The sequence below is a fragment of the Hyla sarda genome, chromosome 12, assembly GCF_029499605.1.
Source record: "Hyla sarda isolate aHylSar1 chromosome 12, aHylSar1.hap1, whole genome shotgun sequence".
Lineage (NCBI taxonomy): Eukaryota > Metazoa > Chordata > Amphibia > Anura > Hylidae > Hyla > Hyla sarda.
In genome coordinates this window covers 29,371,237-29,443,325 of record NC_079200.1, presented here as the reverse complement: position 1 = coordinate 29,443,325, position 72,089 = coordinate 29,371,237, and the positions used below count along the sequence as shown (strand labels likewise).

General features: G+C 46.2%; 1 protein-coding gene across 2 annotated transcripts; it reads left to right on the top strand.

The window, feature by feature from the left end:
• The first annotated feature begins 20,205 nt into the window (after window positions 1-20,205).
• Window positions 20,206-71,309, top strand: WIPF2 (WAS/WASL interacting protein family member 2). 2 transcript variants are annotated; one of them, XM_056548620.1, is made up of 8 exons: window positions 20,206-20,494; window positions 47,816-47,956; window positions 48,876-49,008; window positions 52,746-52,874; window positions 53,042-53,662; window positions 53,748-53,963; window positions 59,567-59,668; window positions 69,752-71,309. In XM_056548620.1, exons 2-8 carry the CDS (start codon window positions 47,891-47,893, stop codon window positions 69,790-69,792), a joined length of 1,308 nt encoding a protein of 435 aa, XP_056404595.1. In that variant the 5' UTR covers window positions 20,206-20,494; window positions 47,816-47,890; the 3' UTR covers window positions 69,793-71,309. The 2 variants fall into 2 exon arrangements, with proteins under 2 accessions (XP_056404595.1, XP_056404594.1); XM_056548619.1 differs by having other exon boundaries at window positions 20,209-20,367.
• Window positions 71,310-72,089: the final 780 nt, after the last annotated feature.

The window sequence follows — 72,089 nt, the reverse complement described above, 5'->3', positions numbered from 1 at the left end:
CTGGTATTATAGACCTGGGAAGAGCCTAGTATTATAGACCTGGGAAGAGCCTGGTGTTATAGACCCGGGAAGAGCCTGGTGTTATAGACCCTGGAAGAGCCTGGTGTTATAGACCTAGGAAGAGCCTGGTATTATAGACCCGGGAAGAGCCTGGTGTTATAGACCTAGGAAGAGCCTGGTATTATAGACCTGGGAAGAGCCTAGTATTATAGACCCTGGAAGAGCCTGGTGTTATAGACCCTGGAAGAGCCTGGTGTTATAGACCCTGGAAGAGCCTGGTGTTATAGACCCTGGAAGAGCCTGGTGTTATAGACCCTGGAAGAGCCTGGTGTTATAGACCCGGGAAGAGCCTGGTGTTATAGACCTAGGAAGAGCCTGGTATTATAGACCTGGGAAGAGCCTGGTGTTATAGATCCGGGAAGAGCCTGGTGTTATAGACCTGGGAAGAACCTGGTATTATAGACCTGGGAAGAGCCTGGTATTATAGACCTAGGAAGAGCCTGGTGTTATAGACCTGGGAAGAGCCTGGTGTTATAGACCCGGGAAGAGCCTGGTGTTATAGATCCGGGAAGAGCCTGGTGTTATAGACCCGTGAAGATCCTGGTGTTATAGACCCGGGAAGAGCCTGGTGTTATAGACCCGGGAAGATCCTGGTGTTATAGACCCGGGAAGAGCCTGGTGTTATAGACCCGGGAAGATCCTGGTGTTATAGACCTAGGAAGAGCCTGATGTTATAGACCCGGGAAGAGCCTGGTGTTATAGACCTGGGAAGAGCCTGGTGTTATAGACCTGGGAAGAGCCTGGTGTTATAGACCCCGGAAGTGCCTGGTGTAATAGACCCGGGAAGAGCCTGGTGTTATAGACCCGGGAAGAGCCTGGTGTTATAGACCCGGGAAGAGCCTGGTGTTATAGACCCGAGAAGAGCCTGGTGTTATAGATCCATGAAGAGCCTGGTGTTATAGATCGGGGAAGAGCCTGGTGTTATAGATCTGGGAAGAGCCTGGTGTTATAGACCTGGGAAGAGCCTGGTGTTATAGACCTGGGAAGAGCCTGGTGTTATAGACCCCGGAAGTGCCTGGTGTAATAGACCCGGGAAGAGCCTGGTGTTATAGACCTGGGAAGAGCCTGGTGTTATAGACCCGGGAAGAGCCTGGTGTTATAGACCCGGGAAGAGCCTGGTGTTACAGATCCATGAAGAGCCTGGTGTTATAGATCGGGGAAGAGCCTGGTGTTATAGACCTGGGAAGAGCCTGGTGTTATAGACCCGGGAAGAGCCTGGTGTTATAGACCCGGGAAGAGCCTGGTGTTATAGACCCGGGAAGAGCCTGGTGTTATAGACCCGGGAAGAGCCTGGTGTTATAGACCCGGGAAGAGCCTGGTGTTATAGACCCGGGAAGAGCCTGGTGTTATAGACCCATGAAGAGCCTGGTGTTATAGATCCGGGAATAGCCTGGTGTTATAGATCCAGGAAGAGCCTGGTGTTATAGATTCGGGAAGAGCCTGGTGTTATAGACCCAGGAAGAGCCTGGTGTTATAGACCTGGGAAGAGCCTGGTGTTATAGACTCGGGAAGAGCCTGGTGTTATAGACTCGGGAAGAGCCTGGTGTTATAGACCTGGGAAGAGCCTGGTGTTATAGACTCGGGAAGAGCCTGGTGTTACAGACTGGGGAAGAGCCTGGTGTTATAGACCTGGGAAGAGCCTGGTGTTATAGACCTGGGAAGAGCCTGGTGTTATAGACCTGGGAAGAACCTGGTGTTATAGACCTGGGAAGAGCCTGGTGTTATAGACCCTGTAACAAGTAGCTGCCTTGATAAGTATTTGGTAGTGTATAAAGGGGAAGCATTGGCGCCAACAAGGGAAAGAGCAGAAGGTCCATGTATGGTGCCTACTATGGTGTTGGGTGTTGGGTTGTGGAGTAAAAAGGCTAAGGGGGAGATTTATCAAGACCTGTCCAGATGGAAAGTTGCTGAGTTACCCATAGCAACCAATCAGATTGCTTCTTTCATTTTGCACAGGCCTTTTAAGAAATGAAAGAAGCAATCTGATTGGTTGCTATGGGTAACTTGGCAACTTTTTCTCTGCAAAGGTTTTGATAAATCTCCCCCTAAATGTATTGTGACCGCTCCTGGACAAAGCAGGACAGCGAAACGCGTCAGAGGATGAGACGGGTGAACGCGAGTGACTTGCCGGCACTGAATACTTGTAAGTTCACACCTATTGATGGGGATAAGTGCTATATGTATGTGAGGAGGCTAATTTGTGTGGGGCAGTAACGGTACTGATATATAGATATGTGTCACATCCAACGCTCTGGCCAGACACGTTGGCTGTGAGCGATCCCCTTCTCTCACCTCTCCAGCCGACGGGGCTGGGAATCGCATCACGGGACGCGCCCGCATGCGAACCCCAGCCCGTCATTCACCTCCTCTCTACTGCCCTCTACATCCTCCCTCAGCATCGGCACGCATGCCCCCGCCTCCGAGGGCGCACGCGCCAGAGCTCTCAGATTTAAAGGGCAAGTGAGCCCGTAATTATGTCGTGCACCTGCACCTTTTTTTTTCTAAGTACCTATACCTCCCACATAGCCCTGCCGGATCTTTGTTGCCTTGTGCCTGAGAGAAAGCTTTCCTTTGCCTTGCCTTTCTGTGTTCCTGACTCTATGCTCCGTGACCTGACCTTGCTCCTGTGCAGCCCGCCTATAGACCTCCTGCTACATTCCTGACATCGCGCCTGTGCCGCCAGCCCAGACTCCTGCTATCCAGACCATGTCTTGCCGAATCCATACTGTGCCTTGCATCACCTCAGCCGTCTGTGTGATCGAGTCGTGCCGGGAGTAGCGACCTGGGTGTCGCCTGCCACAAGACCATCCTGCTTTGCGATGGGCTCTGGTGAAAACCAGCGGCACCTCAGACTCCGCTCCCTGGCACGGCCCCCGTCATCTGCCACACAGGTCCAGCAGATCCACTACCTCCGAGTGTGTCCTGCCTACTGCCGTGAGTCTTACAATAGGTTTTGCCACCTATACATTCCACAGTGAGCCTATGTAATTACTAGTACTATATCCCCTTACTGACATTGCAAATTGGAGTTTCAGTGCCATACTTGGGATATCTTTTCATCAGGTCCCTTATACATATATTGGTCAGTCATTCCTGTTTTCCCTCCTATGTATTTTTAAATGTCTTGTGCATGTATGTTATGGTTTTATGGGATATATGTGGGGTCACTCATTTTTGTCATGTAATTATATTTGAATTGAAAATAAAGATATAATTTTTATTGGTATTTTGGTATTATTTTTTGATTAGTGGGGTCTACTTTATAGGATTATATAGTTGCAGATGCAGGTCTCACACAAGTGGTTGTTGTTTTGACATAATTTGGTCACTATATTTGTAGGTTATTGTTAAGTGTATTGTGAGTCTGGGTGGAATAGCTCTGGGAAATCTGCTGGAGTTGTGGAGATAATATCACCCTGGCAGGATAAAGAAAGGGTTAAGTGGTTCAGTCCAGAGACGGGCCAAATAAAGTAACAGCCCCATGCAAGACATCACCCTTTGCCCCACCTCTGTACTTACCCTATTCTCACCCAAACCCCTCCTTATGTCCCGTGAGGTTGTGGTTTGTTATGGGTGTGGTTTATTATGGGTGTGGTTTTAGCCAGACCTCCACACCCTATGAAAATAAGCAGACTCCTACCCCCCATCCCATGCATATCCAGAATGCCTGTCTCAATGTATATAGGATGACCCCAACCCCTCTCCCCATTTATATAGGCAAACTCCCAACCCCCCTTCCCATGTGTATAGGCAGATCCCTATCTACCCTCCTACCCCACATGTATAGACAGACGCCAACATCACTCCATGTGTATAAGCAAACTCCAAACCCTCCCCCCTCATGTGTATACCCAGCCCTCCGGCTATAACCCATTGAGCCCTGAACTGGACAAAACCTGTGAAGGTGTTCTGTGGTATCTGGCATTTACAGAAGATCCTGTAAGCCCTGCAGGTTGCAAGGCGTGGCCTCCATGGATCGAACTTGTTTTTCAAGCACATACCATAAATGATCGATTAAATTGCGATCTGGGAAATTTGTTTTACTCGTTTTCCTTCTGTGGAGCACTTTTGGTAGGTACTTACCATTACACACCAAGAACACCCCACAAGACCAGCCATAGGAGATGCTCTGACCCAAAGGTCTACCCATCACAGTTTTGTCTTAGCTGTTTATGCTTGCCCATTTTTCTGCTTCCAACAAATCAATTTCAAGAACTGACTGATCATTTGCTGGCTGATATATCTGAAATGTTCAATTGTCACTAGATATCTCAAGATTAAAACTTATGGATAGATGATAGCTAGCTGATTGGTGGAGGTCCGAACCCTGGTACCCCCATTGATTGCAAGAACGGAGGACAGTTATCCTTCAAGTAAATGGAATGGTAATGCATATGCTTGATGATTGCTCCATTCATCCTCTGTGAAACGTGACTGAACTCTGCTGAACTCTGCTATGTTCAAAACTCCCATAGACAGTGTCTAGAGCTATGATAGGTGGTTGTCCCTGATGTCAGATCGATACAGATCAGCTAGCTATTAACTTTATTCTTGGGATAACTCGTTGCCTAGATATCTCAAAAGTTGTGACCACACCGGGTCTAACTCACTCACTAGTTTTAAGCTGATCCCACTTATTTTTCTACATACATATTTTTCTTATTTTTCTACGAACAGACAAAGATTTTGACAAAGACAAAACTGTGATGGGTAGTAGGGATCGACCGATATTGATTTTTTAAAGCTGATACCGATAACCTGTGAACTTTCAGGCCAATAGCCAATAACTTATACCCATATTCCGTGCATTTTAACCCATCCAACCCCCCCCCCCCCCCCCCCGGTGCTTTAAGTCAATGAACTGCAGCGGCTTTTGCGGGGCCAGAGACCGCCGCCAGCTTCTCTCCCCCTGCCTGTCCTGGGGTCCTGAGTCCAACCACCACCGCTGCCCGCCCTGTGTCCAACCACCACCGCTGCTGTCCTGAGTCCAACCCTGCCGCTTTGCACAATGGAGATGGAGAAGCTGCTGAGTGAGTTCAGCCCCAGCCGCCCCTCCGAAGCCCTGTCCTGGCCCTGCACTCTGCTGCCCTGCGGCCGGAGCATGCTGTACCCGGACACCGGAGGAGTGTTGTCCCCGGTCACCAGCCTGGCCTTCACCATGAACAGACTCACCGGTCTAGGGATATAATTATAATTACCTGTTCCTGGGGTCCGCACTACTTCGGGCTCCTGCGACGTCCTGCGCTGTTGCTGTGCCCTGCGCAATGATGAGTCCTCAATGCGACGTCACCGTCAGTGGCCCGGCGCACAGTGACAGCTCAGGATGACGCTGGAGCCAGAAGTAGTGAAGACCCCCCAGGAACAGGTAATTATAAAACTGGGGATGGGGGAGGCAATGGGGCAGCGACGGTCTATGGCCAGAGGGGAGGCAATCGGGAAGCGGCGGTGGTTGGACTCAGGACCCCAGGACAGGCAGGGGGAGAGAAGCGGGCGGCGGCGGTCTCTGGCCCCGCAAAAGCTGCTGCAGTTCATTGATTTAAAGTGCCCGCATTATCGGCATTATCGGCAAGGTAATTTCCGATACTGATAACGTAGAAAATCGTGAATATCGGCCGATAATATCGGCCAAACCGATAATCGGTCGATCCCTAATGGGTAGATGTCATGTTCCCGTCTCGGAGGCAGTGCCCAGCACAGAATGCAGGGGGCTGCACCGAGATTGCAGGGGTGCCGCTGCTGGAGATCATACATCTTATCCCCTATCCTTTGGATAGGGGATAAAATGTATAAAGCCGGAATACCCCTTTAAAGGGTTTAAAAAGATATCCCGAGAAGATGATAGAGATGCCGTACATAACTCTAAAGTCCACCAAATACAGAAATACTGTATTCCTAAGAATAACAGATAGTTCAGTATAAACACAGCAGCCTGACCTAAATAAGGATTTGAAACAATTGTTAGCACAGATTATACAACAGCCCAGATCAATATATCACTCACACTGAGTACAAAAAAGTAAAGATGTTACCAAACAATAGGATAAAGGTAAAAATATAGATCCTAAACCCATCAAAAATGACATATGGATTAAATAATCAAGTACATTGTAAAAGAGAGGTAAATACCTACCTGACTATGTTCCCTCCACTGAAAGGTGTAATGAACAACAGGCAATAAATAAAGTTCCAATCTGTAATGGATACATGGTAGGGAAAATAGATAGTGGTAAAGCCAGATTGCCTGGAATTGCAAATGACTTCAGCCTGCCAGGGGTGAGCGCTCTGCTCTCTATTCATCATGGCGGCAGGCTGGGTGGTGAATATTGAGGAGGCAGGGGAGCTCAGTGAATCAGGGGTCAGAGTATCATCCAGGCTGTGACCCTTATGAAATGTAATAGCAGAGGAATCACCAATAACATCTGCTAGGTCCGGATCCAGCTTTAGGACATTCCAATGTTTTGTCAAGATTGCTCTGACCTCGCTGGAGGCCTATAATTCTGAGGGCTGAGGAATAGAGTCCCTTATCCTAGGAGTGAGTAGAGGGTCCCTACTGTTTGCCCTGTGACAAATTTAAATGCTGGTTTGAGGACATAGTCAGGATAACCCCTCTCAAGGAAATGGGCTCTCAGATCACTGGCCTGTTTTATAAAAATCCCCAGTTTCCGAACAGCTCAAACCAGACTAAGATAATAGCCCCTCGGGATACCCCATTAGAGGGGACCCTGGTGGCAGCTCTTCCATCGCATAGAGTTTTAGGTCTTTTTTTTCTGAAAACAGTTGTCTTTAGGCCTTCCAAAACATTTTTGGAGATGAAAACGTCCAGGAAGGCTAAACTTTCCAAGCTTGTTGCCCAAAAGCCGAAGCACATCTTAGATATGGTACCGGTCCACAAAATGAGAATGCCATCAAAGTAACGTGATCAAAATATTGCACGCTCCCTATTAAACCACGAAGGCAGTAGTGGACAACCAGAAGCCCAGAAGCAAGTTGGCATATGTGGGAGCAAAAGGGCTCCCCATTGTGGAACCATTTGAGCTGGTGGTAGTCCTGCCTGTTTAATAGAATGTCATTTGAACATATCATGTAATCAGCACATAATTCAAAAGGTCTAGTACGAATTGGTTGTGGGCCTGTAAGTGGATGCTCCAAGAGGAAAGGTAGTGGGTCATGGCATGTATCCCAGTGGATTGGGATATAGAGGAGTAGAGGGCCTCCACATCGATTGTGGCCAGAATGGTAATCTTTTCAACAAGAGGCCCTCTAGTCTACATAGTAGGTCCATAGTATCACAGGTGAAAGAAAGCAAGGCCAGAACAAAGTTCCAAAGGAATTTTTTATATAAATATGTACATTCTGCCCAAGACTCCTGATCCCTTTTACCCCAACCTTTTTTCCTTACCATGGATTCATTACAGATTGAACTGTATTTATTATCGGTTGTTCATCACACCTTTGAATTGCTAGGGGGTGTGTTTATGTTTATCATTCGGTAGCACCCGTGTATTTGGTGCATTGTTCCCCTGAAGATGTCCCTATGTTTTGATGCATTGTTTATAGGGGCAGAAATGTGCGTTGGGAACATAGTTCAATATCAGGTAGTTATTTACCTCTCTGCCTCGTGTACTTGATTATTTAATCGATATGTGGTTTTTGATGGGTTTAGGATCTATACCTTTCCTTTATCCTATTGTTTGATAACATATTTTTTATTTTGTACTCAGCGTGGGTGATACATTGATCTGGGCTGTTGTATAACCTGTGCTAACAATTGTTACAGATACTTATTTGGGTCTGGCTGCTGTGTTTATACTGAACAATTCTGCTATTCTTAGGAATTCTTTTTTTCCGTATATGGTAGATTAAACTGTATCGGTCGTTAGCAAAAACTTTTTATATAATGTAGATAATAACATTATAAGTATATTTGAAATATACATTGGTTAGAAAAAGATGTATATTTTAAGATGAAAAAACGCTGTCCTTACAGATATTGCATGTGTGTCTCTGCGAGGAGACAAAATGCAGGAAGTTAGGGAAGGACAAGTAGGGCTCTCTGCAGGCTCCTGGACTGTCAATCATTTTGCTACATGAGCCGGGAGCATGTCACAGAGCCTCACTACACAGAGCCCTGCCACTGCACAGAGCCCTGCTTGTCCTCAGTGTACAGAGCCCTGCTTGTCCTCAGTGTACAGAGCCCTGCTTGTCCTCAGTGTACAGAGCCCTGCTTGTCCTCAGTGTACAGAGCCCTGCTTGTCCTCAGTGTACAGAGTCCTGCTTGTCCTCAGTGTACAGAGCCCTGCTTGTCCTCAGTGTACAGAGCCCTGCTTGTCCTCAGTGTACAGAGCCCTGCTTGTCCTCAGTGTACAGAGCCCTGCTTGTCCTCAGTGTACAGAGCCCTGCTTGTCCTCAGTGTACAGAGCCCTGCTTGTCCTCAGTGTACAGAGCCATGCTTGTACAGAGCTAGCTAATGCCGTGGGGGCGCGATTACTTATGCGAGGATATAAGAAATGGCATATAACACATGCCACCAACGTGGCGAAAGCCAAAAATAGGTCTGATCTTTTGTTACAAAGTAAAAGAGAGACGAAGAAAGATCAACAACCTGTCACCTTTGTCACTCAGTACAGTGCACAGTACAGGGAAATCACGAAAATCATTGACAAATATATGCCCATTATTAGCAGTGATCCCATGTACAGATCTGCGCTGAGTGGTGGTTACAGATGTGTCCCGAGAAAAGCTCCAACCATAGGACAGATGGTGTCTCCAAGTCTCTTCTCCTCCAACAACCCAAAATCAGCTATGTGGCTGAGCACCACTGGCTCATATAAGTGCGGCTATAAGAGATGTATATGCTGCAGCATTATGCATATATCGAAAAAATTTGTTTCCACTGCAAGAAACGAAACATATATTTATAATTTATTTATAATTAAACAGTATATCAACTGCAACACATCTTATGTGGTATACCTGGTGACGTGTCGGGAGTGCAATATGCAATATGTGGGGTGTACTACTTGCCCCTTAAAAGTCAGAATCAGGAAGCATCTATCAGATGTTAAGCATTTTAACTCCCGACACGTTTCCATGATTAGCCAACACTGTGCAGAAAAACATGGTGGCAGCTATGACTCCCTCGAGCTCCAGGGCATCGAGAGAGTTATGGCCCCAGTAAGAGGGGGCGATCACAGACAAAAGCTTCTAGACAGAGAAGTGTACTGGATCATGCGTCTCGAGAGTAGACATCCTATGGGCCTTAACAAAAGGCAGGATGTGATCTTACATTACTAAAATACTTTCCACACGTATGATCAAAGCATACTAACCTCACAATCTATGAGACCGTATTCTGCACCCCTCCTAGAGTATTTCCTTTATATCAAGTCCTTCACACAAATATACAAAAATAACAGTAATAACATGTTTATTCTTCATGAAGAGATATATATACATATATATGCATGTAGGAGGTACCACTTTTCTACAACAACAACAGAGTCTGTAAATGTTTGTATAACCACATGAAGGATAAGCATACCATGATCATACTGCTTTAATCTTACCAATTCTGTATTGGTTTGTTTTTCCTTTATTGTTCACTATACATGTATTTAATTTTTATACATTTGTAATAGATCTTATAACTATGTCTATTAGGGTCCATATGTAATTTTATGATTATTATTGTACATTAGGATTTACCAAAAGATGTAATGCATTATGTTATGTCTTGTTTTTATATATCATCACTTCTTTGGTAAAGGTGTTTGTTTTTCCTGTCTGGGGGTGTGTCTGGCGCACAGGTGTGCCTATTTTGGACACACCTGGGCCTATGACACCTCCCCTATATAGGACTTCCAACATTCAGATAGACGTATCAGTATGACTAAGATCGCTTAGCCGATCGAAATGCGTCACTGCTATCTCCCTGTACGTTGCTGTGTCTATAATAAAACACTAAGCATTCGAGCACTTGGGTGCGCTGGACATCGTTCTATGTTCTCTTGGATTGATATCAGCAGTGTCCGGGCTGAGTCCGTGCCGCGGCCGGCGGATCTTGGAGGGGTGAGCTGGATTTACTCCTTGTGGCTATAAGAATATTTGTAATATAGTTACATAGTTACATAGTTAGTACGGTCGAAAAAAGACATATGTCCATCAAGTTCAACCAGGGAATTAAGGGGTAGGGGTGTGGCGTGATATTGGGGAAGGGATGGGATTTTATATTTCTTCATAAGCATTAATGTTATTTTGTTCCAGGAATGTATCTAATCCTGTTTTAAAGCAGTTAATTGTTCCTGCTGTGACCAGTTCCTGAGGTAGACCGTTCCATAAATTCACAGTCCTCATGGTAAAGAAGGCGTGTCGCCCCTTGAGACTAAACTTTTTCTTCTCCAGACGGAGGGAGTGCCCCCTCGTCCTTTGGAGGGGTTTAACCTGGAACAGTTTCTCCATATTTTTTGTATGGGCCATTAATATACTTATATACGTTTATCAAATCCCCCCTTCAACGTCTCTTCTCAAGACTAAACAATTGTAACTCCTTTAATCGCTCCTCATAGCTAAGATGTTCCATGCCCCATATTAGTTTAGTCGCGCGTCTCTGCACCCTTTCCAGCTCCACAGTGTCCCTTTTATGGACTGGTGCCCAAAACTGAACAGCATATTCCAGGTGAGGCCATACCAATGCTTTATAAAGGGGGAGTATTATGTCCCTGTCCCTTGAGTCCATGCCTCTTTTGATACATGACAATATCCTGCCGGCTTTGGAAGCAGCAGCCTGACATTGCATGCTATTCTGTAGTCTGTGATCTACAAGTCACCCAGATCCTTCTCTACCAGTGACTCTGCCAGTTTAATCCCCCCTAAGACATACGACGCATGCAGGTTATTAGTACCCAGATGCAGAACTTTACATTTATCCACATTGAACCTCATTTGCCAAGTGGATGCCCAGACACTTAGTCTATCCAAGTCATCTTGTAACTTATACACCTCCTCTATATACACAGCCCCCCTCTATATACACATCCTCTATAGACTGTACCGTGCTACAAAGCTTGGTGTCATCTTCAAAGATAGAAACAGAGCTGTTAATACCATCCTCTATATCATTGATAAATAAATTAAACAACAGCGGGCCGAGTACTGAACCTTGGGGTACACCACTAATAACCGGGGACCAATCAGAGTACGAATCATTGACCACCACTCTCTGGGTACGATCCATGAGCCAGTGTTCAATCCAGTTACAAACTAAAATTTCCAAACCCAAAGACCTTAACTTACCTGTCAGACGTCTATGAGGGACAGTATCAAATGCTTTAGCAAAATCCAGAAACACTATATCCACAGCCATTCCTCTATATACACAGCCCCCCTCTATATACACAGCCCCCCTCTATATACACAGCCCCCCTCTATATCCACAGCCCCCCCTCTATATCCACAGCCATTCCTCTGTCAAGGCTTCTACTCACCTCTTCATAAAAGCAAATTAGATTGGTTTGACAACTTCTATCCTTAGTAAACCCATGCTGGTTATCACTTATAATACAATTATCCCCTATGTATTCCTGTATGTAATCCCTTATAAGTCCTTCAAACAATTTACCCACAATGCACGTTAAACTTACCGTGCTTGTCCTCACTGTACAGAGCCCTGCTTGTTCTCAGTGTACAGATCCCTGCTTGTCCTCACTGTACAGAGCCCTGCTTGTTCTCAGTGTACAGATCCCTGCTTGTCCTCACTGTACAGATCCCTGCTTGTCCACCCTCACTTCCTGTATTTGGTCTCCTCACAGAGACACACAGGCAATAGCTGCAGTGACAAAAATATACACATATAATGCTAGACTGTCCAGGCCACTGAGAGTAATAGTTTTGCGACAGCTGGAGTGAAAACTAGTTGTCAAATCTTGGGGGCTCTGACTGCTGGGACCTGCATTGGTCTCAACAAGGGGCCTCAAGTCTTTCTTTGTCACACATGCATGTTGCTGCTCTATTCATTGTCTACGGCAGTGTTTCCCAACCTGGTTGCCAGCTGCTATTGCACAAGTACAGCCCCGGCAAGCCTGGACAGCCTTTGGTTGTCTGGGCATCAAGAGAGCTGTAGTTTAGTAACAGCTGGAGGCACACTGGATAGAAAACACTGGTCTATGGAGATGTAAGAGATAGCCGAACACTGTCTATTCTTTGGACAATAAATGAAGCAGCAGCATGTATGTGCAACTTGCCACTATTTTTAAAACAAAGACTCGGGTCCAGTGTGGTGACCCGGTACAGAACACACTACTCTGCTTGCCCTGTCAGCTCAGGTGTCTCTTTCGGTCCACAGCTTTAGGGAACTTTAATTTTGCATTTAATATCCCATGTTTTATGCTAACGTATGCTGTTTATTCTGTATAAAGTGTACTGTGCCTTTAAAGGAGTACTCCGACGCAACCTGTTTATGGGGGAAATGAAGCATTAATAAAAGTTATATCACATTGTAATATACTCACATTGTCCATGTCGGCTTCTTCCCGGACTTCTCCTTGCTTTTCCATCTGGCCGGAAGCTGGGTCCTCTGATGACGCTTGACTGCATCTTCTTCACGATCCGGCTCCATCTTCGCCCGGTGACTCATCAATCCCATGAGTCACTGCGGGCTGTGCCGGCCTCCCAGCTCAGAGTCGGCTACTCCTCCTAAGTTAATTTATTCATTTATTCGCTGATCTGAGCTGTCATAGGCTCAGCTCAGCAAACGCCCACCTAAGCGCTGTCATTCAATCAGGGGGAGGGCAGGAGCTGGCCGGATGTCAGGAGCGGGCATGCTGAGAGATGTAGTTTTTCCCAGCGTGGGCCAGGAACTCCGGGCGGCCGTAACATGAGAACGGCTGGGCCGTTTAACAAGATTGAGGGGTAAGTTAATGGGCTACAGTTAATGGGCTACATTGTGGCATTTTTTTTTTTTTTTTGTGGTGCATCGAAGTACTCCTTTAAGGGAAAGGTTGCAGGGTTGTCATGTGATCACTGTGGCCAATTAGAATACAGCCCTAAGCCCCCTAGTCTGGCTAGACAGGAAGGATTAGTCAGTAGTGGTTGTGAAGAGAAGGACAGGAGTTGAGTCTAGTGTGCGGAGAGGAGAGGAAGTCCGGTCCTGGGCAAGGAGGAGAGAAGAGTCTGTGTAGTGTGGAGAGAGGTAGAAACTTAGTGCAGCGTACAAGTCACAGAAATCTGTGGAGTGTGTGGAGAAGTCAAGTGTCAAGCAACTACACTAAACCGCTAGCATTCCGCCATCCAGGTCAAGTTGGTCAAAGTCCAGTTGTGGGAAGAAGTTGCCTTAGAGCCGAAAGGGCCCAAGTCAAGGATAATGAGTGGGAAAGCGTCTGGCAGCTCCGGCCCAAATGTCAAAGTTCCCGCCTGGAATTTAAGAAATTCTGTGGATGTAGCATGGAGTACCCCAAGCCTGTGCTGGTTGTCTCCGAAGTCAGTCTAAAGTCCAGCTGAGCCAAGTTAAGTTGTCATATATGCACCATAACTACAAGTCCCATTGTAACTACATTGTGCCCAGTGATCTAAAGTGATATCCTATGCAACTTTTCCCCAATTATTGCACTAAAAGCTTGCTGTTATAATGCATGGACTGTAACATCTGCCTACAAGAACGTCCAGTAAAAGTAGTTTCCGTAACCCTTCATCTGTGGTCTTTATTGCCCCAGTGCTTGGCCCAGGAAGCTGCTTATTCTTGGAGTGTGGAGGTTAACATTATCCTGGCATCACAAATTCTATGGCAGTCACACTACCCTGTCAATACATCTATACACGCCACCCCATTAGCCACCACACCAGTTCTTGATATGGTTGTGGTTCCAGCGGTTGGGCCCCCCCATGAACCAACACTTATCCTCTATCTGGTGAACTATATCTGGTGAACTAAGAATACCACTTTAGCCATTTTCTTTTTTGCAGACTCTACCAATAGGGTGCAGATGTGATGGCTCAATGCAGGATATATATCCTGCATTGAGCCATTACATCTGTGCCTTAGGGAAACTAATTAAGTATAAAATAAAACATCAAACACTGTTAAAGCGTTCCTGTCATAGTGCAAAAAAAAGAAAAAAGTGATATGTTAATCAGGACCCAATCCTGATCATGTGCATATAATTTTTATGTGTCTCTGACCTATATATCCAGAGATATAAGCATTTATCTGCTGGTGAGTTACTTTTTCATTGTGCAGGCTGGAGGGGGCGTGTCAGTCTGTCTCCCTCACAGGAGCAAGCCTGTGCAGTCAGCCAATCAGTACTCTCTACTCTGTAACCCTTTCCTCTCTGGTTTTATGCTGTGTCATGTGTCAGAGGAAGATGCTTGGAGCTTGCCTGCAGTAATTAGAAGACATTATGGTGAATTTATAACAGGACAAAATGTATAAATATAAGAATAGATCTTTATACAATTAGTGCAAGGATTTTTTAGATAAAAGTACCGCATTTTTATGAATACATGTTCTCTCTGTTTTATCTTCTCCTAGTAAAGCTGGATGCTAATAAGCATAGCTGTCACTATGTGTGTCATTCATCTTTCACAGACTCCTGAATGTCTGATCAACTTCTTTGTCATTCAGGAGTCCGAGAAAGCTTTGAATATTTAAGCATGCTGGGAGTTGTAGTTTAGTAACAACTGTAAATAACTGTGTTAGAGCAGTGTTGCCTCCAGCTGTTGTAAAACTACAGCTCCCAGCATGGCCACACATCCTTTATCTGTAGTTTTGCATACACAATAGAAATCTCCTATACTGGATATTGGTATGCTTTACGGCAGGTATCCAGAATGCTGTAAAATCTAGACTAGTCTGTCTGGCTAAAAGACAGGCGACCCCTAGTGGCAGCTATTTTGAGCTTGAATTTCAGGTGAAAATGTAAATTTTTTTTAACAGGTGTATATTGTGAAATGTCATATTATAATGAGTCCTGCAATATATGAAAAGTTTTTAACAATGACAGTGCCTCTTTAACACCTATATAAATGAACCTCTTCACTACTAAAAGTTTAAATCACCCCCTTTTCCCATTTTCCATATACAAAAAAAATGTAAACTAAATAAAATAAAAACATGTTTGGTATCTCCGCATGTGGAGTTATTAAAATATACCATTATTGATCCCACACAGTGAATAGCGGAAACTCCAGACCAAGTGACATTATGTTTTTTTTGGTCAGTTCATTTATCACAAAATAACTGAATAAAAAGCATTCAAAAGGGCCAAAATCTCCATTAGAGATGAGCGAACTTACAGTAAATTTGATTCGTCACAAACTTCTCGGCTCGGCAGTTGTTGGCTTTTCCTGCATAAATTAGTTCAGCTTTCCGGTGCTCCCATGGGCTGGAAAAGGTGGATACAGTCCTAGGAGTGTTAGGATTCGGCTAGCTGGATGTGGATCCTCTGTGTCAGCGAGGGATTGGCGTGGACCGTGTCGGTGGACCGGTTCTAGGTTTGCTACTGGTTTTCACCAGAGCCCGCCGCAAAGCGGGATGGTCTTGCTGCGGCGGTAGCAACCAGGTCATATCCACCGGCAACGGCTCAACTTTGCTGACTGCTGAGAAGGCGTGGGACAGAAGGACTAGACAGAGGCGAGGTCAGACGCAGCAGAAGGTCGGGGCAGGCGGCAAGGTTCGTAGTCAATGAGGGTAGCAGAAGAACTGGAACACAGGCTTTGGACAACACTAAACGCTTTCACTGGCACAAGGCAACAAGATCCAGCAAGGAAGTGCAGGGGAAGTGAGGTTAAATAGCCAGGGAGCAGGTGAGGCTAATTAGACTGATTGGGCCAGGCACCACTCATTGGTGCACTGGGCCCTTTAAATCTTAGAGAGCTGGCGCGTGCGCCCTATGGAGCGGAGCCGCGCGCGCCAGAACGTGACAGCCGGGGACCGGGACGGGTAAGTGGCTTGGGATGCGATTCGCGAGTGTTCGCGTCCCGCTATGCGAATCGCATCCCCATCGTGAATGTCAGTGCATCGCTCCCGGTCAGCGGGTCTGACCGGGGCGCTGCAGAGAGGAGAACGCCACGAGCGCTCCGGGGAGGAGCAGGGACCCGGAGCGCTCGGCGTAACAAGGAGACTCTTTCCTAGGAATGTATCCACCTTTTCCAGCCCACCGAAGCACCTGAAGGCTGAACTAATTTACGCAGGAAAAGTCATCAACTGCCGAGCCGAGAAGTTCGTGACGAATCAAATTTACTGTAAGTTCGCTCTTCTCTAATCTCCATATATGAAAAAATAAAAGGTGGGGCCCTACTTGCCTCCGCCCCTTCTGATTGACGCTCAAGTGCTGCAGGTAGCCATGGCATGTATGAGTCCCCTATTAGACTGTAAAAAAATGAATAAAAGGTAAAAAAAAAAAAAAAGTTAATCAATGTAAATAAACCCCTTTTCCTAATGAAAGTTTGAATCACTCCCCTTTCACATTTTTTAAATAAAATAAAGTAGACAAAAATAAACACATACATATGTGGTATCTTACGTAAATGTCCGAACTATTATAGTATAATGTTAAATATAATGTTAATTAAACCACAAAGTCAATGGCGTACAAGTAAAAAAATACCAAAGTCCAGAATTGCGTAATTTTGGTCACTCCATATACCAGAAAAAAATGTATAAAAAGAGATAAAAAGTCCCATCAAAACAAAAATGGTACTGATAAAAACTACAGATCATGGCGCGACAAATGTTCCCTCATTCAGCCCCCTACATGAAAAAAATAAAAGAATATTAGGCTAAGTTTCTACTTTTTTCTTTTTTTTTTTAGCCAATTCAGCCACATGGCATTTTTTTGGCCAAAAAACACTGCGGCCAGGTGTAAATCAATGAGAAATTGCAAAATTATTTTTCCACTTGGTTTTTTCTTAGTTTGGCGTTTTTTAATCCTTTTGGTGTTTTTTTTTCACTCTTTTTGGGCGTTTTTCAGCTCCTTGGCAGTTTTGTAAAATCACAGCATGTTGAGCCACTGGTGATTTTTTTTTTGTCAAAATCGTGGCATTTTTCTCCCATAGAAGTCTATGGGAGTAAAAAAATGCCAAGGAAAACGCCATGTGGGCTTTAACTTTGGCGTTTTTTCAGGCATTTTTTATTCTCTTTTGGACTTTAGCCATCCATAGGGTACCATTTAAAAAAAATTATAAAAAAGATACAGTAGTGATGGAAAAAATTGTATCTAACGAAATTTATCTTTTTACAAAATTTTTATACATTTTTAAACAGGGATCAATTTTTGTGCGCGGGACGGGACCTAAAAATGTAGACGGCAATAATAAAAATGTAGTGTTTGTGTGTTTTTCACTTTTTTTTCTTTATTTTGAAGTCCCTACTGACTTCAATGGGGCTCGCGGCAGATTTTCCGCAGCGTAAATTCCGCTGCGTACAATCTGCTATGGACAGCTGAGAAGAGCCCGCCCCTTTCAAATACGCTGTGGAAAACCCGCAAAAACAAAGAGCGTGTGAACGCACCCTTAGGGAGTACTACTACTCCCAGCATGGAACACAATGTTCAATGATGGGAGTAGTAGTACCTGTTCTAATTGACAGATCACCCGTTGTGATCCTCCTGTATAATGTATAGATGCTGCGGTCGCTCTTCTATGGTCCCCTGCACATATATACACCTATTCACATTTCCCGCAGACAGCTGTGATTGGCCAGATGGTTCCAGCCAATCACAACTCTCTGTGGGAAATAGGAATATGTGTATATATACGGCAGTGCAGGGGACTAGAGATGAGCAAACTTACAGTAAATTCGATTCGTCACGAACTTCTCAGCTCGGCGGTTTCTCACTTTTCCTGCATAAATTAGTTCAGCTTTCCGGTGCTCCGTGGGCTGGAAAAGGTGGATACAGTCCTAGGAAAGAGTCTCCTAGGACTGTATCCACCTTTTCCAGGCCACTGGAGCACCTGAAAGCTGAATTAATTTATGCAGGAAAACTCATCAACCGCCGAGCCGAGAAGTTCGTGACGAATTGAATTTACTGTAAGTTCGCTCATCTCTACAGGGGATCATAGAAGAGCGGCCGCCCGCTTATAAAAAATTAAAATTTTGTTAAATAAATTTTTTCCGTCACTACTGCATCCTTTTTTTTTTGTTTTGGTACTCAACAAATTTTGGGTACCGAAATTAACTGCCAAGGTGTCAAAAATGCAATTTCCACGCAAATGAAAAAACGCCAGAAAAAACGCCAGATACAGGAGATTGCACTGGCGTTTTTTCAGACGTTTTTTCTTGCGTTTTTTTCAAACCAAAAAACGCAGGACAAAAAACCAAGTAGAAACTTAGCCTTAGGGGTCAGAAGTGGACAATTTTAGGCATAATCATTTTCTAAAAGTAGTAAAACAAAATAATTGGGTATCGTAATCGTATGGACCTACAGAATAAATAGAACATGTCATTTTTACCGAAAAATGCACTATGTAGAAACTGAAGCCCCCAAAAGTTACAAAATGGCGTGATCAGACATCTTACGCTCAATCCTTTGGATAGGGGATAAGATATTTAGGGATGGAGTTTCCCTTTAACCCCTTAAGGACGCAGGACGTAAATGTACGTCCTGGTGAGGTGGTACTTAACGCACCAGGACGTACATTTACGTCCTGTGCATAACCGCGGGCATCGGAGCGATGCCCGTGTCATGCGCAGCTGATCTCGGCTGCTGATCGCAGCCAGGGACCCGCCGTCAATGGCCGACGCCCGCGATCTCGCGGGTGTCCGCCATTAACCCCTCAGGTGCCGGGATCAATACAGATCCCGGCATCTGCTGCAGTGCGCGATTTGAATGAATGATCGGATCGCCCGCAGCGCTGCTGCGGGGATCCAATCATTCAGAACGCCGCACGGAGGTCCCCTCACCTTCCTCCTTCCAGCTCCCGGCGTCTCCTGCTCTGGTCTGAGATTGAGCAGACCAGAGCAGGAGATGACCGATAATACTGATCTGTTCTATGTCCTATATATAGAACAGATCAGTATTAGCAATCATGGTATTGCTATGAATAGTCCCCTATGGGGACTATTCAAGTGTAAAAAAAATGTGAAAAAATGTAAAAGTAAAAAAAAAGTGAAAAATCCCCTCCCCCAATAAAAAAGTAAAACGTCCTGTTTTTCCTATTTTACCCACAAAAAGCGTAAATTTTTTTTTTTATAGACATATTTGGTATCGCCGCGTGCGTAAATGTCCGAACTATTAAAATAAAATGTTAATGATCCCGTACGGTGAACGGCGTGAACGAAAAAAAAAAAAGTCCAAAATTCCTACTTTTTTAATACATTTTATTAAAAAAAAAATTATAAAAAATGTATTAAAAGTTTTTTATATGCAAATGTGGTATCAAAAACAAAGTACAGATCATGGCGCAAAAAATTAGCCCCCATACCGCCGCTTATACGGAAAAATAAAAAAGTTAGAGGTCATCAAAATAAAGGGATTATAAACGTACTAATTTGGTTAAAAAGTTTGTGATTTTTTTTAAGCGCAACAATAATATAAAAGTATGTAATAATGGGTATCATTTTAATCGTATTGACCCTCAGAATAAAGAACACACGTCATTTTTACCATAAATTGTACGGCGTGAAAACAAAACCTTCCAAAATTAGCAAAATTGCGTTTTAATTTCCCCACAAAAATAGTGTTTTTTGGTTGCGCCATACATTTTATGATATAATGAGTTATGTCATTACAAAGGACAACTGGTCGCGCAAAAAACAAGCCCTCATACTAGTCTGTGGATGAAAATATAAAAGAGTTATGATTTTTAGAAGGCGAGGAGGAAAAAATGAAAGCGTAAAAATTAAACTGTCTGAGTCCTTAAGGCCAAAATGGGCTGAGTCCTTAAGGGGTTAATGCTATCCACATCACATACAGTATCTCATAATAATAATTGTAATATTTTTTCAATGATAATGAAACTACTATTGCCTGAAAATAAAACTGTCTGGCGTTGCCCATAGCAACCACTCACATCTCGGCTTTCTGGTAAAAACGAAAGCTGTTTTGGTTTTCAGACAGACTGATCCATCCAGGCCACCGTATGTCATCATTTTCACTTTATTGCTCTGACCTTCCCAACATGGCGGCGCTCCAGCAACAATACCTCTGACCTTTCCAACATGGCCGCAAGCGTGCTAAACGTGATGGCGTCAGTGAGCACAGCGCCACGCCCCTTGCGGTGACTCCATTTTGTGCTAGTGGAAGGAGCTTGCTGGTTGTATTTCCGGGTTGTCGGAGACCGGGGAGACCGGAAACCGGAGGGAGCAGCGGAGAGAGGGTAAGGGGGCAGAGGGGCCGCTGTCAGGCCGTGTTTGGAGCGGCGGTGAGGTGCGGGACGTGCCCGGGCTGTGCGCACACACTGCGGATGACAATTGGCGCTGTCCTGGAGATCGCGGCGGACACAGGTCATAGTCATCCTTGTGCTGGAACTACAAGTCATAGCTACCGCAGCGAGCAGGGGCTGCTGGGACTTGTAGTTCTCCTCACTGTGTACTAATCTTATCAAGCTGTGCTCTGTCCAGCTGCTGCAGAACTACAAGTCCCAGCATGCTCTGACAGCCTTCGGCTGTCAGAGCATGCTGGGACTTGTAGTTCTGCAGAGTGACAGGTCTGTTGTTCCCTGTTATCAGCCATTTCAGATGCAGTAGGGATTTTATTTTAGTTTTTTTTGCTATGTTATTAATGCTGAAATATTGGTAAAAATCAATAGGGTAGATGTTATTAGGATGTTTTTGTATGACTTTTGCGTAGCGACGCGATGGCGGTTACTACGGCGAACGTTTTTCGAAGATTAACCAGCGAGGTTGACGCTAATCCGTGGTTGGGAGGATTTAAGTGAATGAAATGTTCTGCAGCCTTCCAATATACGTACAGTGTCATCGTATAGGATCCCTGCATGCTGTCAGTGACTGGAAATATATCCGCCTGTAAAACTACAACTCCCAGCATGCCCTGAGCAGTGTTTGACAATCTGCGGCTCTTCAGCCGTTGAAAAACTGCCACTCCCATCATGCTCTGGCCACTGTTCCTTTGACCTGCTGCGGAACTACAACTCCCATTATGTTTGGCCTTTTTTCCCTGGTCTTCTGAGAAACAACTCCCATATTTCTTTGGCCACTGTTCTTCTGATCTGTGGCGGAACTACAACTCCCATCATGCCTTGGTCACTGTTCCCTCGATCTGTAGAAAAACTACAACTCCCATAATGCTTGGCCATTTTTCCCTGATCTTTTGCGAAAATACAACTCCCATCTTTCTTTGGCCACGGTTCTTCTGATCTGTTGCGAAACTACAACTCCCATCATGCCCTGGCAACTGTTTCCTTGACCGGTTGCAAAACTACAACTCCCATCTTTCTTTGGCCACTGTTCTCCCAATCTGTTGCAATACTACAACTCCCATTATGCCTTATCCACTTAACCTGATCTGTTGAGTAAATACAACTCCTATAATGCTTGGCCACTTCCTCTGATCTGTTGCAAAACTACAACTCCCATCGTGCCCTGCCCTGAGCAGTGTTTCCCAACCTCTATGGCTCCTCAGCTGTTGCAGAATTCTCACCATGCAGTGACAGTCGTTGACTGTCATAGCATGAAGGGAGTTGTAGTCTAGCAATGGCTGCTGAGATAAAGGTGCTAGATGCTTGGCTCACAGTAGAAAAACTACAACTCCCATCATGCCCTGGCCACAGTTCTCCTGGACTGTTAACTACAACTCCTATCATGCCTTGAGCATTGTTGCCTTGAGCGGTGGCTTGCCAGCTTTTGCTAAATAACAACTGCCACCATGCCTTAGCCCAGTGTTTCCCTACCCAGGGTGCCTCCAGATGTTCCAAAACTACAACTCCCAGCATGCCCGGACAGCCAAAGCCAAATTTTTTTTTTGTTCTGAGCATGCTCAGAAGTAAAAACGGATGACATTAAAGGCTCATCTGTTTCCTATAGATTTCAATGTTAAATTTACTGTATCCGTTTTTCCTTCCGTTTTTTGCTTTGGTTTTTTTTCCGTCAAAAAAAAAAACGGAAACGAGTACAAACGGATGTAAACTGATTGTAAAAAAACATTTTTTTAAAACCTATTTTATTCCATTTACAGCCTGCAAGAACGGAACCGAAACGGGGATAAAAAAAAAAAGGTTACAGACGGCCATGTGAACCCACTCCCTCATGTGTTGCAAAACTACAACTCCCATCATGCCCTAGGCCGAACAGTGTCCGGCCATGATGGGAGTTGTAGTTTTGCAACAGCTGAAGGCACACTGGTTGGGAAACGCTACCATAAGGTTACGTTACCATGTTATGGGTTTGCCAGTAAAAAAAAAAAAAAATTCTTGTTGCGCAAAATGACATAAGTGTTAGAAATTGATATGGAAATGACTCTGTGGTTGTTCCGCAGATTTATAGTCCTAGAAATCCCCGATCACCACTATAGTGTGTTGGCAGCTTCACCACGTGCCGCCGCCGCCCGCCCTTCTGGGAATCTTTAGGCGGTTAAAGTTGGTGCGTGCCCGCCGCCGATGATGAAGAGGCATGTCAGAGATGACAAGTAATGGAATTTCCCCCATCACAGGGTAGAGAAGTCCTGGGACCGTCTCCGACTATACTGTTGTCATGGTGACCAAGTAACATAATGACCGTCACATTACAGATACTTGTATGCAGAATTGATCCACTCTGGGTTAGTCACAGGGAAAATAAGGTGACATCATAGGTCAGGTGACTGGAGGAATGTATAAAATCACTCATCAGGTAATGGCATCTGATAGGACAAGGCTGGGTTCACACTAGGGATCGACCGATTATCGGACGATATTCACGAAATTTGGACATTATCGGTATCGGCAATTACCTTGTTGATAATGCCCCGCCTCCCGGACAGAGTCGACCGCCGCTGCCCCATTGCCTCCCCCCATCCCCGGTTTTATAATGACCAGTTCCCGGGGTCTGCGCTGTTGCTGTGTGCTGCGCAATGACCAGGAATATCGGTATAAGTTTATCGGCCTCAAAGTTAAAGGGGTATTCCAGGGAAAAACTATATCAACTGGTTCCAGAAAGTTAAACAGATTTGTAAATTACTTCTATTAAAAAATCTTAATACTTTCAATAATTATCAGCTGCTGAAAATACAACTCCCATCATGCTCTGGCCACTGTTCCTTTGACCTGCTGCAGAAATACAACTCCCATTATGTTTGGCCATTTTTCCCTGGTCTTTTGAGAAACTACAACTCCCATCTTTCTTTGGCCACTGTTCTTCTGATCTGTTGCGGAACTACAACTCCCATCATGCCTTGGTCACAGTTCCCTCGAGTTGTTGTTTTCTGTCTGGCAACAGTGCTCTCTGCTGACATCTCTGCTTGTCTCGGGAACTGCACAGAGTAGAAGAGGTTTGCTATGGGGATTTGCTTCTAAACTGGGCGGTTCCCGAGACAGGTGTCATCAGAGAGGACTTAGACAGAAAAGAACAACTCAACTTCAGAAGCTAATAAGTACTGTGAGGATTAAGATTTTTTAATAGAAGTAATTTACAAATCTGTTTAACTTTCTGGAGCCAGTTGATATATAAAAAAGTTTTTTCCTGGATAACCCCTTTAACATATTTTCGATATCTGCCCTAAAAAAAATCAATATCGGTCGATCCCTACTACAGACCCATATGAGGGCTTGTTTTTTGCGCAGCCAATTGTACTTTGTATTGATACTTTTTATTTTACGATAAAATGCACAACAAAACATAAATAAAAAAAAATACTTGTGGGGGGAAATTGAAAAGAAAATAGCAAGTTTTGGGGCTTTTTTTTCATGCAGTGCACTTGGTAAAAATGACATAATCTTTATTATGTGGGTCAATGTGATTGAAACCACACCCAATGAATATAGTATTTTTTAAACTTTTTTAAAGTACTTGAAGTACCTTCAAGTAACAAAATGGGTGTGCGAGCTGAAAGGCTGTTCACCCGGAAGTAAAATGATGCTATGCTTAAAGGAGTACTCCGCTGCTCATCGTTTGGAACAAACTGTTCCGAACACTAGAGCCGGGAGTTTGAGACGACATAGCCCCGCCCCCTCATGACAGCACGCCTGGCCCCCTCAATGCAAGTCTATGGGAGGGGGCGTGACGGCTGTCACGCCCCCTCCCATAGACTTGCATTGAGGGGGCCGGGCGTGATGTCATGAGGGGGCGGGGCTATGTCGTCTCAAACTCCCGGCTCTAGTGTTCGGAACAGTTTGTTCCAAACGATGAGCAGCGGAGTACTCCTTTAATAAAAATGGTGCAGCTGTTTTCTAGATATTGGCCCCCATTGCTAGTATGCAAAGTCAGTTTAGTGCATAATGGGGGCGGGAGCCGGCGTCCTGTTTGCCGTGCTATATCCGCCTATTTTCTGCATTCTTCTCTCACATGTCACTAGGACCTGAGAGCGAAGAATTATGAATATGCATATGATGGACGGGCCACAGTGCGGCAAATGAGACGTTTTTGCTAGAGATGAGCGAACTTACAGTAAATTCGATTCGTCACGAACTTCTCGGCTCGGCAGTTGCTGACTTTTCCCTAGGACTGTATCCACCTTTTCCAGCCCACGGGAGCACCTGAAAGCTGAACTCATTTATGCAGGAAAAGTCATCAACTGCCGAGCCGAGAAGTTCGTGACGAATCGAATTTACTGTAAGTTCGCTCATCTCTAGTTTTTGCCACAAAAGAAAACTTAGCCTAAAGGAGTTATCCAATATTAGAAAAAAACTTTCTTCCAGAAACAGCGCCACTCTTGTCCTCAGTCTGTATTTAGTACTGTCTTTCAGGACAGGTGTGACGCTGTGTTTGGGCGAACAAAGCTATGTTTTCTTTCTAATCCTGAATCACCCCTGCCATCTCTAATTGTATATTAACCCCTTAAGGACCGAGGGTTTTTCCGTTTTTGCATTTTCGTTTTTTGCTCCTTGCCTTTAAAAAAAATCATAACTCTTTCAATTTTGCACCTAAAAATCGATATGATGGCTTTTTTTGCGCCACCAATTCTACTTTGTAATGACGTCAGTCATTTTGCCCAAAAATCTATGGCGAAACGGAAAAAAAAAATCATTGTGAGACAAAATTGAAAAAAAACGCTGTTTTGTAACTTTTGGGGGCTTCCATTTCTACGTAGTAAAGTTTTCGGTAAAATTGACACCTTATCTTTATTCTGTAGGTCCATACGATTAAAATGATACCCAACTTATATAGGTTTGATTTTGTCGTACTTCTGGAAAAAATCATAACTACATGCAGGAAAATGTATACGTTTAAAATTGTCATCTTCTGACCCCTATAACTTTTTTTTATTTTTCTGTGTATGGGGCGGTATGAGGGCTCATTTTTTTGCGCCGTGATCTGAAGTTTTTAGCGGTACAATTTTTGCATTGATAGGACTTATTGATCGCTTTTTATTAATTTTTTCATGATATAAAAAGTGACCAAAAAATGCACTATTTTGTACTTTGGAATTTTGTTGCGCGTACGCCATTGACCATGCGGTTTAATTAATGATATATTTTTTAGGGTTCGACCGATATCGTTTTTTTAGGGCCGATACCGATAATCGGTGGAGGTTAGGGCCGATAGCCGATAACTTATACCGATATTCCGGTATAAGTTATCGGCTATTTAACCCCCTGCGACACCGCTGCAGATCATTGATTTAAAGCGGGCGCTTTAAATCAATGATCTGCAGTGGCTTTTGCAGGGCCATAGGCCGCCGCCGCCACCACCCGCTTCTCTCCCCTACCTGCCAGGGTGCTCCAGGCCATCCATCCATCGTTCCTGTAGTGTCCGGGGGCGTTCCGGGTGGAGGGTGGTCCGGTCCGGGCTGTCCTTCTTCTTCTCCGGCGGGCCTCTTCTCCACTCCGGGCAGGCTCCGGCCTAGTACGCTGCATAAACGTCGCTTCGCAGTGACGCCCGTGCGCAGCGACGCACCTGACGTCACGGCGTAGCGGCGTCTATGCAGCGTACTAGGCCGGAGCCTGCCCGGAGTGGAGAAGAAGACCGTGGGAGAAGGACAGCCCGGACCGGACCACCCTCCACCCGGAACGCCCCCGGACACTACATGAAGGAAGGATGGCCTGGACCACCCCCATTACGGGTAAGTTTAATTTTTTTATTCACTCGGAGGGTGGGTGAGGGGCCCGACCGGTATAGCGGTATGGGAAAAAATCCATACCGGTATACCGCCTAGCATCACGGTGGGGGGTGCGACGCGGTGCGGTGGGTCGGAGGTGTGGTGCGGCGGGTCGAGGGGGTGGCGGTCGCGGTGCGGTGGGGCATTATCGGCTTATCGGCAAGATAATTGCCGATACCGATAATGCCCAAAATCGTGATTATCGGCCGATAATATCGGCCATACCGATAATCGGTCGATCCCTAATATTTATTATAATTCGGACATTTCCACACGCGGCGATACCACATATGTTAATTTTTATTTTCACTTTTTTTTTTTTTTTTTTTTTTAATGGGAAAAGGGGGGTGATTCAAACTTTTAATAGGGAAGGGGTTAAATGATCTTTATTCACTTTTTTTTTTCACTTTTTTTTTTTTGCAATGTTATAGCTCCCAAAGGGACCTATAACACTGCACACACTGATCTCTTATACTGATCATTGTTATCCCATAGGGACCTATAACACTGCACACACTGATCTTTATCATTGATCACTGGTTTCTCATAGGAAACCAGTGATCAATGATTCTGCCGCATGACTGCTCATGCCTGGATCTCAGGCACTGAGCAGTCATTTGGCGATTGGACAGCGAGGAGGCAGGTAGGGACTAGGGATCGACCGATATCGTTTTTTTAGGGCCGATACCGATACCGATAATCGGTGCAGGTTAGGGCCGATAGCCGATAACTTATACCAATATTTCGGTATAAGTTATCGGCTATTTAACCCCCTGCGACACCGCTGCAGATCATTGATTTAAAGCGGGCGCTTTAAATCAATGATCTGCAGTGGCTTTTGCGGGGCCATAGGCCGCCGCCGCCACCACCCGCTTCTCTCCCCTACCTGCCAGGGTGCTCCGGGCCATCCATCCATCGTTCCTGTAGTGTCCGGGGGCGTTCCGGGTGGAGGGTGGTCCGGTCCGGGCTGTCCTTCTTCTCCGGCGGGCCTCTTCTCCACTCCGGGCAGGCTCCGGCCTAGTACGCTGCATAGACGTCGCTGCGCAGCGACGCACCTGACGTAGCGGCGTCTATGCAGCATACTAGGCCGGAGCCTGCCCGGAGTGGAGAAGAGGCCCGCCGGAGAAGGACAGCCCGGACCGGACCACCCTCCACCCGGAACGCCCCCGGACACTACATGAAGGAAGGATGGCCTGGACCACCCCCATTACGGGTAAGTTTCATTTTTTTATTCACTCGGAGGGTGGGTGAGGGGCCCGACCGGTATAGTGGTATGGGAAAAAATCCATACCGGTATACCGCCTAGCATCACGGTGGGGGGTGCGACGCGGTGGGTCGGAGGTGCGGTGTGGCGGGTCGAGGGGGTGGCGGTCGCGGTGGGGGCGGTGCGGGGGGCGGGGCATTATCGGCTTATCGGCAAGATAATTGCCGATACCGATAATGCCCAAAATCGTGATTATCGGCCAATAATATCGGCCATACCGATAATCGGTCGATCCCTAGTAGGGACCCTCCTGCTGTCCTGTAAGCTGTTCGGGATGCCGCGATTTCACCGTGGCTATCCCGAACAGCCCACTGAGCTAACCGGCATACTTTCACTTTAGACGCGGCGTGTCTAAAGGGTTAATAGCGCGCAGCACCACGATCAATGCCGCACGCTATTAGCCACGGGTCCCGGCTATTGTTAGAGGCCGGGCCCTACCCACCATGGCCCCGCGTTATAAATAGCGGACACATGATGTTCCAGTACGTCATATGTCCTTAAGGGGTTAAATGAGCACTGTCATAAAAATTTTTTTTGCTATTGCAAAAAAATACATTTTCCATGTTCTATTTGTGTTTAAAAAAGCTGCCTTTAGTTGTCTCCCTACTTGTCCAGAGCACATTTCCCCCCCATCTTTTGCACAGACTTTGGACTCCTGCTGGCCTGGCAGAAGTCCAAAAGCAGGAAATGCTGAGGGGGGTGTGTGCAGCCTTATCCAATCATAGCTCATCTCACACTGAACTGCTCTGGGCTGTGTGTATCAGAGTGAGGGAGGAAGTTCTCCCCTGTATGGCTTCAGATGATGTCACGCCTGCTGGGGAACGCCCCTTCCAGTCTGTGAATCTGACTGAGACTGAGCAGAAAATATAGAGCAATATCAAGGTAGAAAACTAAAAAAATAAAGGCAGGGGGTGGTTTATCATGATGGTGGCAGAGAACTGGGAGGATTATAAAATGTAATAAGATCATGAGAGGTACTCTTTAAGCAATGCTGGGAGTTGTAGTTGCTCTGCAGATCGTAGGGGTAGATAGTGAGCAATGTTTTACATTACAGCTTCTGGTGAGGTATGATAGGGGAGCCCCGGGGTGTGACTGCATAGCTGTGCCGCATACCTTACTGGAGGGAAGTGCAAAACCTTGAAAAATGTGGATTGTCCAGGAATAAGAAGAGCTGCCGCGCTTGTCGATCTGCTGAGAACGGCCTTCGGGTCAAAGCTATTTATTGCCTCTGTACAGACGCCAGAAAATATAGCTTCTCGACTTCTCCTCTGTCAGTGTTTTTAAGGGGTTGTATGTGACTATAAAACATGTCTGCATTGTTAGACACTTATCCCCTAGTGTCTGATCAGGGGGGGGGGTTGGGGTTTGACCGCTGAGACCCCCGAGACCCCCCCCCCCCCCGATCTCCCATACAGGTACTTGCCATTGCCCCGGCTCTGCACTGCTAATGCGCGTGTCGTCAACCTCACCGATGTCGAGGTCTATGGGAGGCATGAACACTGCATTTCTGCCTTTCCCATAGAGACAGCTGTCACGCCCCCGCCCATAGACTTGCATTGAGGGGCAGAGCGTGAATTCACACGGGGGCGGAGGCGTGACGTCACACGCTGCCTGCCCCGTGGTCACCGGTAATCAGACTCAGAGCGAACACGCTCCTGGGACTGATTTTAACTGGGGTGCTGCGTGCAAGATCACGGGGGTCCCCAGCGGCGGGACTCCCGCGATCAGGCATCTTATCCCCTATCCTTTGGATAAGCGCCGGAGTACCCCTTTAAAAAGACGTGTGAAAAATGAGAGAAGCAATCTGGTTGCCATGGGTAACTGCACCACTCTTTCTCTACACAGGCTTTGAAAAATCTCCCCCTTACTCTATGGAGGAATAACGGGAGAAGTCTTGGAGTCAGTCGGTTGTGTGTGTTTTGGGGGCACGCTGGGAGGTGCAGTTAGTTGCTAATTAACTACAACTCCCAGAATGCCCTGACATAGCCTTTGGCTCTGCAGCTGACTCACACCAAAACTGCAACGTGCTGGGAGTTGTAGTTTGTGCTTTGGACCAGCTGCAGCGCCGTTGGCTTTAAACACTATGGAGGAGATTTATCAAATCCTGTCCAGAGGAAAAGTTTCTGAGTTGCCCATAGCAACCAATCAGATCGCTTCTTTCATTTTGCAGAGGCCTTGTTAAAAATGAAAGAAGCGATCTGATTGGTTGCTATGGGCAATTCGGCAACTTTTTCCTCCTGACAGGTTGACAAATCTCCCCCTATATGTTGGTTTGTAGCCCTGGTACACAGAAGTCGGCAATGTATCCAGACACTAAGAAGCGGGGCCTGGCCACCTCCAGAGCCTTGGTTCTGCTGCCTATGGGGAAGACTGAGCCCAGATACTACCTAGTGACAACCGGGGGGGGGCGGGAAATATTGCTGTTGAGCGCGACTATCCCACCGTAACACTGATCCACACGTGTTTTGTGTGCTTAAGGCGCATAGACACCAGTATATGACATGATTTATCCTGCAGGGACGGTAGTGGAGACTTGCTGGAGTAGTTAAAGGGGTATTCCAGGCCAAAACTTTTTTTTATATATCAACTGGCTCCGGAAAGTTAAACAGATTTGTAAATTACTTCTATTAAAAAATCTTAATCCTTCCAATAGTTATTAGCTTCTGAAGTTGAGTTGTTGTTTTCTGTCTAACTGCTCTCTGATGACTCACGTCCCAGGAGCTGTGCAGTTCCTATGGGGATATTCTCCCATCATGCACAGCTCCCGGGACGTGACCTCATCATTGAGCAGTTAGACAGAAAACTTCAGAAGCTAATAACTATTGGAAGGATTACGATTTTTTTAATAGAAGTAATTTACAAATCTGTTTAACTTTCCGGAGCCAGTTTGAGATAGATAGATAGATAGATAGATAGATAGATAGATAGATAGATATATTTTAGATAGATATATTTTAGATAGATATATATATTATATTTTATATATATATATATATATATATTTTATATATATATATATATATATATTTTATATATATATATATTTTATATATATATATATATATTTTATATATATATATATATATATATTTTATATATATATATATATATATTTTATATATATATATATATATTTTATATATATATATATATATATATATATATATTTTATATATATATATATATATTATATATATATATATATATATATTTTATATATATATATATATATATATATATATATTTTATATATATATATATATATATATATATATATATATATATATATATATATATATATATATATATTTTATATATATATATATATATATTTTATATATTTTATATCTATCAAAAAAGTAGGGAATATATAATATATATATATATACGTATCGGCGGCCGATACATATCGGCCGAAAATAGCTATTTTGGGGAAATGGCGAAACAACAAAAAATTTGCTGTTAATGACTCGCCTCCCCTGCCCGCCCACAGCACCAGTTACAAACACTGCCAGAGGCGTAGCATGGAGGGTGCAGGGGTGGGGGGCGGCCGCACCGGGTGCAACATCTGGAACAGGCAAAGGCTGTCCGGGCATGCTGGGAGTTGTAGTTTCACAACAGCTGGAGGCCCCCTGGTTTTTAGTATACAGTATTAGTTTTTATATGCTCTGGTCGGCCCCCACCTGCAGCCACACACGGGAGCCGGCCCGGGCACATAAAAAGAAGTATTCCTATCCCTGACATCCCTGTGTCCCGAAAAATCTTTTCGGGACATAAGGATGTCCGTCGGTAACTCGCCATTCCCCGGCCAGCGAGCGTCCTCCTTCGGTCCTTCGCTTCTTGGCCTCTATGGTTGTACGCACTGCACGGGACGTCCCGTGTGTACAACCATAGAGACGCAGGAGGACCGCAGGATCGTCTCAGGAGAATGCGTGCTGGCCGGGGCCTGGTGAGTGACCGGCGGCGCGTCATCTTCTTCAGTGTTCCGGTCACCGCTCTTCCGGTCCCGGCACCTACTGCTATGGTCCATGGCTATGCTATGGAGGATGTTACAGTAGTCTAAGCGGGAGATGATGAGGGCATCTATAAAATTAATCCGTTTTAAAGATCCGTTCAATGTTCCGTTATAAAAACCCTTAAAATCGGCCATTAAACAGCCGTTACAAAATCACATAACTGCCATATGGTATTTTGTAACGGCCATATGGGATTTTGTAACGGCCATATGGGATTTTGAACGGATCTTTAAAACGGATTAATTTTTTTGTGTGAAAGGGGCCTAAGTTGTGTCAGAGTTGAGGAATGAGTGGATATGGCTACTTGGCTACTCCTTCGGGCGCCGTTATTTTGTAGCGGGAGAAAAAGACGGCCTAAGACAGCCGTGTCCTAACAGCAGTGTGATAGAAGCCTTAGAGAAATGTTTTTAAGGTGGAAGCAGCAGAAGATAGTGATGGTCTGGATGTAGGGTTTTGCAGCATGATTTGTGGTTTCTATTGGTAATTTGGCATAGAGCGGACTTTTCCGTTTTTATCACATTTTTTTATTTACCTTAATAACCATGGAGGATCAATAATGTTATGTTATGTTGTATTGTAGTAAGGTTGTAGTTTATTAGTCTAAACCACATATGTTTATTTAATTACGATGACGGGTGACCTGAATTTTTATTTATATAAATAAAGTCTTTACATTTTTTTTTGTCCCCCCCCCCCCCCCCCCCCCCCAATTGTTCAATTGCTTTAACAGATTGATCCAAGAGATCTACGCTGCACTAGGCAGGCTCTATCAATGGAGTCCGAGCAGTCACATAGACCTAAGGTCTCGGTCTGCTGTAACAACGGATTTGCTACGGGCAATTTCTGTATGGAGAGCAGATCCAATGACTTATAGAACAGCTGTTTAAATGCTGAAGTCAATTTTGACAGAGGCATCTAAATAGGTAATAGCTGGCAGCAGAGATCGCTTTGCATCGGCTATTAGCTGCAGCCTTCGGTAACCAATATCGATTTATCGGCTTTGCTGATTGGTTGTTTGTCCTACATGTATATAACTTGGATCCCTGGACTACTTGGGGCTAAACTGTACTGCCAGACGTGGGTTAAAGTGGGCCTTTTTTTTTTTTTTTTTTTAAAGAAAGCTGCCATGTTTTTTCTGATATCCTATAACCTTCTTTAAAAGTTTAAATCTTTTTTGGAAAAGCTGGCTTACAATATGGCCTCCTAAAATCCTGATTGTGTGCTTTTCCAAAAGGTTAATGTCCTGTCCCATATCGGGCTAATTCCTCCATAAACTTGGTCATCCCAAAGAGGGACATCCATGGTCCTTTTGTCACCAATATAAGACATGGAATCGAGAGAACATTCTGATCCAAAAACGGACAACATGGTTTCATGATTGCCATGTTTGCAGTTGATCACTCTGGAAAGCTGGGTGACACCTTGTAGGTTTTGTAATGGTAGAAGTTGTCACCCAGCTTTCATGGACTTAAAGGGTATTCCAGGAACCCCCCCCCCCCCCATCCATCCATCTCAACTGGCTCCAGAAAGTTAAACAGATTAGTAAATTACTTCTATTAAAAAATCTTAATCCTTCCAGTAGTTTTCAGCTGCTGAAGTTGAATAGTTATTTTCTGTCTGACCACACATTGTTCTCTGCTAACATCTTCGCTTGTCTCAGGAACTGTCCAGAGTAGGAGCAAATCCCCATAGCAAACCTCTAATGCTCCGACAGTTCCTGAGACTTCAACTTTAGACTTCAACTTTAGCAGCTGGTAACTACTGGAAGGATTAAGATTTTTTAGTAGAAGTAATTAACAAATCTGTTTAACTTTCTGGAGCCAGTTGAGATATATATATGAAAAAAAGTTTTTTTTCCCCTGGAATACCCCTTTAATCGTCTATTCACATGTACAGTATTCTGAGCAGGTTTGATGCGCAGGATTTTCCGCTGCAGATTTCATTGTAAACTAAATGACTGAACACAGCTTGAAATCCTGTGCATCAAATCTGCGCAGAATCCTGTACGTGTGAATAGACCCTAAAGGAACTATGATCTAGTTGAGAGAATGAGTCATGAGCTTTTTAGGGGCTAGGCTCCTCTGTATCCGATCTATGGTGTCATTGACAAGGTGTGATACAAGTCTGTGGAATTTATTCTGATCATTTCCTGAATGAGGAGGAAAGAGTGGAGAGTGGAGAGATAGCAGTGACAGTAATGTGGTATGGTGCACATTCTGGTATCTGTACTATGACAACAATGACTGGCATGATGACTTTATCTGTATATGGGTCTAGTATGTGATGCTCAGCAGGTTCGCACCAAGGTATGTGCACCGAGCATCCACATCGTAATGGGTTGTGTAATGCAAAAGTAAGAGCATCGGTAGCTGGCATCTCCCGGCAGGTGACCGCACGGATGTCATCTACTACAATGTTATTACTTTAGCATTATATAGGCAGCTGCAGCTTCAGTTTTGTTGAGATGAATCTAGCTAGGGATCATTGAATCCAGTAGTGATCTTGGGTCAGGCAGGGCTGATGATGGTGGTGTTAGGTTGACAATATATAAAGACTATTTGTAGGGAAACTGAGTGACTGCTGAATCCACAAGATCACATACAACTCAACGTATACCTTGTGGACTGCAGCTGAACGGGTATACACTTCATTGGTCTGTAACTCTTAGGTGCTTACACCTTAAAGGGGTACTCCAGAGAAGTTAAGAAACATAAAAATGTTCCAAAGCCATCACAATACCTGTTCTGTGTCCCCTGATGTCTCCTAAATACTTTTTCCTTGTTTGCAGCACAGACTACAACTCCCAGAAGTCAGTGCAGCTCTGTGTAATGGCTGCCAGCCAAACTGTTTTCACTATCTGTGTGCATGTTCACACTGTGCGCGCGTGCGCACACGCACACACACACACACACACACACACTGTACAGGTCTTTTCTTTCAGACTATCCTTCCTCCAGCAATAAATCATGCTGGGCTTTGAATAACAGAAGTCAGTGATTAGATTTTCAGCAGAAAAACAGCAGCTATGTGCTCAGTTGTGACTATGAATCTTCACTGCTCTTCCCTCTCACAAGCTCACACACAGGGAGGGGAGGTGTGGCTATACAGCCAGAGCTCTAGACCAAACAGAAATCAGGTGGTTTTTTCTTGAAGGGAGGGGGCTAAGTCTCACTGAGGAGACAAAGTGGATCTAAAAATTAAGTTTTTCTCTCACTTGCTGCATGTAAGTGACAGCTGAAAGAGGGAAACTGCTCTATATAGCTAATGAATGATATTTAGACAAATACATAGGTTGGTGAGAGGGAAAGGATGGGCTATGGGTTTAGTTCCCCGGAGTACCCCCTTAACAGCTTTAAGATAAGCGTTAAATTGCGGAGAATCTGACCACAGGGACCCTCGCTCCCTGCACTCTGCCCCTGAATGGGCCCCCCTCCATGCATCTCTATGGGAAAGCTGGAGCTCTGCACTCTGGTATATTTGGCTCTCCCATAGAGCTGCATGGAGGGGACGTGTTGGCCACAGCTTCTTGCAGTGATCGACATGGCTTATTTCATGCAGAGAGCCAGGTGCTGTGCATGTGATCGCAGGGGGGTCCCAGTGGTCGGACCCCCCGCATTCTGACACTTCTACATTTATTTTTTTATCTGTAAATGGGATCGCTCCTTGGATTTGTCTGAAATTACTCCATTGACTTTAGGGGGTTGTCATACCATTATCCACAGGGATGAGGATGTATATGATTGCGGAGGGGCCCTGTCCTGCTCAAGAAATGGGTCATTAATCTTCAGTTGGAATGGGAGTGGATGCTTATGCTAACTGTCTCTCTTTGCATTGTCTTTGGTAGCTGCCTAAGATACCATAATGTTGGTTGGTGAGAGTAACACCATCAGAAGATGTAGTGGAATGTACTGGAATTTCCATAGACTTCCGATACATATTTTGATTGTGTTACTCTGGCTGTGTAAATTGCCCAGGAGTGTTAAACGTCCTGCCACTGGACCAACGTCATGGTAAAGTATGTTTTACTTACACTTTATAACCTAGCATACAAAGACCTGACTACAGTTCTGACCTTTGCAGAGACTCTATCCTTTTTACCCAAACCAAACACTGCCTCAGTCTTATCGCTTGATAACCCTTCTTAATCATGATTAAAGGGGTACTCCAGCGCTAAGACATCTTATCCCCCTAAGATGCCTGACCGTGGGGGTCCCGCCGCTGGGGACGCCCGTGATCTTCCACGCCGCACCCCGTTAGAATCAGCCCCCGGAGCGTGCTCGCTCCGGGTCTGATTACTAGTGATCACAGGGACGGAGCATAGTGACGTCACGCTCCGACCCCTCAATGCAAGCCTACGGAGGGGGGCGTGGCAGCTGTCATGCCCCCTCCATAGGCTTGCATTGAGGGGGCGGAGTGTGACATCACACGGGGGGCGTAGCCATGACATCACTATGTTCCGTCCCTGTGATCACTAGTAATCAGACCCGGAGCGAACATGCTCCGGGGGCTGATTCTAACGGGGTGCGGCATGGAAGATCACAGGGGTCCCCAGCGGCGGTCCGGCATCTTATCCCCTATCCCTTGGATAGGGGATAAGATGTCTTGGCGCCGGAGTACCCCTTTAAGCGCAGGTGTGTGTGAAACGGCCCGTTGGCCATTATTGTATCATGTGACCATACCTGAATTAATGCTGTTGCATTTGACAGTGCCTCCCTTCTTCTTTGCCTTTGGATTATTGGATCTACATTTCTGTGGGATTGAGCACCGGGACGAGCACTGCTTAGCCTTGGCTCCGCCGTGTTGGTAGCCATTCACATTAGCGGTCACTGGTAAGCAGCAGTGCTGGCATACTTCTTTCGTTCTATTGCTCCATTTTTAAGATACATTAAGGGTTCTCTGTAAACTAGCATCAAAATAGGCACTAAAGACTCCAAAATAGCCTCTTTATAGATGACATTCTCTTCATGATTTGCAAACCTTGACAGACCCTCCCCACCCTCTTAGCTGATCTGCAACTGTAGGGCCCTTTATCAGGCTATAATTTGTATGTCTGTGTGAAGGTCTTGGCAAAATACTTGCTCACTCAGTTCACTGGACCAGTACAAATCTGTTAGTCACTCTAGTGGGAGCCCTAATTTCCAAAATGGCTGTCATGATCCGGTCGACATTGCCATTTGAAGGGTATTTGTACACCATTGCATTTACTGGAGCTCTCCACCAAATCTCCGCAAACTCTTCAAACATTGCGTTACAGCCGTGCACTTTGTCACTACCTACACTTGCACCCTTTCTCCTGCTAAATGGGACCCAGTCTTTTATCCACTCATGGCAGGTCCCACACCTGGTAGGGAACAAATATTGCTCTTCTACAAATACCTACAACTAATTTTACTACCATGAGGAAGGTCCTCTCTGAATGGCTTCCCAAATTCTCCACTTTAGACACCTAAATGGGCACTGTCAGATTCAAATACTTTTTATATGTTGTACATCTTGGCAAAACATTAACTTTTCTAATATACTTCATAAGAACATTTTTTATTTTCTTATTTTTTTTATTTTTTTTAATAGAAATCATGGCTTATAAAATCGTGGCTTTGTCCATTCTGAAGCACAGGCATGGACAAAGTCCAGTAAGTGAGAATGGGCTAGAACTTCTCTGATAGTACTCCTCTGGGCTCTCTCCTGTCTGATAGCACTCCTCTGGGCTCTCTCCTGTCTGATAGCACTCCTCTGGGCTCTCTCCTGTCTGATAGCACGCCTCTGGACTCTCTCCTGTCTGATAGTACTCCTCTGTGTTCTCTCCTGTCTGATAGGACTTCTGTGCTCTCTCCTGTCTGATAGTACTCCTCTGTGTTCTCTCCTGTCTGATAGGACTTCTGTGCTCTCTCCTGTCTGATAGCACTCCTCTGTGCTCTCTCCTGTCTGATAGCACGCCTCTGGACTCTCTCCTGTCTGATAGTACTCCTCTGTGTTCTCTCCTGTCTGATAGGACTTCTGTGCTCTCTCCTGTCTGATAGCACGCCTCTGGACTCTCTCCTGTCTGATAGCACGCCTCTGGACTCTCTCCTGTCTGATAGCACGCCTCTGGGCTCTCTCCTGTCTGATAGCACGCCTCTGGGCTCTCTCCTGTCTGATAGCACGCCTCTGGGCTCTCTCCTGTCTGATAGCACGCCTCTGGGCTCTCTCCTGTCTGATAGCACGCCTCTGGGCTCTCTCCTGTCTGATAGCACGCCTCTGGGCTCTCTCCTGTCTGATAGCACGCCTCTGGGCTCTCTCCTGTCTGATAGCACGCCTCTGGGCTCTCTCCTGTCTGATAGCACGCCTCTGGGCTCTCTCCTGTCTGATAGCACGCCTCTGGGCTCTCTCCTGTCTGATAGCACGCCGCTGGGCTCTCTCCTGTCTGATAGCACGCCGCTGGGCTCTCTCCTGTCTGATAGCACGCCGCTGGGCTCTCTCCTGTCTGATAGCACGCCGCTGGGCTCTCTCCTGTCTGATAGCACGCCGCTGGGCTCTCTCCTGTCTGATAGCACGCCGCTGGGCTCTCTCCTGTCTGATAGCACGCCGCTGGGCTCTCTCCTGTCTGATAGCACGCCGCTGGGCTCTCTCCTGTCTGATAGCACGCCGCTGGGCTCTCTCCTGTCTGATAGCACGCCGCTGGGCTCTCTCCTGTCTGATAGCACGCCGCTGGGCTCTCTCCTGTCTGATAGCACGCCGCTGGGCTCTCTCCTGTCTGATAGCACGCCGCTGGGCTCTCTCCTGTCTGATAGCACGCCGCTGGGCTCTCTCCTGTCTGATAGCACGCCGCTGGGCTCTCTCCTGTCTGATAGCACGCCGCTGGGCTCTCTCCTGTCTGATACCATTAGTACCAGTACTGCAGCATTGTACAGCAAACCACTTATGTCACACTACACCACTACATGTCACCTGTAATAATGGGAGATCATTGGCTTCATTAGATGTCTCCCGCCCTTTAATCTGTTCGTCGGTCCTTTCATTTGTCCTCTGCTTTCAGGCCATGATCCAGATCTAGCGGCTGTGTGTTTAAGGTGAGGCCCTTAATCCAATCCTTTTTTATAGTCTAACAACTTATTTGCACGTCGCCTTCACCCTCCTTGTTAATATACTTTACTTTTTTTTTAAGTATTTATTTAGTTTTTGCACTATAAGAAACAGACATTACCAAAAGGTAAAAAGAACGTAACAGCCCAACTCCACAATAATAACAGGAAGTCAAAAGTATGCATAAACATTCGTCAACAGTTAAAAAGGGCACATCTGAGACCCGACCGGAGAAGGCCCAGCACAGACAGACAACCAAGCACTCACTCAAGCACACTTCCCGGTAACCCCAACCCAGCCCCCTCCCATATTAGACAGCACCATGCCACATAAGACCTTCTGGGACAATCTAGCCGGTGGGGTCAGCTGACTCTTCAAGTAAGAGCCAGGGTAAGTAAGAGCCAGGGGGTCAACATATCTCTACTACTAACCATAGTGGGATATCAGCCACCCATTTATGAAAGGCTTCTGAGAAAGGGTTAGGCCCCACCGACTGAAGGGGGTTTAAAAAGTAAAGGGTTTGGAAAGATTCGTGGTGCTCAGGAGAAGCTCCACATAAGGAAACACAGGAGTAAACGTCAAGGAGCATAACTGTGCCTTAACCGCATGCTGAAGCTGAAAGGCATTTCCAGGGATGCTATAACATTCCTTTATGTCCGAAAAGGATAAGAAAACCTGATACTCTCCAAACAAGTGGATCACAAATCTGACTCCATGAGTTCCCCAGAAACTGGCCTCCTGTAACCCATGCAGGTAAGGAAAATGCACATTCCCCCACAAGGGTGCCCTAGGAGATATCAAAGGCTGCAGAAATTTGCCTGACCCCACGGAAAACACTTTAGCTATAATTTGAAGAGGGAGAAGAAAAGAGTGAGAGTGATACCTGTAGAGTGAGTTAGTAAGAGCTTCAATGGAACCCATAAGCGCTCTAGCCAAGGCTGTAGCCGAATTCGACAGATCCAGGTCGATCCACCATGCCGCATAGACCAGTTGAGAGGCAAGAAAATGGTTATACACATCAGGGGCAGCCAAGCCGCCGTAACGTTTAGGAGCCTGGAGAAGGGCCCGACCAAGTCCGGGAGGCTTTTCCTGCCAATAGAAGGATCCCAGAGCACCACACAGTGTGTTAAAATATTTCTTAGGAAGAATCAGGGGACCTAAATGAAAGAGGTAAAGGAATTTTAGGAAGATAAATCAGTTTGAATATATTGATCCTGCCAGCTAAGGATAGAGGGAGTGAGGAACAGGCCTTCAACCGCTCCACAGTGGAGCATAATAGTGGATCCAAATTCACCCCTAGGTATCTAAAACGAGAGACCACCTGTACACCCGCTGAAAGAGACGAGAGAAGGGGGACCCCAGGTGAGAGCCTTATTAGAGAGGACTAGTGCTGGGCGGTATACCGGTTCATACCGAATACCAACATTTTTGTTCTGCACGATATGAATTTTCCCCATACCGAAATACCGGTTTGGCCCCTCCTCCTTGGGAATGAATTATCAACCCAGCGCTGCGCTGTCCCCACATAGGGGTACTAATCATCTGTGACCCGCAAGCGCTGCACTCCTCGTCCTCCTGTTTGTTGCGGGCCGCCAATGCTGGACTTCTGTACTGTACGCTGTATCCTTATGCCCGGGCTGCAAAAGATAAACAAAATAAACTTTAACTCGCCTTTGGTACCGGCCTCACATGCTTCCTGGGGACGGGAACGTCGGAGAGCCGTCAGCCTATCGCCGGCTGCAGCGTTGTTCCGCCTCTGCCAGTGATAGGTTGAGCGCACTGTCATGTAAGAAGCCGTCAACCTATCACCGGAACCTAGGGAGACCTTGAGAGGAAAGCTCTGACTTCTTACCACTAACTAAGGGATATAGTGGGAGGACAGTCATGAGCAGAACAGTCCAGGACAGTTCAATCTGGAGGTCTTACGGGGGGGGGGGCAGCATCAATCCAATGAAGAGCCTCAGTTGGGGAGGTGAAGAACTTAGTAGAGGCTCCATCCACCACTCTCAGGCGAGCAGGATATAGCATTGCATATCGGTATCCCTTGGCATGCGGTTTCGACTGGACTAAAGTGAACTGCACTCGCTGCTTGCGTAATTCCACGGAAAAGTCAGGGTAAAAAGACACACTGCTCCCATCACAAATGACCTCTCCCTTGAGTTGGACTGCACGCAGGACAGCATCCCTGTCCTTGAAGTGTAGAAGTTTGGCCAGGAAGGGATGAGGGGGATCCCTGGGAGGAGGAGGCCTAGCTGGGACCCTGTGGGCCCATTCAACTGAGAAATAAGGAGAAAAGGTGTCCACTGGAAGAATCTACTTCAGCCACGTTTTGAGGAATAACACGGGGTCATTCCCTTCCACCTTTTCAGGAAGGCCCACCAGACGGATGTTGTTGCGCCGCAGGTGGTTCTCCATATCATCCATTCGGCCCAGAAAAAAGTTCAGAGAACCGATGGTCAGTAGCAGTCGCATCATATACAGGCCTTATTCCTTCTACGGGGGCCACCCATGACTGACAGGGCCACACAGAGAGCAGGTAGAAAGGCACTAGAAACACAGTCCAAGTAGCACAGCTCACCTCTGTAGAGAGAGCAGTCTCTAGCAAATGTAGAAAACACCAAGTCCCAGCAAGCAAAGCCAATCCACACAGGTTACTCACTGACTGAGGGCAAAGTAGCTGGCAGGACAGGCAATACTCTCCAGTAGTGTAGAGGAGAACTCATTTAAAGTCCCTCCGGTCACAAAGAGGCCAGCAGTCTTGCAGCAAGAAGCTTGGAAGACAGGTGAGGTGCAGGGTAGAGGGGAGACCGCAGCAGCCAAGGAGGACCCTTTATATTACAGGGCAGCCACACAGCAGCAGAGGAGCGCACCCCCTCACAAGCAGGAGACCCAGAGGCAGCACAGGAAGAATGTCCACTCTGCAAACTCCCGACAGTCATGGGAGTAACTATGGCAGCCATGGGAGAAGGCCCCGCCCACGAAGGCCCAATATGGCACCTGGATTCCTCCACAAGAACAGCCCAGGACCGGACCGAAGCCAAGGAGAGCACCGAGGTCTGCACTCCAGGCCGCCCCGGATCAGAAGACCACGCAGCCCACCACCAGCCACAACAAACCCCACCGATCCTCTCACCACTGGAGCGCCGAAGCAGCAGTCACTGGGAGCCGCCCGCTCAGACACCGGAGCCTGACAGGAGGCACCACCAGCAGCTCCCAATCACTGGGGATATCCTTCTGAAGAAAATTGGCCAGACAGGGTAGGAATTCAGGCCTATTAAAGCTGGGATAGCGGGAGCCCTCACTTAGTGCGGCCGCGCACACCGGCATCCAGACCACACCCCCCGTTAATATTCTTTACTAGATGTACGTAGCACCAAGAGGTACTGTCCTATCTGAGTGACTTCTTTAGGAGACCCAAATTCATAAGATTGTCACTTTAAAAAAAAAAAAAAAATGCTGTTAATGGTCTGTATTAGACCATTAATAGTTGATTGGCAGGATGCCACCACCTGGCACCTCCACCAGTCAGATGTCTGGTGCCCACCCAATACAGAGAACAGGTCGAAAGCATTTGGCTCCATGTAGTGGTGATGCGGCATTGTTGTAGTTTCAGCTCCGGTTCAGAGTTGACAGTAACATGATGCCACCACTACACTGAGTCCAGGGTCAACTGCTTCCGGAATGTTCTCTGTATAATATTGGCGCTGAATATCTGGTCAGCAGGAGTGCTAAATTTTGGCATCCGATCAATCAAGTCTTGACTGCCTATACTGTGGATAAGACATTAATAGAATTTCTCTGGAAAAACCCCTTCCTCTGGATCAACACAGTAGACACAATAGACATATAGGTTGAACTTGATCAGTTTTTTTTTTCAACATTATCCACTATATAACTGTGTAAGGGGTTAGATTATCCCTTAACCTTGTGTTTTCCAACCACTGTGCCTCAAAGTATTGCAAAACTACAACTTTCAGCATGCACAGACAGCCATAGGCACTACCCTAGCCGAAGGATAGGAAATAGGTTGATCAGTGTGCGCTGGATCGCTGGAACCCTCACTGGTCAAGAGAAAAGAGGAAAATTGTTCACTTTTATGAATATAGTGACAATGTGCATTCCATTAATTCTCTGTGAGGCTTCCAAATATTGCAAAAAAAAAGTCAAAAGTTTTGCGTGGTGGGGGGCTGAGCACTGGATCCTTATGTCCTACAGGACAGGAAAAAGGAGGTGATGCCCTGCAATCAATGTATTGTCAATTGATTCTTCTAACTAAAAGGGATGGAGAAACCCTTTTAAAAGGACGCTTCTCATTTCTAAATGGAGCGTTGTTCCAATCGATGTGACCTTTCGTTTCTGCTCTGAGCAGTTAAAGTAAGCGGTATATTGAATTTAATTCCATTGCCAGTGTGTGGGACTTCTGGGATTTCGGTATACCACTTGCAGAAATTAAGACACAGGACTTGGGGCTGTGCGCCTTTTCGAAATGAGGTGTCCTTTAATTCCTTATTGCAATTGGTCGTTGAGTTAATGTGTAGTGCCATCCATTTATGCAAAGAAACATTTCTGCTTGTAGTTTCCACTGCGGTTGGTATCAGTTTATGGGCAACACCTTCACTTTTCTTGGCACTAGTTTTTATAGATGATAGCATTAACCGGTGTACGGCACCAAGGCCTGGTTCTTACTGGCTCACCAGTGTCAGTCATCCTATGTTGTAACTGTGCCCTTTATAATACCAGATACATGTTCTTGCTTGGTTGGTAAGGTATAAGTACACTACTATATAGATAAAGGATCTACATAATCCATGTTTACACAATACAGGTGATACTAGAGGAAAAACATCAATTACCCATTACACCAAGGTTTCCCAACCTGTGACTCTCCAACTGTTTCAAAACAACAACAACCAGCAGGCCCTGACAGCCGGCGGGGGTGGGGGGTGGGGGGGGGTGGCTCTTCTGGCCATCTGGCTCTGCATAGAACTTCAGTCGGTCCCATGAACTTGGATAAACATGATCAGTGCCCCACCAATCATAACCTGAGGGCGTCTTACTGATATGGCATCACTTTATGACAGGGCTCAACAAATGCCGGAATTTCGTCCTGGCACCTAGCTTTCTGTCAGCTCTTGCATTAATGCGTTCCCCATCCATTACATACATTTTTATGCCATGGGTCGGATGAGGGAGTATGACCCACGTCTGGTCATATTCGGCAGGTACCAGCTGCTATCTGCCATCTCCGATGTCTATCATTAAACAGTAATTGCACAACTTAAAGGGGTATTTGGGCCTTAGACATCTTATCTCCTATCCAAAGGATAGGGGATAAGATGTATGATCGCTGGGACCCCCTGCGATCTCTTTGCTGCTCCCGGCATTCTGTGCCGGGCACTGCTCCCGAGACGGAGACGTGGCGTCATGCCATGCCCCCTCCATTCATGTTTATCAAACACCTTATCCCCTATCCTTTGGATAGAAGATAAGATGTCAAAGGCCAGAACACCCCTTTAAACAGTTAAGGCAGGCATATTTGGTGGTCCAGTGAGTCCCCAATTGATACTGCCTATGTCCGATATGCTGTAGCAATAGAGTCCAGATCTCATAGATCAATGTAATGCTTGTGTTACATTGATCTATATAAGTAATGAAGCAATTATAATAGGCCTCAGAGAAAGTATAAAAATAAAAAAAAAGCTTAAAAAAAATATCTACACTGCTCAAAAAAATAAAGGGAACACTTAAACACAATGTAACTCCAAGTCAATGACACCTCTGTGAAATCCCACTGTCCACTCAGGAAGCAACACTGATTGACAATCAATTTCACATGCTGTTGTGTAAATGGAACAGACAACGGGTGGAAATTATAGGCAATTAGCAAGACACCCCCAATAAAGGAGTGGTTCTGCAGGTGGTGATCACAGACCACTTCTCAGTTCCTATGCTTCCTGGCTGATGTTTTGGTCACTTTTGAATGCTGGTGGTGCTTTCACTCTAGTGGTAACATCAGACGAAGTCTACATCCCACACAAGTGGCTCAGGTAGTGCAGCTCATCCAGAATGGCACATCAATGCGAGCTGTGGCAAGCAGGTTTGCTGTGTCTGTCAGCGTAGTGTCCAGAGCATGGAAGCACTACCAGGAGACAGATCAGGAGATGTGGAGGAGGGCATCAAGGAGGGCATCAACCCTGCAGCAGGACCGCTACCTCCGCCTTTGTGCAAGGAGGAGCACTGCCAGAGCCCTGCAAAATGACCTCCAACAGGCCACATGTGTATGTGTCCACTCAAACGGTCAGAAACAGACTCCATGAGGGTGGTATGGGGCCGGACGTCCACAGGTGGGGTTGTGCTTACAGCCCAACACCGTGCAGGACTTTGGCATTTGCCAGAGAACACCAAGATTGGCAAATTCGCCACTGGCACCCTGTGCTCTTCACAGATGAAAGTAGGTTCACACTGAGCACGTGACAGACGCGAAAGAGCCTGGAGATACCGTGGAGAACGTTCTGCTGCCTGCAACATCCTCGAGCATGACCGATTTGGTGGTGGGTCAGTAATGGTGTGGAGTGGCATTTCTTTGGGGGGGCCGCACAGCCCTCCATGTGCTTGCCAGAAGTAGCCTGACTGCCATTAGGTACCGAGATGAAATCCTCAGACCCTTTGTGAGACCATATGCTGGTGCGGTTGGCCCTGGGTTCCTCCTAATGCAAGACAATGCTAGACCTCATGTGGCTGGAGTGTGTCAGCAGTTCCTGCAAGAGGAAGGCATTGATGCTATGGACTGGCCCGCCCGTTCCCCAGACCTGAATCCGATTGAGCACATCTGGGACATCATGTCTCGCTCCATCCACCACAGACTGTCCAGGAGTTGGGGGATGCTTTAGTCCAGGTCTGGGAGTACATCCCTCAGGAGACCATCCACCACCTCATCAGGAGCATGCCCAGAGATTGTAGGGAGGTCATACGGGCACGTGGAGGCCACACATACTACTGAGCCTCATTGTGACTTGTTTTAAGGACATTACATAAAGTTGGATCAGCCTGTAGTGTGGTTTTCCACTTTGATTTTGAGTGTGACTCCATATCCAGACCTCCATGAGTTGATAAATTTGATGTCCATTGATAATTTGTGTGATTTTGTTGTCAGTGCATTCAACTATGTAAAGACGAAAGTATTTAATACGATTAGTTCATTCATTCAGATCTAGGATGTGTTATCTTAGTGCTCCTTTTATTGTTTTGAGCAAGATAGATATTTTAACAGATTTGGTATTGCCACATGCAAAATTATCGTATTTATTATGCCATCAATAAAAAGTGATCAAAAAAAGTCAATACTACACAAGTGAAGCTGGTAAAAAAAACTACAGCTTATGGTGCAAAAACAAAAAAAATCTTGCTGGTAATTTAAAAAAAAAAAAAAAAAAAAAAAAAAAGCTTTATTGGGCTGCACGATTAGATGAGCCTTGGCTCCTGTTGGCCTGTCTAATAGAGCCCTTGTTGATCTTGTTAAAGGTCCTATTCAGCCTTTGGTGGCCTGTCACTTGGATAAGCCATCAATATGAGACCAGCCAGGGTCTGACTTCTGACACTCCTGTCAGTTGGCTGTTCAGAGTGGCCGTGGCTCCTAAGCAAGTGCCGCAGCCTCTTCCATGTTTACTTGTGCACATCCTTGCATTTTCTGTACTATTAGTTGAATCTGAGCGGCAATGTTGTCCCATTCAAGTGTCCTGGAGATAGGCCATCAATTCCTACAGGTTGGCTAACCCCTATATGTGGAGCACAGTCTTCAGCTTGGATGTTTTCGTGCCGTGAATTGGCCCTAAATTCTGTGTTTGAACATGGTTTATCAGTGTCAGGCTGTGTAATGTCACACCTATTGGAAAGGGATATGGTAACATTATTCATATATTTCCAGGAGTAATAACAGGAACAGCACAACAACTGCATGGACTGTCTGTAGCACCATGTGTTGATCTGAACAAAGTCTTAGCACATAGACAGATTCCCAAGTGGCTTCTGTGTGTGATCTCACCGATGCACTTTTTCCAGACATGGCAGTAACTTATGATCACAGATGCTGAAGGTCAAGGATCTTGTTGGGAAGGAATTTTCATTATTATAGGAGTACTCTAGTGCAGAGTACTCCTGCTCCGTCCTGCCCGGGCTGCAAAATAAATTAAAATGAACCATCACTCACCTCCCTGGGTTCCCGCGGAGCGTCACTACAGCTGATCGGTCCTCCTCCTTCATACTTCCGGGTGTAACGAAGCGTCACGTGGCGCTCAGCCTATCGCCGCCCGCCGCGATGTTCAGCCTCAGCCGGGGATAGGCTGAGCGCCATGTGACGCTTCGTTACACCCGGAAGTATGAAGGAGATGGACCGGAGGACCGATCAGCTGTAGTGGCGCTCCGCGTGAACCCAGGGTGGTGAGTGATGGTTCATTTTCATTTATTTTGCAGCCCGGGCAGGACTGAGCAGGAATACTCTGCACTAGAGTACTCCTTTAAGTTGTGCTCCATTTCTTGTTAACAGTCTTGGTAATCTTAGAGCAAGTAACTCCAGAAATGCCAGGGCTCTTTCGGGAGCAATAGCACGTGCCTTGCGTGGAAAAACATCAGTCTTAATACAGCGATCCCTCAACTTACAATGGCCTCAACATACAATAGTTTCAACATACAATGATATTTTCTGGACCATAGTAACTTGAAACCAGACTCCACATACAATGTACAGACAGTCCAGATCTGCGAAACGTGTCAATGGCTGGAAAACTGACTGAAGTGTATGCTCTGTCTGGCGCCTAAATCTTTATTCCACCATTATGGATAGTACAAAACGAGATAGGTGTAGGGGAGAAGCAATGTAGAAGCAATGACACATACTAGGCAGAGGGTGAACACACGAGGAATGGCTACAATTGTTTCACGCTAGGACAGCGCTTGTTCCGGCCCATGGGCCGGAAGAAGCGATGTCCTGGTGTGAAACAATTGTAACCCTTCCTTGTGTGTTCTCCCCCACCTCGTATGTATCATTGCTTCTACTTCTTTGATATACTATATTGGACTTTCTGATTATTTTGTGTAGCACCACCCAACCTCTGGCTTATGGGGATAGGTGAAAAAGAAGTGTCTAAACAAGCAGTGCCAGTGCGTTTTTTCTTCTCTTTTTGTGTTATCCATTGTAATTTTTGAAGCAACTCTTCTGTTTTTTTTTTTCCATATAGGATTCGTGTGGTCCCCACCCCATTTAGGGGCTGGTTGCAGGAGTCAACTCAGAGTCCTTAAAATTAGCAAGAAAGATGCCGATCCCTCCACCCCCACCGCCACCCCCGCCGGGAGCTCCCCCACCTCCGACCTTCTCCCAGGTAAATGCATACAACAATGCCGGCTTGATTGCAAACTGGTAGTACAGAAGTAGTTGTATCCTCTGTGCTGCTCCTATTATAGCCAAGAACCAACAACCTCCAGAATAGGTGGAATAACTTTGGGTGCTGAGAGACCACAGGTAGCAGGTATGTGTGCAAAACGTTTGTTCCCAATATGCAACACGTTTCACGCCTTAGCGCTTCATCGGGCCTGATGAAGCGCTAAGGCGTGAAACATTTTGCATATTGGGAATAAACGTTTTGCACACATACCTGCTACCTTTGGTCTCTCAGTGCCTGAAGTTATTTCACCTATTCTGGAGGTTGTTGGTTCTTGGTTGTCTACTGTGGAAGGCTGCAGTGAGACCTTTGTTGTGCTGGGGTCCGCACAACCAACCTTGGTAAGCGCCCATGTACACTAAGCGGTTTTGAGTCTATCGTGCAGTATTTCACTATGGAGCGCTCTTTTCTGCCTTTTTAGCTCCTATCATAGAACCTGTGTAGCTCTACTGTTACTGTGTTCATTATTGGGATGATTAATTTTTTGGACAGAGATTAAGAGACCGATGTGTGTTCTGTAATTCGCTAAAGATATAACCTCTGGCTCTACTGTGCCATATGCAGTCTGGGCAGACAGAGGAAGATGTATTATGGGGGAGGTATCCGCTATTGGGTATTAGGACCTAATTTCTGGTTGTAACTTGCAACAAAGTTTCCTGTCTGCTAATGGAGATGTATAATAGGTTTGTCACAAAATAGATTGTCACATGAAAGATGCCCATGCTTTGCTAGTCCAGGTATTGCAGAACAAAATGGTGCTCTTGGTGTATGTGGCACGCTGCATAGAGAAGTGGATTATGAGAATGTTGTTTATTACTGCTGGATCTGCACATTGATCTGTTCTTGTCTTCGTCCACAGGCTAACATTGAGCCCCCCAAGCTTAACCGCGATGAGCAGAGAGGCAGAGGGGCTCTTCTCAATGATATCTGTAAAGGAGCAAAACTAAAGAAGGCCACCGTAGTGAATGACCGGAGTGCCCCAGTGTTGGAAAGTATGTACTTTATTACCTGCATTTCATGAATATGAAGCCCAAGGAAATGTTCATGCAATCTCTAGGCACTCCCTTTCTCTATAAATATTGACTGACGTGAAATCACTGTTTGTAGTCCTACAATTTACTGAACTCTGTACTTTCCTCATGCAACAAAAATTACAGAAATATTAGAATGATGCATTAAATATATTATCAGGGTGTTTGGGAGGTTTATATTGAAGGCTAATCCATATGGGCCATTAATATCAGATCAATGATGGTCTGTCTCCTGACACCTCACCGCACAGCTGATTTAAGGGGGCTCTGGTTAGTACTGCGGCCTCTTCCTTGGTTGCCTAGCACAGCTCTGTACCTTTTTGTAGGTACTGCTATTACTGTTTAATCCCATTCACTCAAATGACACTAAAACTGGATAGAGCTGCAATAACAGACAGAGCCGCTATACAATGTTTAAGGGTAGGTTCACACAGGCATCTTTCTTTTCAAACTTGCAGTGTATTTTCTTCCTTGAGTTTGAAAAGTGTCGGGGTCTCCGCACGCTACCCGCAGCAGATTTTCGGCAGAGTAATCTTTGCTGTTAAAAATCCGCCACAGACCCTATTGACTACATTGGGGTCTGCAGTGGATTTTCCCCAGCCGGAAATTTGCTGCGGAGACCTCGTCACCATTGAAACTCGCAGGTAAGCCTTTGTTCACATTTGTCTGGCGATCCGGCACTGTTCCTGATGAGTGAATGGAAACGCCGGATGGCACAAGCTAGAGCTTCTGCATCTAACGTCTTATTTGTTGCCCCATAAGCTTAAAGGGGTACTTCGCCCCTAGACATCTTATCCCCTATGCAAAGGATAGGGGATAAGATGTCTGATCGTGGGGGTCCCACCACTGGGGACCCCGCAATCTCTCCTGCAGCACCCCTATTTCTCAGCTGCACAGAACGAGGATCTCTCTGTGGCTGATGACGGGCAGTACAGGGGATGGAGTATTGTGATGTCACGGCTCCGCCCCTCGTGATGTCACACCCAGCCTCCTAAATGCAAGTCTATGGGAGGTGGCATGGTGACAGTCGCACCCCCTTTTATAGACTTGGAATGAGGGGGTGGGACGTGAAGTTACAAGTGGGGGGTAGGAGCCGTGACATCACAATACTCCATCCACTGTATCGCCCGACTTCAACCACAGAGCGATCCTTGCTCTGTGCAGCTGAGAAACGGGGGTGCTGCTGCTTTGGATAGGGGATAAGATGTCTCGGGGCGGAGTTCCACTTTAAATGGGGTATGGCACTGGACTTATGACCCATCTGGCATATTTCCCATTCAATGTGGATTCACCAGATGAAAAATCAATCATTCAGCGGATTTTGGTCTGTCACCTGCAGGCCGGACAGCAAATATGCCAGATCCCCAGACATAAATGAGGCCTAAAGTAATAAACTTTTGCAAATTTTAAATAAAGCTTGTCATTTTATGCCTACTATTGGGGTGAATTACTTTAGTAGATTTGTTACAGAAATTTGACTGATTTTTCAGATGAATAAGTAAGTTGCAGAAACGTCTGCAACAAATCGGTTACATGTGAATTCACCCTTAATTGTGGAACCATATAGCATAACTGCAACTTCCTGTGTTACTTTATGCTTCCTTGACATGACTTCGCTTTCAGCTTTTCATATTAGGAAGACACTATTAGTTATACACTTTGGGTTGCCCTTATGTGGATATTCCCTATAGTAGCTTAGAGGTACAGTGCCTTGCATAAGTATTCAAGTTTTCTGCATTTTGTTATCGTATATCCACAGATTCAAATTTATTTCATTACAATTTTATTTAATGGACCAACACAACATAGTCTGTAATTTGGAAGTGGGGAAATATATGAATTTCAAAATTATTCACAAATGTGAAAAGTGCATATGATTTCACCTCCTTTATTGTGAGAACCCAAACAATGATCTGAGTGACCAGTTGCCTAAACAAATCACATTAGCAAGTCATATAATTAGTAAATAGGGCCAATCGGTCTGCAATTTAATCCCAGTTTAAATACACCTGATCTGTGAAGGCCTTTTTTAGAGAGCACTACTGAACAAGCTGCAGCATGAAGACCAAGGAGCTTCCCAAACTGGTCAGGGATAAAGTTATGGAGAAGTACAAGCAGGATTAAGCTTTTAAAATAAAATAAAAAAAATCCCAAACTTTGAACATATAATCCATAATCAGAAAATATAAAGAATATGGCACAACTAACCTACCAAGATAAGGGTGTCCACCCAAATTGACAAGCCAGGCAAGGAGAGGAGAAGCAACCGAGAGGCCTATGGTAATTCTGGAGGAGCTGCAAAGATCAACAGCTGAGGGGAGAGAATCGATCTATAGGACTATTAGGGTGGGGTCACATGCCATATTTTGCTGCTTATTTTCCTATTCTTTAAAACCAATTGGTCGCAAAATCAGCTGCAGAAAATATGCAGCAAAATACGGCACGTGTGACCCTACCCGTAGGCTAGGCTCACATGAACAGAATCTGCGGTCCCCATAGACAGCTATGAATTTCTGTGCGGATCCACTGAAAGAATGAACGTTCTTTCGTGGGGTTTCTCTGAAATGCATTGCGGTCTGTAGGGACGACAGTGCAGTCCTAGCTCTGACTGCTGTCAGCACCGGCCGGCTTTGTGAACTATGGCCAGAGATTCCATTTGTGTGAACCCAGCCTTAGACGTGTATTCCAGAAATCTGACCTTTAAAGAAGAGTGACTAAGGTGAAGCTGTTGTTTTAAAGTAAGCCATGTGGAAGAAGGTGCTCCGAGCTGAGGTTGAACTTTTTATTATTTGTGTTAAAATAAAATAAAAATTTGCACAAAATACTTTGCATGTTGTGTTGACCAAATAGTAAAAGTCTATTTGAATGCTAAAAGTTTGAGTGGGTAAATACTTATGCAAGGCACTGTAATGTGTTCACGCCTAAACCATAAGTTGAGAATCATAGGCCTAAAACTGGCCATACATGTCACGCCCCCTCAATGCAAGTCTATGGGAGGGGGTGTGACAGCTGTCACGCCCCCTCCCATAGACTTGCATTGAGGAGCGGGGTGTGACGTCACACGGGGGCAGAGTCGTGATGTCACGATCTTCCGTAACCGTGGTCGAGATGGACTCAGCCAGAGGACATCCAGTGGTTCCGGAAGCTGCTAAATGTGGGTGCCGCCTGGTAGATCCCGGGGGTCCCCAGCAGCGGGACCCCGGCGATCTGACATCTTATCCCCTATCCTTTGGATAGGGGATAAGATGTCTAGGGGCGGAGTACCCCTTTAAAGATGATGAACCGCTATCTCCTCTTGTCCCTCCAAAAATATGGATTAGACGAGCGTACATGTTGCTGTAGGAAGCTAAGGGCTCGTTCACACGAGCGGATTTCTTCTCAAACTTGCATCTGATCTCCCGAGTTTAAAAGGGGCAGGGTCTCTGTGCGCAACCCGCAGCAGATTTTCGCCAGTGGAATCTACGCTGTTGAAAATACACAGTAGACCCCATTAAGGTCAGTAGGGTCTGTGGTGGATTTTCAGCAGCGGAGATTCCACTGGCGAAAATAAATCCGCTCTTGTGAATGAGCTCTAAGGAAGGATAAGTAAAGGAGGCTCTAATGATGTTTGGTGTCTTATAATTTTCTCTTTACAGTTGTCAGGCCATGTTTTTGTCATATCAGTCCCTTTCACTGTAATATAATTCTGTGTTTTTCAGAGGCTAAAGGTTCAAGCGGTGGTGGTCCTGGGTTTGGGCCAACTGGTGGAGGAGCAATGCAACCTAAAGGAGGTCTCTTCTCAGGGGGAGTTCCTAAACTGAGGCCAGTGGGGGGCAAAGATACCTCAGGTAAATGATGTTCATGGGTTTATTTACTACTGATGTCTGTAAAAGTTCTTTTTAATGTTCTAGAGTTATCTGACTGGCTTCTAATATTCAGTATTTGGTGATCTGTACTCTGGGATTGTTTATGATTTTTGTACAGATGTTTCCTGATTGTCATTTTTTATCCTCAGAAAGCCCATCTGGTCGGTCTCCTCTTCAGGGTTCATCAACGAGATCAGCTGCGCCTCGTCCCCCAGTTTCAGGAGGGAGACCCCAGGATGATTCGGACAGCAGCAGCAACCGTTCTTCCCCACCAGAAATCGGACGAGCTCACAGGCCATCCTTGCCAGATCTTACTCGCCCACCTAGTACCACTAGTCCTGGAATGAAGCACAGTTCCTCGGCCCCTCCTCCCCCTCCTCCTGGGCGACGCCATACTAATGCAGCACCTACTCAGAATGCCAAACCATACAGTAGGGATAAACCATTACCGCCAACTCCAGGACATCATCGGGCCCCTGCTGCTCCTCCAGTAAAGCCCCCTCCCTCTCCTGTCAACATGCGGACCCCAAATTCTCAGGGACAGCCTCCTCCACCCCCACCTTACAGACAACCCCCTCCTTCTGTGAATGGACCACCTAGCCCAATAAATGAGCCTCCACCAGATCTACCACAGCGACATAACTCTCTCCATCGTAAGCAAGCTCCACCAGTGCGAGGATTGGCTCCTCCTCCACCACCTTCAGCAAATCTATCTCCAGGTGGAAACAGACCACCACCCCCTGCAAGAGACCCTCCTTCTAGGGGAGCAGGTGAGACACTGCAAGCAATACTCAGAATTTAGAAATTTTCTCTGATACAAACTTATGGATAATTTTTCTGTTTTTCATCCTGCAGCTCCACCCCCACCACCTCCAGTAATACGAAATGGAGGCCGGGATGCACCACCTCCTCCTCCCCCTCCTTACCGAATGCATGGCACAAGTGATACGACACAGAATCGGGCTAAGCCACCCCCACCTCCTTCTCGTACTCCTTCAGGACCTCCTCCACCACCACCTCCTGTCAGGAATGGACACAGAGACTCTATCTCTGTTGGGAGATCATTTGCAGGTAAGATCTGCCCCAATGGCTATTCATTCTCTGCGAGATGTGATTGTAGTATACATAAGGGATACACCCACTAAGATCTCAGTTTCGGATTGGCGCCAGCTATGGTGTCCCACCTGCTTACTGTGATATGTGGCTCCCGAACTTCTACATTCTACTTTTTCTCTGAAATGTAATTTCTCTCGGTTTGGTATACCCCAGTTTGTTTAGTTCAATAGTACAATAATATAAAAAAAATTTTTTTTTAAGACAGAGTACTGATACATTTTTAATGTCATATGACAGCAGAGGTGTCTCTAGAATTTGTGAAGCCTTAGGCAAAAGTCCAACATGAAGCCCTCACTGTATGGATTCCATACCTACTTACTGGGGGCTTATCTTAATCAAGAGTTGAAGCCCCCGGTAGGTAAGAAGGCAACCCTCCCTTTTAGGTAAAAGCCCCTAGTAGTTAGGAGGTTAGGTTCCCTACCTACCTGACTACCTGTTGGGTAGATGCTCCCACACTGAGGCCTTTACATCCTTCGCTCTGTTAGTACTGCAGGACCTTCTCCTGTAAGCTGGAGTGGTGCAGGACCTGCATCATTCTGGATAACTGAGGGAAGGATAGAGGCCTCAGCGCAGGAGCGTAGGGCAAGTGTAAAGGATTTTGTATTTTTTTTATGGCCTGCAGGTATCTGGGACATTTGAGTACAAGTACTTAGAAAATATCTAGGATTGGTATCAACCTTGGTGTCGGGACATACCTGAACATCTCTTACTAAACCATATTTTACATGACAAAGCTCTGGATGGAAAGTGTTTCTTTGGCTTACTTGCACCTATGGGCCACTTGCTTTGCTTGACTATTTGTAGATGATCTATTAGATAAGGTTGTACTTGAGCTTAATTTACATGTTGGGTACACACAGATTAGAATGAGTGTTCGTCCGACAGCAGCCTCTTCTGAGAGAGGAATCAGCCACTTCTGGACAACTTTGGGGGTGACTTATCTCTTTTCAGCACAGAAGGATTAGGGATGCTAAAATCCAACAACCTGATTCTAGAAACGTAATTTGGGTCTGACAGTGATGTAATAAAGCACCACACGAACATTTCAGCGATCGGTCCTCGCCTGTCCCAGTAGCTGTTGGCTGACTGGGCATGCTGGGAGTTGTAGTTTTGCAACCTCTGGGGGGCACACTTTGGAAACCACTGAGATAGGTGATAAGTTGTAATCTCTGGACAACCCTTGTAATCTCTGGACAACCCTTGTAATCTCTGGACAACCCCTGTAACTTCTGGACAACCCCTGTAACTTCTGGACAACCCCTGTAACTTCTGGACAACCCCGGTAACTTCTGGACAACCCCGGTAACTTCTGGACAACCCCGGTAATTTCTATTTAAATATGATGCTGATTTAATTTGCATTTGTTCTTGGAAAGCATCTACCAGCAGAAGGAGCTGTAAGAGTTTTGTCCATAGAATTACTACTGGTCGAGATGAAAATGCAATAAATAAAGTGACTCATGACTGGTTTATGCTTTGAGGTGAACGCTTAGAATGCATTAGCAGAACCGGAATGGTGAAGGTTTTAGTTTATGGACATCGCTGTAGTGCTGACTCACTTGTGGAGGTACATAGAGTATTGTACTTTACTCTGCATACAGATGTGTATATAATCATTGGAAGCCTTTATTCACACACTCCAGCCATCAATTCAGTGTCCAGTACTTTGGGGCCGGATACAAATTCTTATTTATTTGATATGCATTAAAAGTCACACTCTGAACAAAGTGCTAAAACCTTTAACGCGTTTCAGATACAGTTAGTCATTCTTATTCATAACATCTTCTGTAATGATGTAATGGTACATGTATGTAAAGCTACGTTGAGCGATTTTAAAGTTTGACACATCACACATTCCAATTGACATGTTTTATTTTATAATAATGCATGTCATAACCACGTGACACTGACAAGGGTATTTTAAAGGGGGTTATCCAGCTTTTAAATGTTCATGGTCTTGTCTCTGTATGGGAATGAGAGGTGCTCCATAGAGTAGTAACGTAGGAACCCGTGGTGAAATAATTATTATACAAATTACTTGCTCACCCTGGGTGGTTGTGCAAATTCATACACAACAATGATGTAAGCGTAGGATAATAGTAGGTCGACTGCTGCCCTCCGGTAGATATTTGCAGTGTAGGATAAGGCTTCAAAGGAACCCGGCTCTATCGGCGCTGAACGACCACAACAGGTGAACGGTTAAAAGGAATTTATTTGACCAGAATGCAACGCGTTTCGCTGCGCATGCGCAGCGAAACGCGTTTGCATTCTGGTCTAATAAATTCCTCTTAACCGTTCACCTGTTGTGGTCGTTCAGCGCCGATTGAGCCGGGTTCCTTTGAAGCCTTGTCTCTGTATGGGCCTTCATTATTAGATCACTTGAACGAAGAAAGCTGTAAGCCTTTGCTCTGCTGCTACTAAAAGTACAACAATTGCAAGGACGATCAGCAAGAGGCATTGAAGAAGTCGGGGCAATCCCATAAGCCCCCGACCCTTTCAAACAGCTGACTGGAGGTGTAATTGGGTAATTGGAAACAAAACCGGCCAATGGTGCTGTATTACAAGATGAGGTTCATAGTTTACTAGAAAATACAAACTATGCTTGAAAGCATGTGCGATTTACCCGTTACTTACTACATGCAGCTGAAGCCCTCTTTAGTATTATAAAATTGAAAAAGTAGAAAGAACTATGTTCATTTATCATGATAAATAATCTGTTTTTAACATGTTATTTAATCCCTTCCCGCACCAGGACATATGCATATGTCCCAGTTGCCTATATGTTAACGAAAAAGCCACAACCAAACTAAACTGAAACCTTTCTCCTGCATCTTGTTGCTATTACAGTAGTTGATTTTTTTTTCTGTCCTCTCAGATCGGCCTTAATTGGCATCACAGATAATGTTCTCCCCCCCCATCACAGATAATGTTCTCCTCTTCCATCACAGAGAACGTTCTTTTCCCCAATCACAGATAATGTTCTACCACCCCCCATCACAGATGATGTTCTCCCCCCATCACAGATGATGTTCTCCCCCATCACAGATGATGTTCTCCCCCCATCACAGACGATGTTCTCCCCCCATCACAGACGATGTTCTCCCCCATCACAGACGATGTTCTCCCCCCATCGCAGACGATGTTCTCCCCCATCGCAGACGATGTTCTCCCCCATCGCAGACGATTTTCTCCCCCCATCGCAGACGATGTTCTCCCCCCATCGCAGACGATGTTCTCCCCCCATCGCAGACGATGTTCTCCCCCCATCGCAGACTATGTTCTCCCCCCATCGCAGATGATGTTCTCCCCCGCCATCGCAGATAATGTTCTCCCCCCCCCATCGCAGATAATGTTCTCCCCCCCATCGCAGATAATGTGCTCCCCCCCATCGCAGATGATGTTCTCCCCCCCCCCATCGCAGATGATGTTCTCCCCCCCCATCGCAGATGATGTTCTCCCCCCCCATCGCAGATAATGTGCTCCCCCCCCATCGCAGATAATGTGCTCCCCCCCATCGCAGATGATGTTCTCCCCCCCCATCGCAGATGATGTTCTCCCCCCCCCATCGCAGATGATGTTCTCCCCCCCCCATCGCAGATAATGTTCTCCCCCCCATCGCAGATAATGTTCTCCCCCCCCATCGCAGATAATGTTCTCCCCCGCCATCGCAGATAATGTTCTCCCCCGCCATCGCAGATAATGTTCTCCCCCGCCATCGCAGATAATGTTCTCCCCCGCCATCGCAGATAATGTTCTCCCCCCCCCATCGCAGATAATGTTCTCCCCCCCATCGCAGATAATGTTCTCCCCCCCATCGCAGATAATGTTCTCCCCCCCATCGCAGATAATGTTCTCCCCCCCATCGCAGATAATGTTCTCCCCCCATCGCAGATAATGTTCTCCCCCCCATCGCAGATAATGTGCTCCCCCCCATCACAGATAATGTGCTCCCCCCCATCACAGATAATGTGCTCCCCCCCATCACAGATAATGTGCTCCCCCCATCACAGATAATGTGCTCCCCCATCACAGATAATGTGCTCCCCCCATCACAGATAATGTGCTCCCCCCATCACAGATAATGTGCTCCCCCCATCACAGATAATGTGCTCCCCCCCATCACAGATAATGTGCTCCCCCCCATCACAGATAATGTGCTCCCCCCCATCACAGATAATGTGCTCCCCCCCATCACAGATAATGTGCTCCCCCCCATCACAGATAATGTGCTCCCTCCCCCCATCACAGATAAGGTGCTCCCCCCCATCACAGATAATGTGCTCCCCCCCCCCATCACAGATAAGGTGCTCCCCCCCCATCACAGATAAGGTGCTCCCCCCCCATCACAGATAAGGTGCTCCCCCCCCATCACAGATAAGGTGCTCCCCCCCATCACAGATAAGGTGCTCCCCCCCATCACAGATAATGTGCTCCCCCCCATCACAGATAATGTGCTCCCCCCCCATCACAGATAATGTGCTCCCCCCCCATCACAGATAATGTGCTCCCCCCCATCACAGATAATGTGCTCCCCCCCCCCATCACAGATAATGTGCTCCCCCCCCCATCACAGATAATGTGCTCCCCCCCCCATCACAGATAATGTGCTCCCCCATCACAGATAATGTGCTCCCCCATCACAGATAATGTGCTCCCCCATCACAGATAATGTGCTCCCCCCCCCCATCACAGATAATGTGCTCCCCCCCATCACAGATAATGTGCTCCCCCCCATCACAGATAATGTGCTCCCCCCATCACAGATAATGTGCTCCCCCCCCATCACAGATAATGTGCTCCCCCCCCATCACAGATAATGTGCTCCCCCCCATCACAGATAATGTGCTCCCCCCCCATCACAGATAATGTGCTCCCCCCCCCATCACAGATAATGTGCTCCCCCCCCCATCACAGATAATGTGCTCCCCCCCCATCACAGATAATGTGCTCCCCCCCATCACAGATAATGTGCTCCCCCCCATCACAGATAATGTGCTCCCCCCCATCACAGATAATGTGCTCCCCCCCATCACAGATAATGTGCTCCCCCCCCATCACAGATAATGTGCTCCCCCCCATCACAGATAATGTGCTCCCCCCCCATCACAGATAATGTGCTCCCCCCCATCACAGATAATGTGCTCCCCCCCCATCACAGATAATGTGCTCCCCCCCCATCACAGATAATGTGCTCCCCCCCCCATCACAGATAATGTGCTCCCCCCCCCCATCACAGATAATGTGCTCCTCCCCCAACACAGATAATGTGCTCCTCCCCCATCACAGATAATGTGCTCCTCCCCCATCACAGATAATGTGCTCTGAGTCTGTCTGACTAGTAAATTGGTTTTATTTTCTTCCTCCAGTAAAATGGTGAGACCAACTTCCAGTGCTAAAATGAGTCTAAATTTATAAAACTACTCCATTCTGCATTTTTTTTCAATCTTTCCTAAGATGAAAAAAAATCCTGAAACAAAAATTTCTGCAAATTTTACATCTTTAATTATATCCACTTTGTAACGTATATGTAACAGTGACTGTACTTATTTTTTAATGCAGATGACTTTGAATCAAAATATTCCTTCCATTCGGTGGATGAATTTCCTGCTCCAGAGGACTACAGACCCTTCCAGAAAATTTATCCCAGTAAAACATTTAGAGGTAAGACTTGTTCTGGAGCAAATTTTGGATGTGTGACGCTCACCCTACATAGTGTGTCCATTGTATTAGTTAGGGTAGGTTCACACCACGATTTTGCTGTACAGTTTTTTGATCCGTTTTTTTTGTAATCCGGTTTTGTAAAAAAAAAAAAAAAAAAACGGATCAAACCGTATTCACAAATCAACCGTATACGGTTTAAAACCATAAACTGTTAAAAGTTTGTAGTCCGGTTACATATGGTTGTATACGTTTTTTATCATGAAAAATCTATATTTTCTTTGTATATTCCACCCTTTTTTTTTTTTTTTTTTATAAAAAATTATTTCGGCTCATACTGCGAATGTGCAAGATAAAAAACCGGATAAACAAACCCAAACTTTACCGTAAACACGTACGGTTCTCATAGAGTCCTATGTTAAAATAACCCTATATGGTTAAAATAAGGTTTTTCAACACAACAAAAAACCGTGGTAGGCCACTGTTTTCTGTCCAGAATAAGAAAGTAAAAAAAACGTATTTTTTTGAAAAACGGAGACAACCATATACATTATGGTGCATACGGTTTTGAATGGGAAGTCTATGGGCTTGGTTTTCTGTATGGTTGCATACGTTTTTTTTATGAAACCGTATAGCAAAATCGTGGTGTGAACCCCCCACCCTTACACTGTCTGGAGCAAGACAGCTAAATAGTGAGTTTCATACATTGTTTTAGTGTAGCACAAGCTGACAGCTCACTTTTTTTTAAGAGCAGTAACCACACAGTTGCATGCCCTTTATTCCCTTTACACCTTCATTACAAGGCCATTTTTGGCCTTAAAGGGTTCCCCAACCCCAGACATCTTATCCCCTATCTAAAGGATAGGGGATAAGATGTCTGATTGTCCGCTGGGCCCCCGAATCTCCAGGACGGCACACCAGTGTTCTGAACACTTATGTTAAGAACGCCGGCTTTGGGCTTCTGTGTTTGTGATGTCACACCATGCCCCCCTTTATTCCTGTCGATGGGGAGGGCGTGCGGCTGTGTACTTTTACCGAGGCCATGGCGTGACCAGACAAACACAGAAGCCCGAAGCCCGCGTTCTGAACATAACATTTTTTTAAAGTTAGCATTTTTCTGAATTCCAGATTCTCTGCTTGTAAGAAAGATACTCATGTTACACTAGTTGGGACAACTTACGCAGTTGTTACTTTTTTTTTTAGGACGTTATTTGAAGTTTGGCAGCAATTTTCAAATTTTTTTTAGACAATTTCAAATAGAGATCTTTTTAGGAACCAGTTAAGTTCTGAAATGGATTTCAGGGGCCTGTATGTTAGAAGCCCCTATGAAGCACCCTATTATAAAACTGCACCCCTCAAAGTAATCAAAATGACATTTTAAAAGTTTAACCCTTTTGGGTGTTTCACAAAAATTAAAGCAAAGTAGAGGTCGAATTAAAAAAAAATCTAAAAAAAAATTCTTGCAGATATGCCATTTTGCTAATTTTTTTTCTCTCCGCGACACAGCAGGTGCGGATAGAGAAATGCAACTCATAATTTTCCCCCTAATTCCAATGTATTTGGAAATATCCTGTATGTAGTCCTAGAGCGCATTCTGTGCCGGGCACTGCCACTGCAACATGATGTCCACGCCCCCTTGTGATGTCACACCACGCCCCCTTCATTCATGTCTATGGGAGGGGGTGTGATGTGACATCACAAGGGGGCGTGGACGTCTGTCTCGGGGTGCACCGCCCAGCACAGAATGCCGGGGCTGCACAGAGATCGTCCGATCAGACATCTTATCCCCTATGCATTTGATAAGGGATAAGATTTAAGGATAGAGGTCTTAGGGTCCCAAAATATTTTTGTGAGACAAATTGATATTTTCATTGTTACCATTTTGGGGTACACTTGAGTCTCTGATCTTTTTTTTTTTTTTTTTTCTCCATTTTTGCTACAAATAAAATCAGTTTCTCTATCGGCTCCATTGGGGGACACAGACTGTTGGTGTATGCTGCTGTCTCTAGGAGGTGTGACACTATGGTGATAAAAAAAAGTCAGCTCCTCCCAGCAGGATATACCCGCCTTCAGGCTCTGAGCTAGTCAGTTTAAGCTTAGTGTCTGAAGGAGGTGGACATGGTCTGGGTTGCTCCAGACCAGGTCTTCTGATTTTTTTTGTTTTCCTAGTTAGGGACGTGTTAGTTTTTTTATTCCTTTTCTATTCTGTTTTCAGGTGGGGACTCAGGGACTGCGGTTCCCCGTTTCCCCATTGCGAGTGAGGGGGCACAGACATTGCGTATATGCGCTGTTAACCCCCCCCCCCCCTCGCCAACGGTCAGCGCTTGGGTGGTACCTCACGGGTTCGGGTCCCCCTATTTCCCTGCTGGCCTCGCTCGCACATAGCAGCCAGGCGTGATGCAGGTAAATAAAGCTGACTGAAGACTTCACTGAAGACTCCAGTAGGTGAGTTCTTCTGAGGTAAGTACTTCCCGCTTTTCTCTCCATAGGTACGGACTCGCAGCAGCTGGAGACCCCCTGTTTTGGCCCACCTTCAGTTTTTGGGGCTAGCTTTCAGGGGCTGCACTTTTATTTTTGGGGGAGCAGTGGCACCTAAAGGGACTTCCTATATGGGGCACTTCACTTGTGTGTGTGTGTGTGTGTGTGTGTGTGTGTGTGTGTGTGTGCGCGCGCGCGCTTGGGTGACTACGTCCACAGCGCCTTATTCCAGCACTTCACTTTGCCTTATATGCGGCTGTCAGCCGCGGTGCTGCTATGAGCCGGGCGCTTCAGCGCCGGCTTACTTCTTTCCTCCGGCAGTCTCTGCCGGTGTTGGCCGCCCGCTCTATTCCCCCGAGCGCACAAACGGCCGACAGTTGCGCTCGGGACAAGGAGCGGGCGCCATGACAGTTCTTTTCGGCCGGTCTGTAGCTCCGCCCACAGGGCTGGGAGCGCTCAGGCGCGAAGCAGCCTCCAGTCAGCGGCGTGGGGGCGATTTACAGTAGGAAGGGGTCAGTTACTTCGTGCCTTGCTTCAGGCACGCCCCTCTCTTCCTATTGGCTGGCTTTTTTCTCTCTCTAGCTGCACAGAGTGAGTCTCCTCACTGCAGCTGACACAGACTTTTCACACATTATGTCCCTACCCAGAGCTGTTCCTCCCTCTAAACAGAGGCCTGGAACTTCAGTGACTTACTATCTCTGTAAGCACTGTAATACCAAGATGTCTGGCTCTGCTGAGCCCACTTGCCCTGCCTGCTTCACTGCTCCCCCAGATCCCCTGGTACCCCCTGATGCCCCTTTGGTCCCGGTGGATCCAGCCGCTCCCCCAGCCTGGGTTTCTTCCCTGACCCAGTATATGGCTGACTTGACCCAAGTCTCCCACTCGGTGGCTGAGGCCTCCTGGGAAGTGGTGTCCGCCTTGAAGGGGTCTTCCCGGTGCAGGACCTCTGGAAGGGCTCGCTCCTCGTCTCCACATACTTCACGCTCTCACAAGCGTCCTAGGAGTGCCTCGTCTGACTCTTCCAATGAGTCTTCAGGTTGACGTGAGCGTTTCCCTCGTGGGTCCCGCCCCCCCCCCACCCATCATCTGGGCACAAACGTCGCTCCTCCAGAGGACGTTCTCGGTGTCGCCGCTCAGCCACGCCAGAGCCGCGTACTCGGTCAGAGTCGCCACCTTCCAGGACTGCCTCTACTCATTCAGGATAGCTCTCCAATGCTCTAAAGCCGGGGACTTTCTGTGCGCAGCTTCCATGCAGGCAGCCCATTGTTCTGCCTATGCTGTGGGTCATCTAGCGGCCCTCCGCCGCTCTATGTGGCTTAAGGCTTGGAATGCGGATGCCGCTTCCAAAAGATCTCTCACTGAGCTTCCCTTTACGGGTGACCGTCTTTTTGGCAAACGCCTTGATGAGATTATCTCCGAGGCAACGGGAGGTAAGAGTTCCTTGTTACCTCAAAATAAGGCTCGCCCTACTTCCCAAAGGAAATCCCTTTCCTTTCGGACCTCCAGCTCCAACAAGGGGTCCGGGCAGGCACCCTCGCGGGACCAGAAGGATCCCTCGTTCCGGGCTCGCCCGTCGTCTTGGAAGTCGGACTCCAACCGGTCCGGACGCTTTCCGCCCAATTAGGCAACCGCAAGCCCACTTCTGCATGAAGTGAAGCCCCCACCCGCGGTTTCTTCTCGTGTGGGAGGTAGTCTCTTACTTTTTCGAGACATTTGGACCTCACTTTCAAGACTCTTGGGTCAGGGATGTGGTGTCCAACGGTTACCGGATCGAATTTGCATCCCTTCCGAGGGATCGCTTTTTTTCGCTCCCAGGCCCCCCGGGTTATTGTTCCTGTTCCTCCATGGGAACGGTTTCAGGGTTTCTATTCAAATCTTTTTGTGGTCCCCAAGAAGGACGGTTCTGTGCGTCCAATTTTGGACCTTAAGCGTCTCAACCATCATCTTCTCATCCGCCACTTCTGAATGGAATCTCTCCGTTGGGTAGTGGCGTCCCTGGAACAAGGGGAGTTCCTTTCATCGGTGGACATCAAGGATGCCTACCTCCATGTGCCAATATTTCCGGGCCATCATCATCGGTTCGTCAGCTTTGCGGTCCCGGAGGAGCACTTTCAATTTGTAGCCCTCCCCTTCGGTCTAGCCACAGCTCCTCGGGTCTTTACAAAGGTCCTTGCACTGGTGATGGGCCTGTTACGGTCGAGGGGAATCTCGGTGATACCCCATCTGGACGACCTTCTCATCAAGGCTCCGACCAGGGCCCAGACTCTGGAGAATCTGCACGTCACTCTCCACACTCTGACTCTCTTCGGGTGGATGGTCAACCAGGACAAGTCTGTCCTCCGTCCTACCCAGTCTCTAACCTTTCTGGGACTTCACTTCGACACGGCCTCTGCCCGAATTCGTCTTCCGCCGGACAAACGTCTGGCGCTCCGGTCGGGCGTCCGCTCCCTTCGGACCCAGGTATCAGTCTCCATCCGCACTTGTATGGAAGTCCTGGGTCGGATGGTGGCAACTATGGAGGCAGTACCTTTTCCAGTTTCATTACCGCCCCCTTCAACTGGCGATTCTCTCTCGGTGGAACAGGTCTCCTCTGTCCCTCGATCGTCAGATTGTTCTCCCTCTCAGGGTCAGTCAGTCTCTGCTCTGTTGTCTACGCTCCCCCCTTCTTCTCCAAGGGCGGTCGTTTCTTCCCCTTCACTTGCAGGTTGTTACAACGGATGCCAGCCTGTTTGGCTGGGGCGGCGTGTTCAGGGATTGGACGGTTCAGGGACTCTGGTCTCCCCAGGAGACCCTTCTTCCGATAAACATATTGGCATTACGGGTGATTCTTCTTTGTCTTCTTCATTGGGAGTCCCTTCTTCAGTCCCGTCCTGTCCGTGTTCAGTCGGACAATGCCACGGCCGTGGCGTACATAAATCGTCAGGGCGGCTCTCGCAGCTCGGCAGCCATGGCTGAGGTGACCAAGATTCTCTCCTGAGCGGAGAGCAAGGTTCCAGCCATTTCGGCGATTCACATCCCGGGGGTGCTCAACTGGAAGCAGACTTCCTCAGTCGGTCCTCATCCGACCCCGGCGAGTGGTCCCTACATCCAAAGGTCTTCGCCCAACTCTGCGACCTCTGGGGCATCCCGGACGTGGACCTCTTCGCGTCCCTTCACAATCGGAAGATCCTTCCTTTTGTGTCCAAGTCCCGGGACCCTCAGGCTCTGGCCGTGGACGCCCTAGTGATACCTTGGACGGGGTTTGCCCTTCCCTATCTGTTCCCTCCTCTTCTGCTTCTTCCCAGGGTACTGAGGAAGCTCAAGGCAGAGGGCGTCCCCACCATTCTGGTAGCCCCAGATTGGCCCCGAAGGTCGTGGTACGCCGACATAGTCAGACTCCTGGATGATGCTCCACTGGGCCTTCCGCTCCGTCCGGACCTGCTCTCCAGGGTCCTCTTTGCCACCCCAATTTACAGTCGCTGCATTTGACGGCGTGGCGGTTGAGACCGCGGTTTTGAGGGCCCGCGGGTTCTCATCCCAAGTCATTCGCACCATGCTCAAGGCTCGTAAGCCCTCCTCTGCAAGGATTTACCACCGTACTTGGAGGTCCTATTTTCGTTGGTGTGAAGCACAGGACTTCTCCCCAGTGACCTTCTCAGTTCCCCGTCTCCTCTCCTTCTTGCAGTCAGGGTTGGAACTAGGGTTGTCTCTCAGTTCCCTTAAGGGTCAGGTTTCGGCCCTTACTGTTCTTTTCCAGCAGCCCCTAGCTTCTAATTCTCATGTCCGGACCTTCCTGCAAGGAGTGGCACACGCTGTTCCTCCTTATCGGTCTCCCTCTCCTCCTTGGGACTTGAATTTAGTTCTGAGTGCCCTCCAGGGTGCACCCTTGGAGCCCCTTAGAGAGGAGTGTCTCCGCCTCCTTTCTTGGAAAGTGGCGTTTCTGGTGGCTATCACCTCCATCCGGAGGGTGTCTGAATTTGCAGCTCTTTCCTGCCGTTCTCAGTTTCTGGTGATCCACCAGGACAAGGTTGTTTTCTGGCCAGACCCTTCATTTTTACCTAAGGTGGTCTCGGCCTTTCATCTCAATGAGGATATTGTCCTCCCGTCATTTTGCCCGGCTCCTTCTCATCCTAGGGAGCGCTTACTGCCCAAGCTGGACGTGGTTCGGGCTGTTCGGTCTTACCTCTCCATCACTTCTTCGTTTCGTCAGTGGTGATTCCTTTTTCGTCCTTACGGAAGGTCGTCGCAAGGGACAACCTGCTTCCAAGGCCACCATTTCTAGGTGGATTCGGTCTGCCACTTCGGAAGCCTATCGCTGTAAGGGGAAGATTCCTCCTTTCAGGGTTGTGGCTCATTCCACACGTTCTGGGAGATCCTTGGCTCTCCAGAATAGATCCTCGTCCTCGCAGATTTGCAAGGCGGCTACCTGGTCGTCTTTGCACACTTTCTCGAGGTTTTACCGGGTTCATACTTTCGCATCTGCTGATGCTACCCTGGGGCATAAGGTGTTGCAGGCGGCAGTGGATCAGCAGTCTGCCTGATTACTTATCTGCCCACCCAAGGGACGGCTTTGGTGCGTCCCACTGTCTGTGTCCCCCAATGGAGCCGATAGAGAAAAGGAGATTTTTTAACACTTACCGTAAAATCTCTTTCTCGAAGGATCCATTGGGGGACACAGCTCCCGCCCTTTTTTGGGTTTTTGCTTGGTTCTCTGTCCGAGGGTGTGTTCAGTTATGTTTTTTCTTCTGGTTCTCGGACAGTTTGGGGTTTTTCCTTGACCTATTGGTCTCCTCCTATTGCTCTGGACCTTAAACTGACTAGCTCAGAGCCTGAAGGCGGGTATATCCTTTTATCACCATAGTGTCACACCTCCTAGACAGCAAGATACACCCACTGTCTGTCCCCCAATGGATCCTTCGAGAAAGAGATTTTACGGTAAGTAAGTGCCATTGGTTTTTATTTAAGTTTTTTACTGTTATCTATGCAGTATAAATTACATGTTATCTTCTGCGGTTTGGTACCTTTATGACAATACCTAATGTATATACCTTATTTATGGTTTATCACATTTATAGTCACAAATTATTTTGAACGCAGTCATTTTGTCAAGTTTATTTATTTTTAACGGTGACATGGTAATTTTATTCTGCCGCTTGGTATGATTCTAGCGATACCTCATTTATATACTTAATTTTATGGTTTTTTATATTTACACCATAAAAACTATTTCCAAAGGATAGGGGTTAAGATGTCTGATCGCGGGGGTCCCCCGCGAGCTCTGCATCACTACAGAGAACACTGGCTCTGTGCGTGATGACGGGGCGGTGCAGGGGACGGAGCATTGTGACGTCACGGCTCCGCCACCTATGATGTCACATCCTGCCCACTCAATACAAGTCAATGGGAGGAGGTGTGGCAATCCTCACGTCCCCTCCCATAGACTTGTATTAACCCCTTAACAACCAGGAGCGTATATTGACGCTTGTGGCCAGCTCCCGTTATGTGAAGCGCACTCAGGAGCTGGGCGTGCTTCATGCTATCAGCAGCCAGGACCCGCAGCAAATACCAGACATCGCCGATCGGGCTGATGTCCGGTATTGACTCTTTAGACGCCGCGATTAAAGTTGACCACGGCGTCTAGAATAGCTGAGGGAACAGCGGGAGGCTTCTTACCTTGTCTCCCACCGTCCGATCATCGCTCTGCTGCTCCATGCCGGAGATCCAGGCTGGAGCAGCAGAGCACCGATAACGCTTATCAATGCAATGCTATGGCATAGCATTGAACAGTGTATGCAATTAAGGTATTGCATGTTATAATCCCCTATGGGAGCTATAACATTGCAAAAGAAGTGTAAAAAATTAATAAATGTGATTTAACCCCTTCCCTAATAAAAGTTTGAATCACCCCCCCCTTTTCCCCAAAAAAAGTAAATAAAAATAAACATATGTGGTATCGCCGCATGAATACATGTTCGAACTATAAAAATATAATGTTAATTAAACCACACAGTCAATGTGCGTATTTTTGGTCACTTTGTATACCCTAAAAAAAATTATGAAAAACAATCAATCACACCAAAACAAAAATGGTACCAATAAAAACTTCAGATCATGGCGCAAAAAATTACCTTCATACATCCCCGTATACAGAAAAATGAAAAAGTTATAGGGGTCAAAAGATGACAATTTTACACATACTAATTTTGGTGCATGTAGTTTAAATTTTTTTAAAGTAGTAAAATAAAATAAAACCTATATAAATTATGTATCCTTGTAACCGTATGGACCTACAGAATAAAGATAAGGTGTCATTTTTACAGAAAAGTGCACTGCATAGAATCGGAAGCCCTCAAAATTTACAAAAATTTATTATTTTTGTTTTGCCCCACAAATAGTTTTTTTTCTGGTTTTGTTGTAAATTTTGTGGTGAAATGATTGATGTCATTATAAAGTACAAATGGTGGCGCAAAAAATAAGCCCTCAAATGGGGCTGAAGGTGCAAAATGGAAAGCATTATGATTTTTAGAAGGTGATGAGGAAAAAACAGAAATGCAAAAATGGAAAAACCCTGCGTCCTTAAGGGGGCGGGGCGTGATGTTGCGATGCTCTGTCCCCTGTATTGCCCGTCATCACGCACAGAGCCAGTTTGCTCTGTAGTGATGACGGAGGGGTGCCACTACAGAGATTTTGGGCGTCCCCAGCGGCGAGACCCCCACGATCAGACATTTTATCCCCTATCCCTACATTTTCCACTTTCCCTACTCTTTACTTTTTTTTACACATGCTCTGATCTGTCTGGTTTTCCTCAGCTTAAATCAACCACATTTTCTGTGGAAACCTTTGTAAATATGTTGGGTTTTTGTAAAAATAAATAAAAATCGTGAACACTCCCCTTTTCGGTGACCACATCCCCTTTTTCCGGCGGCCATGCCCCTTTTTCGAGTTTTATTAGTAAAATGGTGAGCTAGTCTGGTTTTTTCAATTCTGGCGCAGACAGAACTTCTGGCGCACAACCCGACAAAACATGTCTGGTTTGCAATAGTAATATATATAGGCCCAATGTGTCTTGGCTTTGCTGCAGTTGAGTGCGGCTGGCGGTTTCTTGTCTGCTCATGTCTTAAGAAATGGAATTATTACAAACAGCTCCAGTTCTTAGGTCTCCTTTTGGAGTGTGTTCAGGATAGGATAAAGCACTGATGCTGCCAGGTTAATGCCCTCGTTGGACACTGGGGGAAATGGCTTTGGAGAAAGCGTTTATTTAAAAAACAAAAAAAAACTAATTTTATTTTGCTTACTGTACATAAAAATAGATTTTATGTATTTCAACTATTGGCTATCCTTGCATCTGTCAAAATCTAAACCATTTAAACAGCTTGTTTAGTGTGAAACATTAACAGTATAAAAACACCCCAAAAAACAGAAAAACTTTTTTTCTATATACCTTGCAATAAAATGTATGTAAATTACTCAACACAGAGTACACAAAAAAAATATTCAGGCCTCATAGAACCACAGCAATGAAAAAAATAAAACATTTTAGCTGTTGAAGTGCAAAGACAATCAATTTATCTTATCCTGAAGGGGTTATGATCAAGTGTGTTTTTGACAGGAATACCTTTGTCTTTTTAGGAACCCGTGGAGCTCCTCCTTTGCCGCCCATTCCGAGGTGAGACGATGTTGCCAGCCTCTGCTGCCTGGACTCTTCAGCCCCAGCCCTCCTTATCTCCGCCCGCCTCTTACAGAGTGGGGTTGCCCCCGCATGACAACATTTGTGAACAAAAAGGAGCTGGGTGCCCCCGCCTGTCTATGCATTCCATATCCTTGCCACCGACACCACCCTCTCCACACCTTGCACGGGAGGGGGCATTGTACGGTTCAGACTTCTGGGTCTAATCAAGAAACTTACCATCCTTCCCCTTCCATTCTATACTTGTCAGACAATTAATTTTGCTAATTCCATAAGAAACAAAATAGATTTACATTTGTAGGAGGAGGGTTTTCGGGGGGTAAGTAAAAACTCCCCAATGTAGAACACTACAAGGCAGTTGTTACACTATATAGGATTACATAACCTATTGAGTAAGAATTCCCAGGACAGCTAGTGATGACGAACTGCCCAGCACTCCCAGGTCTTGTACTCCACACTATGCACTTTGTAACTCTTACCCAAAGAGACCTGGTACAAACCCTATCCAGGCCGCTGCGGGGTCAGGACACTGGAGTTCGGACTTGGGCTGTGGACCTCAAATAGTTTGAACTAGGAGCATGACAAACGCATATTGCAATCTTCAACAACACAAATTATGCATCATGGCTGCAGAAGACGCATGCACGGAGACCACGGGACGCATTGGAATTACCAGATTACAAAGTCTCTGACATGTGACTTCTTTTAGTGGAGGTTGTTTGTGCTTAATATGGTGATGGGCACAAATTTTTTTTATTTTTTTTATTTTATTTTTCTATTTTTTGGGTGGTTATGCACTTCACCGTCTATGCAGATAAGAGGAGGGTTATTGATAAGTGGTGTTTTTTCATTTTTTAGGTCACTGGAATCCCCCCACTTTTTTTTTTTTAATTAGTCCTAAATACCCCACCTGTTTTTTTTTGTTCTCTATACTTTCCAATCCTTTGAATAACTGACTGTAGTAGTAATCCCTTGCCCCACTATATGTATCAGGAAGGCGCTCTGGTTACCGGTTTCCTCTGTGGTTATGTGTAGATGAGTTATGACAATACTTTTATAATGGACCACACTCTGGGTATTGGACGTTTTTAGCGTAGAGTTGTAAAAGCACATCTAGCACCAATGCAGAGGTCCTCTGCATTGTTATTCAGTGCACCGTGTAGGGACAGTCACTGTCATTTTCTGTTTCTGCAGCATGTATATCATCTGTGTATAAAGATATTGGTGACACTAATCTGCAGCATGTTAATGACTGCCAACACCCCCAATGCTGCTTCGGTTTGCGGGGAATCATTTGCCTTATATCAGGGGTTCACTTTTGTGTGCCGACGAGATCAGCACATAGGCTGGGCTCATGGAATATCTTCACCGACTGTCTACACATGCAAAGTCCATCTTTACTTTTACCTCTGTGTTTTACTCCATGAGGGTCTATTCACATGGCAGAATTTCCGCTTGCAGAATTCCTCCTCAAATTAAAGCCCATAGACTTCTATGGGATTCCGCACTCCCATTCACACTTCTGAATTTCCGCTTGCGGAAATTCAGAAGTGAGAATGGGAGTGCGGATCCCATAAAAGTCTATGGGCTTTAATTTGAGGCAGAATTCTGCAAGCAGAATTCCGCATTCACACTTCTGAATTTCCGCTTGCGGAATTCTGCTTGCAGAATTCCACCTCAAATTAAAACCCATAGACTTCTATGGGATTCCGCACTCCCATTCACACTTCTGAATTTCCGCTTGCGGAAATTCAGACGTGTGAAAGGGACTGCGGATTCCCATGGAAGTCTATGGGCTTTAATTGAGGCGGAATTCTACAAGCCAAACTCGTAGTGGATCTCCGCCACAGACCCTATTGACCTCAATGGGGTCTGCAGCGGATTTTCAACAGCGGAGATATTCGCTGGCAAGTTAGCCCGTCCCAAAACACGAGCGGATTTCTTTTCAAACTCGCAGCAGATTTCCCGTGTGAACAAGCCCTTGGACTGGAATGTTGGGGGGGGAGAAATAACCCACCAATTTACAATTCACATGGTGTTATTTTTTTGGCCAGACTCTCAACATGCTGCAATTTTGGAAAGCTAGCCCTAAGCCTAAAAGCGCTGCAAAAGGGTGAAAAAATGCCAAAAAGAAAAAAGCCACATGGGTCTAGGGTTTCACACTTCCCTATTGACTCCCAGCTAGAAGAAAAAAGAAAAGCTAAGTGGAATACCAGCCTGTGTGTGTCTATTCTTTTCTAGTCTGCGATAATAGTACTATATTTTCTTTATCAGTCTGGC

Coding starts and splice junctions, on each gene's coding strand:
- WIPF2 (XM_056548620.1), top strand. CDS start 47,891: ATGCCGATCCCTCCACCCCCACCGCCACCCCCGCCGGGAGCTCCCCCA. Junction 47,957..48,875: donor CACCTCCGACCTTCTCCCAG/GTAAATGCATAC, acceptor CTTCGTCCACAG/GCTAACATTGAGCCCCCCAA. Junction 53,964..59,566: donor TGTTGGGAGATCATTTGCAG/GTAAGATCTGCC, acceptor TTTTTAATGCAG/ATGACTTTGAATCAAAATAT.